General features: G+C 34.1%; 2 protein-coding genes across 2 annotated transcripts; one reads left to right on the top strand and one right to left on the bottom strand.

The window, feature by feature from the left end:
• The first annotated feature begins 29,055 nt into the window (after nucleotides 1–29,055).
• Nucleotides 29,056–39,876, top strand: CSN1S1 (casein alpha s1). Its single transcript, XM_019463644.2, has 14 exons — nucleotides 29,056–29,108; nucleotides 29,617–29,640; nucleotides 30,265–30,288; nucleotides 30,375–30,416; nucleotides 31,618–31,641; nucleotides 32,904–32,936; nucleotides 33,745–33,768; nucleotides 33,897–33,941; nucleotides 34,935–34,976; nucleotides 36,336–36,353; nucleotides 36,790–36,831; nucleotides 37,830–37,988; nucleotides 38,605–38,646; nucleotides 39,486–39,876. The coding sequence occupies exons 5-12, from the start codon at nucleotides 31,627–31,629 to the stop codon at nucleotides 37,986–37,988; spliced, it is 378 nt and encodes a 125-aa protein (XP_019319189.1). The 5' UTR covers nucleotides 29,056–29,108; nucleotides 29,617–29,640; nucleotides 30,265–30,288; nucleotides 30,375–30,416; nucleotides 31,618–31,626; the 3' UTR covers nucleotides 38,605–38,646; nucleotides 39,486–39,876.
• Nucleotides 39,877–50,576: 10,700 nt separating this feature from the next.
• On the bottom strand, nucleotides 50,577–54,599 carry CSN2 (casein beta). The gene is made up of 6 exons (XM_053900714.1): nucleotides 54,549–54,599; nucleotides 53,807–53,833; nucleotides 53,684–53,710; nucleotides 52,619–52,642; nucleotides 52,478–52,522; nucleotides 50,577–51,137 (listed from the first exon to the last, which is right to left on the bottom strand). Exons 1-6 carry the CDS (start codon nucleotides 54,597–54,599, stop codon nucleotides 50,577–50,579), a joined length of 735 nt encoding a protein of 244 aa, XP_053756689.1.
• Between the last annotated feature and the right edge of the window lie 17,490 nt (nucleotides 54,600–72,089).

Raw genomic sequence — 72,089 nt, 5'->3', positions numbered from 1 at the left:
TCTTGGAGTTCTTTCTGGGAGTTAAGATGCTGGAGTAGTAGGAGTGGTTATGCTTGCTTTTTCCCTTGAACACAGCTAGATAAATATAAAATCACTCTGAACACCCAGGAAATCTATCTGAGGACTGAGAGACAAACTGCACAACTAGTGGGAGAAAAGAGGCAACATAGTGGAAGGTAGGAGGTGCACAGATGTGATTTGGGGGAGAAAAAAATTGCCAGTGTTGCAGAGGGAGGGAGACTGGATGAGGGAGAGAGAAGAGAGAGAGACAGAGACAGAAAGAAAGAGAAAAAGAGAGCAAGCAGGGTGCAGGGCGTTGCACAAGAAAAACATCTCCCCAAAATCATCGATGGAGGAGCTGATTATCACAAGTTTTTACATGCAGCGGAGCTCAAAGCCTGGTGGTCATAGAGGTGCTCCTGGGGAGAAGGAGGGCAGAGGCCTGGGAGCATATAGCATGGTCTGAGGATCCCCTGGTTCACACTGGGAGAGACTATTCCCCTTTCTAGAGTGCAGTTGGGAAAAGATGCAATTAGAAAAGGGACAAAAGAGATGGTGGGTACCGTTGAGCTGCCCCATTCATTAGCATAGGAGCAGAGGCAGCTGCTGAGGGCAGCTACCTGGACTCTGATCTTTTGCCGCAGAATAGAGAACGCAGAAATGGGTTCTCAGACTAGAGAAGTCAGAAATGGACCCACAACTTTTTGGTCAACTAATCTTCGACAAAGCAGGAAAGAATATCCGATGGAAAAAAGACAGTCTCTTCAACAAATGGTATTGGGAAAACTGGACAGCTACATGCAGAAGAATGAAACTGGACCACTTTCTTACACCATCCACAAAAATTAATTCAAAATGGATTAAAGACCTCAATGTGAGACAGGAAACCATCAGAATCCTACAGGAGAACACAGGCAGCAATGTCTTTGACCTTAACCAGAGCGACTTTTTACTAGACATGTTGCCGGAGGCAAGGAAGACAAAAGCAAAAATGAACTATAGAGACCTCATCACGATAAAAAGCTCTGCACAGTGAAGGAAACAGTCAACAAAACTAAAAAGCAAACTTCGGAATGGGAGGAGATATTTGCAAATGACATATATGATAAAAGATTAGTGTCCAGAATCTATAAAGAACTTATCAAACTGAACACCCCAAAACAAATAATTCAGTGAAGAAATGGGCAGAAGACATGAATAGGCCTTTTTCCAAAGAGGTCATCCAGATGGCTAACAGACATGTGAAAAGATGCTCAACACCACTCATCATCAGGGAAATACCAATCAAAACCACACTGGGATACCTCCTCACACCTGACAGAATAGCTAAAATTAACAACACAGGGAACAAGAGATGTTCATGAGGATGCAGAGAAGGGGATTCCTCTTACAATGTTGGTGGGAATGCAAACTTGTGCAGCCACTCTGGAGAACAGTATGGAAGTTCCTCAAAAAAGTTAAAAAGAGAACTACCCTATGACCCAGAAATTGCACAACTGGGCATTTACCCAAAGGATACAAAAATACAGATTTGAAGGGGCACATGCACCCCAGTGTTTATAACAGCATTATCAACAACAGTGAAATTATGGAAAGAGCCCAAATGTTCATTGACTGGAGTGGATAAATAAGAAGTGGTATGTGTGTGTATATATATGTATAGGCATATATACATATATACACACACACACACACACACACACACACAATAATTGAGTATTACTCAGCCATCAAAAAGAATGAAATCTTGCCATTTACATTGATGTGAATGGAGCTAGAGTGTATTATGCTATATGAAATAAGTCAACCAGAGAAAGACAAATACCATATGATTTCACCATGTGTGGAATTTAAGGAACAAAACATATGAACATAAGGGAAGGGGGGAAAAAAAGAGAGGGAGGCAAAGTATAAGAGATCTTAACTATAGAGAACAAAGTGAGGGTCGATGGAGGAGATGTGGGTGGGGGGTTGGGCTAAATGGTTGATGGGTATTAAGGAGGGCACTTGCAATGAGTACTGGGTGTTGTAAGTGATGAACCACAAAATTCTACTCCTGAAACCAATATTACACTATATGTTAACTAACTAGAATTTAAATAAGAAAACAACAAAAATAAATAAATAAAAATAAAAATCTCAGGGATTTTGCTAATAAAATTTCTGATACACACACACAAGCACAAGTGATTGTTATCAATATAATCTCTATATCTATAAAGACCATACAAATGTTATATAAATATAACACAGACATACAAATTATATGCATATATATATACATATAAATAAACCTAAATTACTTTAATGACTAATAGTAACAGTCTTATAGAGACATAAGATTTACCTTCTCAACACAATATAAATATCTACCTACCGATCTGTCAATCAAGTGTGTGTTCTGACTCTACTCTGTTCATCAAGATTTCCTGGATATTCTAACTAGAAATATATTTTCTCTCTTCTATGAAGTGATAACATCTCTTGTAATGCTTATCTTTTTCTACTTTTATTTCAGCTGATGTTGTGCTCATCTACCTCCCTTCCTACACTCTGGTCTTTATAAAGATAAAGCTCATATTTTAAAGTATCTTTGCCTACTCTGTATTAGCTGTATTAGCTAGTATAATATTTTGCACACGCTGGATCATTAACAAGTATTTTTGAATAGATATTAAGTAAATAACACTTTAGTGGTTGGGCTTTGTGCAGACTCTAATTTCTATGGTGCTAGGCAGTTTAACAGCAAAAGGAAATGAATGAAGCAGGCTACATATACTTTAAAAGGGTGTAATGGTAAGTGTGTTAAATCAAAGTGCATATCCTGTATAAAGCACATATAACCCAATTTCTGTCAATATAGCCCAGTAAAAATGAAGACCAGTTTTGTCAAGTTATCTGATATATCAAGAAAGGCTACAATTAATGAACTATGTATGAAAGTTTTGTTTTTTTTTAATGTTGCAAACATTTAAATGTTTCAAGCAAAATAAATTATTCTGCCTTTGGGATACTAGTTGGACATCTCAGATACTGTAAAGTGTGCCAAATAAGCCAGTCTCAAAAATTCATCTTCCTTATTTCCTCTCCTGCTTTTCCTCCTATAAATCTTATTTCTGAGGTTCTTTTCTTCTAAATTCCCAAATCCTTTCACATATTAAATTCCCCTGTATTCACATCTTTGAGATTTTTGAGTCTGAGTCCAAAAGGCATATGTAAGCGTATTTAGGAATGTCATCACCATTTAGCTATTCACAAAATCAAATACCCGATCTTTAAACAAGTGGTTACAAAAGGGGAATTTGAGGATGAAGCCTCAAGAGATCAAGGAAGATTTGGGATCATCAGCAGAATTGGCGGGGGGGGGGGGGTAGGGATGAAGCATAGTACAAATTTCATCTGGATAGTAAGGGAAAAGGGCCGATGAGATCAGAAAAAAAATACATTTTAAGATAGAAGAACTGGGTCCAAAAGCAAAAACTTGGTGAAACTGATTTCTTGTTTTGTTTTGTTTTGTTTTTTAATTTTTTAATGTTTATTTATTTTTGAGAGAGAGAGACAGAGTGTGAATGGGGGAGGGGCAGAGAGAGGGAGATATAGAATCCAAAGCAGGTTCCAGGCTCTGAGCTGTTAGCACAGAGCCTGACTTGGGGCTTGAACTCACAAACCATGAGATCATAACCTGAGCTGAAGTGGGACACTTAACCAACTGAGCCACTCAGGTGCCCCAGGTGAAACTGGTTTCTGATTGAGACTGCCAGGGGCCTCAGTAGCTGCTTTGTGGTTCCATGCTAGCCATTTACTTGTCACATACTTACTGGTAAGGTATGATCAATGGTTGCTAATTAGAAATTTCAACCATATTTCACAATCCCATTTGTTTAATAAATATTAAATATAAAAATATCACTTTTAGAATTATGTTTTCAGAATGGAAGTGTTTTTTTCTCATTATGTAAGCAATTGATCAGTGCACACATTCATATCATGAGACATCATAGCATTATTAATTATCTATCATGATCAACATTTTTCTGTGCCTCTATTTCTTTTTCAAATATTAAGTAATTAAACATAATTTTTTTTTCTGAGCTTAATTTGCCTCAACATCCTGAGGAGGATAAGTATTAATAAGGTTTGCCAAATTATATTTTTAACTGTCAGAACTGATATGTCAGTATTAGCTGATGAGTATCAAAATTGAATTCTATTGCACTATATAATTCAATTAGATAATAATTTTCTAGCCCTTTCCTCTCCAATATTTTGATTCCAAATTTAAAGAGCCCATGTGAAGTGATTACTCTGCCTTTAGATTACAGTTTAATTCATCTATATTTTAGTTTCAAAGAGCGGCATGTTCTTATTCAGATTTACACATTAATCTTGGCTGAAAATAGATATTGACACTGTAGACCTCATGCCACTGAAATGTGCTTAGCAAAGAATTTCCTGGTTCTAAGTCTACCTTTGTTTAAATAATCGCCAGTTAGTTAAGAACATTTCTAGGAAATGCATTGTATTTATTTTCCAGGCACTTTATCTGTGACATCTACATTTCCTAATGCCTCATTTTAACCTTTTTTATTATTTCAGACTCATGAATGGTTATATGCCAAAAAAAATAAACTCTTTTCATCATCATATCTATATTTTAATGTTTTTAAATAAAACTTATATAATTTATAAAGAAAGATCCACAAACAACATATTTTGAGATCATAAAGTAATTAATGTACTCCTGAAATTGTACATATTAAACACTAACTTTAATTTCTTAAGTTTTCCTTTAAATTCCAGTTAGTTAACATACAGTGTAATATTAGTTTCAGGTGTACAATATAGTGATTCAACACATCCACACATCACACAGTGCTAAACACTATTTAAATCAATAGCATAAGTAAGAAAGAAAAACCTAAATTTGATTTCTTAGGATAAGAATAGTCTTGTAAGGTATGGTGTATCAGTATAATGCAGTATAACCTCTATATTATTTAAGAATCTCTAAATTAACATTTGGTCACCATGTTTTTTTTTTTCTTTTAACTATTGATATTCTATTTATTGGCTACATACTGTAGGTCAGGCATTTTTTTGGAACTTAGGTTACATTAGTGAACAGCGCTGGCAAAGATGCCTATCTTGTGATATTTCACTTATAAGAATGTAGCAGAACATAAACTTTTAATACACAAAACAAAAATTATATATTACATTAGAATATGGTACAGGCTGATGAAAAGAAAGGGAAAGAGAAAAGAAAAGAAAAGAAAAGAAAAGAAAAGAAAAGAAAAGAAAAGGAAAGCAAAGAAAGAAAAGGGAATGGGAAGGGGAAGGGGAAGGGAAGACCACAGCAGGCTGATGGGGACCAGTATGGCGAAGGCTTCGTTGTGAGATTAAGGTGGCTGCCACAGGGGAAGCATTTGTCAAATGGCAAATGTAATTCTCTTTGCTACCAATTTATTCATTACTTCAGGTAATAAAGTGTTTCTGTAAAATTAGGTCTAACACCAGCATGAACAACATTTTCTGAAAGAATAGATTTAGTCACATGAACACATACTTCAAAGGTTATCACTTTTATTTTATTTCTGAGTTCTAGAATTAAGTACACGTATTTGAAATAGTATTTGTTTGGTTTTAGATAAATGCTAGTGGGTTATTCCTGTTTGTAAACCACCCTAACAAAATCTGAAACCTAATTCTGAGTGGCAAATTTTTTGGCCAATAGCTCAATTCAAATTTTAATTACGATATCATCAGTTGGGTTCATGCCTGTGGTTCCCCTTTTCATAACAAAGTAGTTAAATAGTTTTTATAGAAAGCTTCCTAGAAGTTTTAAAGATTATCAGAGATTACTTCTCTTATCTTCTTATTATCTGTTGTATCTCTTCTTATTTTCCTACTCTGTCTCTTCATTGACTAATACACATACCAAGTTTCAGACTGTTCATTAAATGATTGAATCATTGAATAATTCTGGTTGATAAGAATGATATGCCCTAGAGGAGGAAAAAGATGTGAACAGCTATTGTTTGCATAGTAATATCATATTTGCTTTACATCTACAAGCTCAAACCCATAATTATAGATTTGAAGTTGCTGTCTCTGATACACAAAAATCATGGTGTATCTCAATCCAAGAAATGTAATACTTCGAAGTTTTTAATATATTTATTTCCATATATTTTTTTAGAAATATTGCATCTCTGTTAGATGTAACATACTTCGAGGGTTACAAGCATAAATAATAATGTTTAACCTTTCAGGGAAAGAAAGAGAGAAGAAGAAGGAGGAGGAGGAAGAGAAGGAGGGAGGGAGGGAGGAAAGACAAGGGGTATTATGAAGTGAGGCTACATAAAGTATATCATTACAGATGCTACAATTCCTTAAATACCTTAATAGAAGTCCATTGTACTATAAAAGTTGAAAGTGAGCATAAGCTACTTCCTACTGAAGTAATCAGGGACGGTTTTGTAAATGAGAACACCGCATTCTTCAAGAGGAAAGGAGGAGTGAGGAATAATGAATTAAAAGTTACTGAGCACCTCTGAATTGGTGATATATTTCCAGATCTTTCATTTTATTTTATTTCCCTTCATCTTTATAACAACGCTAGGAGTCTTTATCCTTGATCTCTACTTCTCAGTGGAGATTCATGAAATCTAAGTCCCCAAAGTCACATAGTAAGTTTTCTCCTTTCAGAGTCTATTATTTTCTCAAAGTATCTTAAGAAGACACCATAAAATCACAACCTGTGTCACCATAGGAAATTGAGACCCCTCCAGAATGTTGCTAATGGTTTTTCTAAACATTTTTAAATCCTCATTCTGAACTGCTGCTCCTGGCATCAACCCTGCTGCTTGCATCAAAACTTCTTTACGTTGGATTCTTCTTACTGTGTTATTTTTGTCCAAGCACAAACACATGCCCTCTCTGCTCCCCAAGATGTAAATTACACAAGGCTGTTGATTTAGTCAGAATTTCCTCACCACTTAATAATATCAGAGGGGACTACAGTACAGGAGAAAGAAAAACAAACAAAAAAACTTTGAAAGTAAATCATCATCATAAATGAACCCGACATGCATTAGTAAATACCAATGGAAAGTGTTTCACAAGACTTCATTCTTCCTGGCCCCCACTGTCTGTCATATGTTATAGTTTGCCTCTTTTGAAACCAGAATTGCTGATATCCTATCATATCTAGCTAGATTCAAGGTCCTAAGGGACCTATGTTTTTCACCAGTAACAGATATTCTTTTACATCATTTTACAAAACAATTAAACACCTCTTTAACCTAAACTCTATTATTCAAGATTTTGCTAAGATTTTACAAAACTAAACAAAACTAAACATGTTTTTAGGAATGACAAAGGAAAGAAGAAATGTCTGCACTTAATTTATATTAAAGACAACTTTTCAGGGCACCTGGGTGGCTCATTCGGTTGAGCGCCCTACTCTTGATTTCAGCTCAGCTCATAATCCCAGGATTGTGGAATTGAGCCATTTGTTGGGCTCCATTCTCTCTCTCTCTCTCTCTCTCTCTCTCTCTCTCTCTCTCTCTCTCTTCTTACTTATAACACCAAGATTTGGAGATGAAATTGTATTCTTTTAATTCAGCATAATGTACACAATAACACAAAAAGTCAGGTTTAACTTTTATACTTTACCCCTCCCAGGTATATGCCAACAATGTGGTCTCTGTCTTAAATACTCAAAACTTCAATGAAGCCTCTGCCTTGCTGCCTATTTTTTTTGTTAAATTAAAAACATTATTTATTAAATTCAAGATAGTTAAAATACAGTGTAGTATTGGTTTCAGGAGTAGGCTGCTTTAAGAAAAAAGAAAACACCGATAGTATAAAAAAATACATATTAGATTCAGGTATTGTTAAATTACCTTTCTAATGTATGTATGACAATATATCTTTCTAATGTATATATGAGAATATATGTATGTATGTGTATATATATATATATATTTTTTCCTCAGTGTTCTTTATGAAAAGGGAAGTATTAGGATCGTACCATCCAGCCTAGACATGTATGCTTTTGGTCCTTGGTTTTCATAAGATTTCCCAATTTCAAGATATCAAAAATTATTAACTAAAGTCCAAATTAAAAAAAATTAACTCAAAATTTGTGGAGTCTGAATTTTCTAATGGTGCAAAATTTAGTATCTTGGCAACCCAGGTACATTTGGTAGATTACAAATTTTTTTCTAAGAAAAATATGATCACTATACAATGTTTTTTGTATTGTGTAAGTTTGCAGATATTACTTTCACAAGGAAGATCAGCATTATCTCTATAATATTTGCCAGAAAACTTTGTTTTACAAGTTAAAAAATATTCCATAAAATGGATTCATAACTTCTAATCTATAATTTTTGCCTATGTAACATAATTTTATTGCTATATTATATAAATATAATGCAGAATAATTATACTACTATGATTATATCATATAAAATTCTATTACTGTTAGAATATTACAGCTGGAATGGTCTTCTGAATACTAAATTTAAGGGACAAAATATGAGTCTTAGGACATTAAATTTCTATAAGCAGTCAATTTTATCAGATATAGTCTTTTGACCTTCTGTTATCAGAAGGACTATGATCTGAGTATTTTAACTAGTCGTATATTCAGATGTTTGTTCATTCACTCAACAGTAACATATTAGTTGAATCTACTTGTATAGTCATTGACATTTGTTGACCAATTACTGATTTGTTTTTATTACCATCAGAATTACAATTTCTCTCAGCTATGAGATAATACAGTCTATAGACTAAACAGATCCTGGAAAATTAAAGTTCTAGGCCATATCTTACAAATTCTCAAATTCTCTGTGGTCTATACTACATTTGGATTATAACATGGCCAAAGAATACTCTATGTCTTGGAAACCCTCAACTTGCTAACTAAAACTTTTTTAGCCCACTGGGGGATTCATCATTTTATTTCAGAATAGTCAGTAAAAATGTATTTGACCACCGGGGAATGGACAGTGTAAACCACTGAGGAGCTGGGAAATCAGTATAAAAACAGAAGTCTGTGCAGAACTTGTAACAACAGGTGAAATGATGTAATAATCAAAGTAAATAATTTATTTTAAAAACTATGATGCATCAACAAGGTCTCTTTCTAACTATTTGTACTGGTATTTCCCCAAATTTGCAAGAACCTGTAATTGGTAGGTCAAAATAAAAAAAAGAGTTCCTTTCTCAAATATGTTTTGGAAATACTACATTGTATAGCTTTTCTCTTTGAGATTTGTAAAGCAGATCAGTGAATTAAACGATCTGAAATCTTTTTCAGTTAAAAAAAAAAAAGAAAGACTTTGATAGTCATCTTTAACCAACACTTACCAAATATATTTGATCACAGATTTATTTTTAACTTTACCTGGTAACATTTTACAAAGTGTTATTTAGTTTAAAAAGTGTATATTCAGAGTTATCAATTGAATTCTGCAGAGAAAAATAAAAGTAACTTCCTCAAGATGGTTAGAAAACCACTGATTGTTCCACAATTTTAACTTTTTTAAGCAGGATTTTTAAAATGAAATAACCCTGACTACCAGGAAAAGAAGGCCCTTCTTGTGGCAAAACGTATAAGTTTCTTAAAGATTATATTTAGTTTCTCATTTAATCTTCATGGAATTTGAAGAAAACCCCATGTTACAAAAATTACTCTCACAGTTACAAGGATAAGAACAACTTTCCATAATAAATGCAATATATAAATACTGTTTTAAGTGATTTCTTTTCATAGATTTGAAAAGGAGCCACATTTATTCAAATCAAAGCACTTCCTGAGCAATGTTTCTTTTGAAATCAAAAGCCATAGGACACCTGAATGTCTCAGTCGGTTACTCTTCTGAGGTTCAGATCATGATCCCAGGATGATGGGATCAAGCCCTGAATCCAGGCTTGATTTATAGATTACAAATATAAAACTACTAATTATTTTATTTCTTAGTACAGTTGAGATAATCTCCTTCCATGTTTGAGTAGGGCTTATATTGTGTAAACCATCAAACTTCCAGTTTTAAATAGCTCTCTGAATTCCTTTTGGAGATATTTCTTTCCTCTATTGTGTGTAGTCTTAGTGTGAAAGCATGTGCACATACTTGATTTTCTCACTATGGAAGCTCAAAGAACAAGATCCTAATTCTTCGTGCTTTGTTATAGCCAACATGACCCAAGCTGGATAATCAGAACTTCTTACCTGGAATTGTGAATCTTGACTGAATAACCCCAAAGTGCTAAGTTTATACATTTTGATCCAACTGCTGTACAGGGGTCAGACTATTCCACTAGATGGCCTTGCTGTACTATCTTCCACCTTAGAGCTACTTGATCACTTAACATTAAATTATCCTTTAATTCTGAATCCTCCTCTTCAATAACCTTATTTTCAATGTAGCCAGAGTCAGTTTCAGGGATTTGTAACCAAGAATCAAATCTTCTGGTGTTTGAAAATTTTCTGGCTCCCTAGTTCTGTAACAAACACAGGGAAATTTAGATGCAGAGACCATGACTATGGTCCTGGAATTAGACAAAATGATGAAACTTCAAGTTAGACACATTTCTAGTCTTTCTCTGATCACATAGGTGGCATTATTTTGTCAATACCACTAAACACTGACTAACTTCATTATGCCAGGATGTCCCATAACAGTATACCCCCTACAGACCCACACAATCCAACCACTTTCTTCTGCTACTAACCTGTCAAAACATTCTAGGTGCCCTAAGGCTCTCATTGGCATAATTCTAAGCTTTTCTAAATTGCTTATTGTAAAAAACAAAACAAAGTTAACTGCATACAGACAATTAATCTACATCTTGATAGGAGTGATTAGTTGAAACATACTATCTTTACTAAGATTCAGAATTTAAAACAGGTAAAGTTGTGAGGCACCTGGGTGGCTCAGTTGGTTAAGTGTCTGACTTTTGGTTTCAGCTCAGGTCATGATCTCACAGTTTGTGACTTTAAGCCCCATGTCAGGCTCCATGCACTGACAGCTCCAAGTCTGCTTGGGATTCTCTCTCTCCCTCTCTCTCTGCCCCTCCACTGCTGTCTTTCTCTCTCTCTCTTTCTGTCTCTCTCTCTCTCTGAATAAATAAATACATAAATTTTTTAAAAATCTGAAAAAGACTCTTTCTCTGTCTCTCCCCTGTTCACATGCTCTCTCTAAAAAAATAATAAAATTAAATTAAATTTAAAAAAAAACAGGTAAAGTTGTGATGGGGGAGTCCATTATTATGCCACAAAATCATAGTAACATAGGACTTGCTTATTTATTATACATCTTTTGTTTGTACCATAAATTTGAGATTTTTATGTATTTTCAGTACTAATCTTAACATTTCTATATTTATAGATTCCTTCATTCAGAATTTTGGATGGAAGAGAGTAAAGTCACAAAATTAAAACAACTGAAAGTAATGCAAAAAAAAAAAAAAAGAACAAAAAAAGGACTATAGGCTAACCAAATGTGATGATAGAATAAGAGGGAAAAAAAAAACAGAACTAAAGAAGGTAAAAAAAATAAAGGAGAGCCTTTTCACAAATATAAGTTCATTGCCCATTTAATCCTTTTAAAAAAATCTCCTTTGTTTATTTCTATCCCTATTTTCTTTTATCGCTTCTTTCTTCGTTTTGGGAATTTTCCTATCTCATTTTTATTCATATTAATGTACAAAACAATTAATGTAAATCCAAAGGCCATGTGGTCCCTCAAAAGTTGACTTCTAACTGACCAAAATGTGATAAAATTATCAATAAAACTGAAGGCCTTGATTCACAACTTTTTAAGAGTTTTGATGACTTTTTTGAGTGATTTCCTATTTAAACATTTTATTAAATATCATCAAATTGTCAAACTTGCCATGTTGATTTCTAGATGCCAAGAGATTGACAATTTCTTGAATTGTATTGAAAAACCCCCTTAAAGGGTAGCTGGGTGGCTTAGTTGGTTAAGTGTCTGACTCTTGATCTCAGCTCAGGTCTTGATTTCAGGGTCATGAGTTCAAGCCCTGTGCTGGGCATGAAACCTACTTTAAAAAAAAAAAAAAAAAAAGGAACTAAGAAAGAAAAAAAAAAGAAACAGTAAAACCTCTTTACTCCATTATTTTATTCGGTGGTGTAATATCAATAATACTTCAAAACACCATAGAAAATTGTTTACATGACAATTAATCATTTTCCAAGGTAAATTTCCTTTAGTCAGTGAAAACGAGCTTTGGCATTCTAGTCAGGTGGTGCCTTCAGTCTTGTGTTTTGCTACTTCTCTCATTATTTTTCCTTTATTTTTTTTTTCCAGAGTCGTTCATCAGGGAAAAGCTTGATCTCATTTCTGATGGTTTTTCTGATATTCATCTCCTTCCTTGTTTTCTTCTTTCCCAAAATCAAGAGCCTGAAACAAGATTTACAAAGTTAGCTTGCTTAAAAAGTTTCCCTGAGTAGACTGTTAAGTACTTCAAAATTTTTCAGAAATTTTGAAGGGTCTTATGATTTTATCTTGTAAAATAAAGAGACAGCCAGCTACAGAGATACTGGCAGAAGACTAGACTCCTGTACACACAACAATCACAGTAGAGTCTAAACATCTACACTGGGTCTTCCCCAGTTTTTACAGTGCTTTGTGAAGAGGGGCGAGTGATATCTGCATACACAGTAGGTGTGTTACAGGGGAGGAATTCCAAATTTTAGGAACTCAATTTTTTTTTTTTATAATGAGCCTGATATTTACCCTGGAAAGAGCCATTATATTTATTATAACTGGACAGTATACAAGCCTGCCCTTTATTCTGAAAGAAGACTTCTTAAGATGTTTTTTATAAAAACATTCTTGAAAAGATAGTTCAGAATAAAGACAGCCAGTGTCTCTATTTGCAAGACATTCAGAAAAGCAAGAGATCCAGGGGGTACTGTCTCTCAGTATTTGGTAAATACCCACAGGGAGTGATCAAATGCTTCTGGGAAGATACTCATTCTGATTTTTCCTCATTTTTTAATTAGTCTTTATTTTTAACTTTATATCTTCTTTCCAAAATGAAATCTAAATTTTAATATTTAAACGGAATTATTTTGTTATACATATAGCCCTTACTCTCAACTTTTCTTCTATTATATAAGAAGGCTAAAAAAAATAAAAATAAAAAGATAATGTAAAGAAATAAAGAGTGTTGCTTTTTTTTTTAAGAGCAAAGAAATGAAAGCATGGAAAAATCATTGTCCTTATATTTGTATAAGTTGTTAAAAAACAAAATTCAACTGAATAGATTTGAAAATCTAATTGACTTAATGAGGTGATTTGTCAATGGGCAGTATTCCTTCTAGCAAGCAGAGAGGACCTCTGCTGAACTAAACAAAAGAGAGGTTTTTAAAGGTAAAGAGAGGGCAAAAGAAAGAAAGAAAGAAAGAAAGAAAGAAAGAAAGAAAGAAAGAAAATAAATTGATTGGCAGTGACAGGAAGGAGTCTATCAGTAAATTTCTTAGTACTGACCAGGAAATTCCATGTTGACTGGTTCGTGGTTATGTTCCTGGTTGACGGTTGAAACTGCAGTTACGTTACATATAAGTCTCGGTTTGTGGACGTGGTGCCTTAACTTAAGTAACCCCATCACCCCATCATGGGCCGATGGTTTTTCATTTTTCCACAAAGTAAAGATTACATCCTATATTGCCCTCTCCCTAAAATGTGAACATGACATTAAAATAAGCCTTTGGAAACAACTATTATGCTTTAAAAAAATAATATTTAATAAGTTTAAATAATATATACAGTTCTAATTTTAAGATAAAGATTCATATGTCACATGTTGTATATGAATGATAATTTAGGTAAAAATTGCCCAAAATTGTTTGATGTTTTTTATCAAATTTATATGTTGTGCTAGAGAATTTTGGTAGTTACTGCTTTTCTGAGTTAAAAAAAAGACACTATTCTAATTTTATATCATAAAACAGATATTTCATTGTTTTGAAGAACTCTGGCAAACTATGCAACCAATCTGATGAAGGCATTTTTAAGACTCATATTGGATATATCACAGAAGAGCCATGGTTTTTGTTTTTTAACCGAAGTATGATTAACATACAGTGTTTTATTAGTTTCAGGTATACAATATAATGATTCAACCATTCTAGACATTTCTCACTGTTCATCAGAAAAGCCATTGTTTTGTAGATGATGGATGTTTCTCTTATTTTCAGTGACATATCTTAATACTCTCCAAGATGACACAATAATTTCAGGGCAAATGAAATGTCCTTGACCTGTGTCTTTAGTGTTAACTTAAAAATAGAGCTGACTATTTTGACTTCCGGTTTTATCCTCAAAATTAGTAACACAGAATTAAATGTAAAGAAGGAAAACATGGAAAAGAAACTGATATTACAGGCATAAATTTAAAAATAAGAAAGCTAGGATTAGAACTGGGTGTGAGGCCAAACCCACTGCCTCTGAAGGTTTAGGTGCTTAGGATTTTTCCCCTTGGATTCAAGAAAAGGTATGAGTTTTCAACCACAAAAACGTGAGTTTTTTTAAATCCATTACAATAATCTACATTTATTATATAACTCAGTAAATATAACAATATGAAACAAAAACCACATATTTTTTTAATTTTAAAGACCACAAAATTAGAAAAAAGAAGCACCATTCAACAAAATTTTGATTTGTTTGATTAAGCACTGAAAACATCTCAACATTAAACCTATTGTAACATTAAAAGGCAAATTGTATTTGTGAAAACATGTCCACAAAATTAATGATAAAAGATATGGTTATGATTAAATAAAAACCTACAAAAATATAAAAGTATTCCCCAAGGGAAAGACAAAGGATATGAAATAATTCAAACGAGTAGACATGGACAATATGCATTTGGAAATAGCCAACCTTCCTTATAATAAAAGAAATTCAAATTAATATTAATATACAACTTTTGCCCATCAATTTAATAAATTAGCAAAGTCATTAACCCCAAAATTAAATGAAAAATATTTGATATAAACTCCTGGCCTTGGGGGACTTGGGTGGCTCAGTTGGTTGAGCATCTGACTCTTGATATTGTCTCAGGTCATGATCCCAAGGTTATGGGATCAAGCCCAGTATAGGGCTCCACGCTGAGCATGGAGCCTGTTTAAGATTCTCTCTCTCTGCCCCTCTCCCCACCTTGCTCTCTCTCTCTCTCTCTCTCAAATGGATGAATGAATGAATAAATAAATTAAATAAGTAAATAAATAAATAAATAAAATAAAAAACTCCTGGCCAAACAGGCACTTTCCAACATGAATTCTGCTTTTATAAACTGAAAAGTGTTTCTGAAGAGTATTTGGAAATGTGAATCAAAGATCAGAAATGTTTATACTCTTTGATTCAGGAATTTTCAAGTCTTCTTCTAGAAATATATGCTAAAAACATTGCTAGAGAATGTGCAGTAAAATTCACGTACATGTATACATGTCACAACCATATGTATAATAGCAGAAAACAAACTTTGAAAATATAACTGCCCCTTTAAGGGTAGCTAAATAAATTGTAACATATTAATAAGATGGAATATTGTGAAGTCATTATAGAAGATTACATAGAACATTGTTTTTCCATCTGTGGTCCACAGAGCCTTAAAAGAGTCCTAAGGAAAGAAAAGGAAAATATTCCATCATGTGGGGAACAATTCCAACCAACTATATATATATATATATATATATATATATATATATATATATACACATCAATAGCTAAAAACATGCTTCACATTTTTTGCCAATGATTAAGTATCTTTGGCATGTGGGTTAATGAATTGTTTATCTTTTTCTTTTCTCTCTTATTGATTTCTTAAAAATTTTGTAAATATAGGGTCACCTGGGTGGCTCAGTCAGTTAAGCATCTGACTCTTGGTTTTGGTTCAGGTCATAACCTCACAACTTCCTGGGTTCGTGCCCTGCATCAGGCTCTGCACTGGCAGCATGGAACCTGCTTGGGATTCTCTCTCACACTTCCTCTCTGCCCCTCTCCCACTTGTGAAATAAGTGCTGTCTGCCTCTCTCAAAGTAAATAAACTTTAAAAAACAAAATAAAATTTTGTAAATATAGCCACTAAACTCAAATAGCCACTAAACTCAAATCTGCAACTGTCCTACAATAAATGAAGGCTGTGACTCAAACTCTGTATCTCAGCTTACAAGGTGAATACCAGAAACCTGTAAAACTGACTTCAGGGTTTCATTAATCTACTTGCTTATGAGAATTTAAAAAACAAAACACAGAATAACCATAAAGCTCTTTGTTGGATTCTTATCTAGAGCACAGAAAATCTTTGGGGGCATATTTTAAAAAATAAATAGGAGGGGGCACTTTGGAATAAGATAGCCTGGTTCAAGCCAGATACACCATTTTTGTCTTAGCCCAAGTAAGTTGTATAACTATTGTTATCCCTAGTTCCTCCATCTCTAAAATTGAAATAAAAATAATTACTTCTTTGGGTTGTCATGAAAAAATCTTTATAAGGAGGAAATCTTTAAAAAGTGCTAACACACACTGTATGTTAACTAACTGGAATTTAAATAAAAGATTTAATTTTTTTTTTTTTTAAGTGCTAACACAGTGTCTGAACCCTGACTTATTAAAAGTGCTCAACAAATGTCAGGCTGTATTACTGTTGGAAGGATCTAACTGCATTAGAAGACTGACACTACAATTAACAGTACACAGTAATGAATGTTCTTCCTTGTCTCCTCAGCAACGTGCTTGGAAAGGAAAGAACCTAAAGGCCAGAAACAGGGCATGTGAATTGTTGGAACAGGGAGGCACCCAACTCCTGTGTCCTCAGAGAGCTTGTAGGCAGAGGAAGAGGAAGGCCCCGGAGGCACTTGGGCTAGAACAATCCATAGCCATCCTGATCTGAAACAAGAGGAGGTGATGACATCCAGGAAAGAGCTGGGGTGGGTAGGGTGGGCAAAGGTGAAGAACATTACAGAGCTTCATCGCCAGGCCCAGGGAGAGAGTGCCAGCCTTTCAGGCTTCTGCCTTCCTCATCAGAAGAAGAATTTCCAGTTCTCAATATCAAATCCAAATTTCTCTTTGTACTACATAGCCTTCCATGTTGTGCTTGCGGCACAGACAGTTCAACACACCTCCCCACCTTCATCTGTAATTCACTTCCCCTCTTTCTTCACTTCCCCACTTCCTCGGCTCATACACTTCTACTCATCTTCCAAGACTCCTTTCTTACTCTTTTCATGTTGAAGGTAGCACCTCCTTTTTTATGCCTTCAAAGTTCTTGTATTCCTCAACAACTGTAGCATTTTTCAATATATAAACTTTATTAATGTATAGATTTGAGGCACCTGGGTGCTTCAGTCAGTTAGGCATCTGACTCTTGATCTCGAGTCAGGTCATGATCTCACCGTTCCTGAGTTTGAGCCCCATATGGGGCTCTGCGCTGGCAGTTTGAAGCCTGCTTGGGATCTGTCTCTATCTGCCCCTCCTCTGCTTGCACTGTCTCTGTCTCTCTCAAAATAAATAAATACAAATAAACTTAAAAAATATAATAACATTTTAAAAAACGTATAGCTTCGTAGTCCCAACAGAATTATTTTAGAGTTTGAATTCCTGCATCCACTTGTTATTAGCACTTCCCTCATCTGTAAACTTCCTTCTCACTTCTCAACTTTCCAAATCTTACCCAAATGTTAATAGTAATTTCAAATTCTTGACTAGATCAACCCATTAGATGCCATCTGTCCTTTGGATTTCTATTGTACTTATTGTATCAGCCATCTAGAGGTTAATTCCTAAAATAATTTCTACTTCTTAAATTTTTATGACTTTCCATGTGCTCTGTGGATCTTTTCCACTATAGTACATCCTTCATTGTTGTAATTTAATCACTGGCCATGTCAACAATCCCCAGCTTGCTATCTCTTCTTCTTCACTTCCCTCAGAGTTCTCTCTCTCGGAAACGCTCCAGCTCCACAGCCTCCTCACAGTCCCTTTCACTGTGTCTACAAAAATTCAGTAATATTACTAGAAACCCCTTCATCTCCTTGACTTCCAAGAAAGACAGAAATTTGAACCTGAATCTTCTCACATAAAAATACCCTCTAACTCCTGCAAGTTGGGGGAGGTGTCCCTTCCCTGTTGCCACCTGTATCTGGAGGTCCACAAGAGGAGGAGGAATGGTCATTCCACCACCACTTCCATTTCCTGAGGACTTTCTGCAGGGACTGTATTCTAGGGGCCTTGTTACCTGGAAGTCCTGTTAGTCTCCAGTTGGACCTCTTCTTCATCTCACTGCTGCCATCTACTGTCCATCAGAGTCCCTAATGCTATCCTTGTGCAGAGGGTTCTTTCCATCTTTAAACCTGTCATGATCCTGGGTGGCCTATATTAGTGCCCACACAAATAGTCCAATCAAACTCCTGACCTCTTTAAAACACTTTACCTAAAAATAGGTCTGACAGAGAAAGACGAATATCATATGATTTTACCTATATGTGGAATCTAAGAAACAAAACAAATAAACAAAAACCAGACTCTTAACAGAGAACAAACTGGTGGTTGCCAGAGGGGAGGGAAGTAGAGAGATGGACGAAATAGATGAAGGGGATTAAGAAGCACAAACTTTTAGTTATAAGATGAAGTGATGGAGATGAAAAGTACAGCATAGGAAATATAGTCAATAATATCATAATAAGGTTGTATGATGGCAGATGGCGACTATGCTTATGGGGGTGAGCACTGAGTAAGGTGTAGATGTGTCAAAACACGATGTTGTACACCTGAAACTGCTATCACATTATATGTCAACTATATTTCAATCATAAATGATAAAAAATGACTTTACCTCACTTCACTCATTAGCTTCTTATTGTCATTAACAACAGCTTCTTTATCTTTAAAATTTTTCAATTCTAAAATTGCCCTCTCTAGTCTAATATTCACTGTTAGGCACTTCAGTACTTCCATAGCAGTGACAAACAATCTTACTAGCTATTAAAGTCTAGCTAATCAAGAAGCATTAATACCGATAAAGGTGTACTTGCTAAAAGGACATTGCATATTTGACAGTCTGCAGACTTCCCCAGAAGTACTGTGAAGCTTGTTGTTAGCAACACTGTGACATTTTTTATTCAGATAGTTCCTCTTATTCTCAGACTATGCTCTGGTGGTTTAAGTCAGTTCATCTTACATGCATGTTAGGCATTCTGTTCTTGCTAGGATTTTACTTCCTCTATCTCCTATCTAAAGATACAATAACTTATATACATTAAATGCTCTTGTTGAGTGGTATATTAGCAAGAGCACAGGCTCTCACGTTGGAAGAAGCAAGCCATCATTACCTGTTAGTTGATGCATGACCTTGTATGGAAATTAATTTACTTAACTTATGGAGGCTTGGTTTCCTCATCCATAAAAGAGAAAATAATTCTTGCCTTCCCAACAGTGCATGATTCTTGTGAGGAGCAACCAGAATAATAAATGTAAGAAGGCTTTAAAACATTGTTAAGAACCATAGAAATTAATAAATGAATATATTCCATTTTACTGATGGATGGCTTACTAATCTGTTTGGGAAATTATGGTTCTGCTAGGTGACAATGTCTGTTAAATACATTATATATCCCCATAAAAACATTGTTAGACAAGGACATACAATGATTAGACCCAGGAAGGCATATCAATTATGAAAACTATGTTCCGTCAAGTCAGAGGAAGGTATATTTCTGATAGGCAAAACTCCCTTTACACATCAGATTTCCCAGTCTTTTAGAAAGAACTCACTAGGTAGCATTTAGTTAAATGTTAGCTTAATTTTCCCATATGTCTTGAGTAAGTAAAAGTGTCATTAGTGGCAAAATGAATGAATTTCGGTTGGAGGTATCCAGAAGGTGATAGAATTGGTATTACATAGACAAACTGTTGCTAATAGAACATCCTACCTACACAAAGAATCTAGGGTGAGGTGAGAAAATTCTTTAGCATCTGTTTTTGCTATATATGTTACATGTCTTTACATGATGTTAGGTACTTTTTAATTTTTTTATATGCAAAATTTCATCATTGGTAAGTTTAAAGGAGGAGACTATATATTACATTTTCAAATCTCCTAGTTCCTTGCCGGTCAAAGTGTATCCCATGGATCACCAGCAATAACACTACCAGAAAATTTGTTAAGAATACAGGATCTCAGGATCCATTTCAGATCTACTGAGCATGAATTTGAAATTTAACAAGATACCCTAGTGATTCATAAGTACATTAAAAGTTGAGAAGCACCTTCTAATTCACTGTGTTCTGTGAAAATATACAATAGTACAGCACTTCATTAATAAAAATTCTAAGCTCTCTTCTCTATTCCCTTTTCATGTCCCATCCCAAAAGTTCTTTAGTTGTGGTCACTATTAGAAGTTTTGTCTTTACCTTTCCATACATTTTCTATGACATATAAACATAAAGATGTCATACATAAATTCACAAAGTTTACAAATCTATGAAGTAAGAGGATAATTTGGGCACAAAATAGTTGAGGCTTTTATAAAATCATATTCTAATAATGATAATTTTAAATGAGCACTTTGTTTCAGGTACTGCAGGTATGTAATCTCATTTTTTTCTCACGTAGGAAGTGGATGTTATTAAACAGATGAGAACATTGAGGCACAATGATTGACCCAAGATAGTAGCAGATTAATGAGTGCCAGGATTTAAATTGACAGTGTGACCCCAGGGCCTTGTTTGCAACCACTGCATTAAAGCACTTTACTCCAGTTGTGTGTTTTATTTCAGAACATACTAAAGAATTAAAAAGGAGATTTTTTCTAGATACGAACACAAAAGTAAACATAGATTCTATATTTCCAGTAATGTCATACATTCATAATAGACAACAACTCCCTGAGAAGGACTCTTATTTTACTTCTGAATTCCAAGATTCTAGTCATACAATACCTGAGAGTAGTTACCAAGCATCCATTGTGAATCTTCTGTTAGGTTCCAAATGACGTGTGGGTTTCCAGAGGAAAAAAAAAAGTATCTTTCACATTTCTCGGTAGATTTCCTTCTGGAAGGTTAGCTGTTAGTCACATAATTAAAGGGCACTTTCCTAGAAGAGTCACCAGTCATAAAACCAAACATTCCTGAAAGAATTATGACAAACTAATTTTGAAACTTTATGTTCTGAATTATTGATAGTCTCATACAAAGTGAGTCCTTCAAAGAAGGTGTGAGTCTGGACCACAACCTGCTGCAACAATATACAAAGCCTTGCATAGTAAAGTTTACCATTTAACTTTAATTTTTCAAAATCTGTGTCATTTAATGGCTACTGACATTTCTCTTCATTTTTATGCTAATTAGTGTTTCTAATAAGTATGAATTCAAGAAGGAAATAATTTTTCCATTATCAAAAAACTAGAAAACAAGAAAGCTTTCTATTTAGTTGCCCCTCATCTACCGCCTTCCATTTTCTTTTGTTTAGGGATTCTGTTGGAATTTCAAAACCAGTTGTGTGATATCGTTAGAGTGGTCATGCCACGGTGTGCCTAAAATAGTCCTAGTTTGTGTCTCTTTTTCTATTATAATTACTGAGAGCATAACTTTTCATTATTATGAATGTTCCTTGTTGAATGATCAGTTATATGTTCACCGTCCATGTGATTCTATTGCAATAGAAAATTGATAACCAGGTAATAATCTCATTTCTTTACTCATGGGGCAAAGGCTTATCTGACTATAAATGACCTAAATATGTGTTTCAAATTTGAGCTTTGTTTTAATGGTTGGAACTGAACAAAATTAACTGGTAAAGCAAATGAAAAACATCAATATAAAGCAAATGAACTTAGGCTAAAATTTTGTAGGACTTGGCATTGCACAAATGTACAAAACATGAAACCATCTTTTCTCAAGTTATAGGAAACAGTTACATTTTACAATGATAAGAATGATTTATTAAAAATTACAACCAGGGCACCGAGGAGGGGTGGCTCAGTCAATTGAGTGTCCAACTCTTGATTTTGGCTCAGGTCATGATCTCAGGGTCATGAGATCAAGCTCAGTGTTGGGCTCTGCACTGAGCATGGAACTTGCTTGGGATTCTCTTCTGCCCCTCTCTCTGCCCCTCTGCAACTCATGTTCTCTCTCTCAAAATAAATACACATTTAAAAAATAAAAAATAAAAACTACAACCTAGTAACTTTCTTCAATACCTAATTCAGACAAAGTGGAAATTAATCCTTATCTATAGAGGATTATAGACAGAAAAATTGGGATTTTGAGTTTGTGAGAAATCTCATGATAGATACACAAGTTCACTAAGAGATGGCTTGTTTAATGATGCAGATTAGACACTTCTAAAAGCTTGATTGTCTCCTTTTGATGACAAGTCTTATTATTATCAAACATTTCTAAAAAGTATGTTCCCAGTCTCAACTGTTCATAGGTACTCTGGAGATCCTGTTCAAATCTCTATTTTTGGACTATCAAAAATATTAAAATTATTTTCTTTTTGTGTGTTGAGTACCCACCATAGTACTAGGCCTGGGATTTTGTCTTCCTCAACACTTAAAAAAAAATTTTTTTTTTAAATTATTTTGAGAAAGAGAGAGAGAGAGAACAAGCAGGGGCAGGGGAGGGGCAGAGAGAGAGGGAAAGGGAGGATCTCAGTCAGGCTCCATGATCTCAGAACACAGCCCAAGGTGGGGCTTTATCTCACAAACCATGAGATCATGAGCTGAGCCAAAATTAAGAGTTGGACGCTTAACCAACTGAGCCACCTAGGAGTCCCTTATCTTGCTCAACTTTTATATCCACAGTACCTTGTCCAGTTCCTTCATCTCTGTTAATAAATAAGTGAACAAAAAATAAATAAACAAATGAAGATACAGTAGTTTTTTATAAATTACAGTAGATTTTTATATAGTGTAATTCTAAGGGGCAAAATAAGTCAATCATTCTGGATATGCTATCTAGAAAAGACAAAAACAAGGCACTATAATGCAGTTAAAGATGTTTGCATGAATCAGTGTAGAGGCATAGCCCATTTTATTGCATTTCACCTTACTGTATGTTGAAGATATTGCATTTTTTTTTTACATATTGAAGGTGTGTGGCACCTCTGACTTGAGCAAGTCTATCAGCGCCATTTTTCAAACAGCATTTGCTCACTTCATGTCTCTGTGTCACATTTTGGTAATTCTTGCAATATGTCAAACTTTTTCATTATTATTATATTTAATTGGTGCAATTTAGAGATAAAGCTTAAACAGATGAAGAGTTGCTTCTTATGGATGAGCAAAGAAAGTGGTTTCTTGAGACGGGATCTACTCATGGGGAAGATACTAAGACGATTGTTGAAATGAAAACAAAGGATTTAGAATATTAATAAACTTAGCTGGTGAAACAGCAGCAGGGTTTGAGAATATTGATTCCAATTTTGAAAGAAGTTCTACTGTGGATAAAATGCTATCAAACAGCACTACACACTACAGAAAACTCACGTATGAAAGCAAGAGTCAATCGAAGTGGCAAATGTCATTGTTTTCTTATTTTGAGAAACTGCTACAGCCACTCAAACCTTTGGCAATCACCACCTTAATACGTCAGCAACCATCACTATCCAGGTAAGACCCTCCCCCAGTGAAGGGATGATGATTCACTGAAAGGTCAGGTGATGGTTAGTATTTTTTAGCAGTTAAGTATTTTTTTTTTTTAAATTAAGGTATGTACATTGGTTTTTAGACATAATCCTATTACACACTTAAAAGACCACAACTTCTATATATACTGTAAAATCAAAAATTCATTTGATTCACTTTTTTACAATACTCAGTTAATTGGGGTGGTTTGGAATCCAACCTATAATATCTCCAAGGTGTGCCTGTGAATAGAAAACACTAGTAAGCTGTTAAAATTGATATGATGTAGTCAGCAAGAAAGATACTATGTAGAGAGGTTCAATATGGAAAACCAATCTCTCTGATTCCCATTGTAGAAAGCCTGACCCACTCTGGAATTTCTTTTTAATACAGAATAATGTTCCTGTCACATGATTGTGAATAAGATGTAAATATCATTATAGTATTTAAAAAATTTTTAAATATATGGTACGTTTTTTCCTTATAAAAATGCAGTTATAATTAACAGTATTTTTAAAAAACCTTCTCTATGTATGGAAATTTTCTTCAACATATAATATTTCTTTCTAAAATGTGTGATGCAAGTTCATTCTAGGAGTAAAATTGGGGATTGGAGAGTGGGACTTTGTTTTTTTTTTTTAGTTTTATTTACTTTAAAAGATGGAAAATCAGAGGTATGATTTATTTTTTGCAACATTTAAAAATTTAATTCTTCAATAATTATTACTTTTAGTTAAACAATCTAGTAACTAAATTAATGTATGATATCACAACTAGAACTTCCAAAGCAAAGCAAATAAAAAATGATGTGATGAAGTTAACATGCCACCAAAATTTATAGGATAATTACATTTCCTTTTTGGAAAAAAAAATCAGAGCATATACAATGTAAGTTACCCCACAAAGTGAATAATTAAAATAACTAATGTATGACAAATTGAGTTTTAAAAGGTGAAGTAAATCATGAATTCTTACCATGACCTAGCATGTTAACAAAAGTTGAAAAATTTTGAAGACTCTAATTCATCCCGAGAATTTTCTTTATAGGCATTGGATTTTTCAAAAGATAAAAAGAGAATTTTACTTATATATTAGTCTTTCCAATTATTCACTTAACAGACAATTATGTTCCTATAATAACCATAAAGTTGGATATGTTTGTATTTTAATTTTGAGTAATGATATTCCATTTCCTCTATATTCTGTTATCAGAGCATGAATCACTCCTTTGTTGGAAGCTCTCCACAGAATTTCTTGGGAGAGAAATTGAACTGAAAATGAATTTCCTATTTGAGAGAATTCTTAGAATTTAAATAACCTATTGGTTGAACTGAAACCACAAAATTAGCATTTTACTAATCACTTGGTTTAAATAGCTGTGGAGCAAAGACATCTGCCATCACCTTGATCATCAATCCAGGTTGCTTCTTCTTCCCAGGCTTGAGTTCAAGGTATTGTGTCTACATATCACAAACTTACTATGATTTCACACTGTCTAATCTTTCTTTCTTTCATTTTCATTAAGATGCATTTGTAACTTTTCTATGTGTTTGCAAATATTGATACCTTCTTATGATTTAATGGTAGTTTAGAATGCATTTGCAAATTTTGACACCATTGATCTCAGAGATTTTGGTGAAAACTTACTATAGCTTTATAAAGATCAAATCATTTTTTTAAGACTTGGTAACTAAAATCTTGTATATTGAAAAAGTAGATACATAATTTCAATAGACACTTTTGATGACGCAGTTTGAATTATTTTGTCCAATAGCAAAGTTGCTATGCAAAATAATTTCTGATCTTTTTAATTACTATAACATTTCTGGTAGAATGTTTCACGACCATTTTTATTTCATGTCACGTGGCTAATAAAACTAATTATATAAAGAGTACATCAATGTTAGACACATAAATGACTACTTTTGTAAAGATGTTTAAATTTGGCTATTTGGAAGGATACAAATGGGTAAAGATAGTAAACTCATTTTGGGCTTATAAATATGCCTTCTTTACTAATGTGTTTAGATTCAACAGTTTGTTTTTAGATTCAACTGAAGCAGTATATATAAAAATGTCAGTATTAGTTTGTTGACTAAGGCATAACATGTATAACATGATTTTTAAAAATAATTTCCCCAGAAACCGTTTTTCTACTACATATAAATGTCAGTAGTTACAGATTCTTGCAGTTTGATGGAACTCTGGAAATCAAACATAACAAGACATCTGAATCTTATGAATCTGTCCAATCATCTTCATACAGTCATGTCATGGATAGATCAGTGTAGTCAAACATGAAGTGATAGCTAGATTTTTTTTAATAACTGATGGAGATTAATAATTTCTACAAATGCACTGATACCATTTTTCACAAAGATTCCAAAAGAACAGAATGCTCTAAAATAGACTTAAAGGAGAGATTTTCAAAAAAATTCAGATAAAATAAATTAGTTTATTACTCATTTAGCAAATCTGATGATCTAAGAGGAAAAGTTTGGGTTTTTTAAAAATTGTATGTAAATATTGATAATCCTTTATTCCTCAGACAAAACCATACACCATACCCAAAAATCAAATTTTTTCTTTTAGAATGTTAGTGGATGAAAATATTGGTCAGAAATTGATATTTCTTAAAATAAGCACAGAGCAAGATAACTAGAATCATAAACTAAATTTATGTTAAATAGCAAAATTAAAAATAATGTTAATTAAAATACCACTCCTCAAATGGACCTATTTTATCATAAATTTTCCTTTTTTGGAAAATCAAGGATTTCTTTTTCATGAAACAAATTTTATTATAAGACCTAACTCGTTTTTATTTTGTTCTCTTACCTAGGCCTTGACCACCATGAAGCTCCTCATCCTTACCTGTCTTGTGGCTATTGCTCTTGCCAGACCTGTGAGTACAGTAGAGAGTTTAGAAAGTTGCAGATTCTTGTCAGAAATGATCTTATATCTCATCAAACATGAAATATGGAGAATAATAATCTTAAAGCATGGGATGATCTCTAATTAGTAAAGTCTTGATATTAAAACTATGGTAATATTTCACAAGTCTTAAGTCCAAATCCAATGTTTGACTTGAAATATAAGCACTACTCAATAAAAAAAAAATTAATAAAAAGTAAAAACAAAAACAAAAAAATTAGTTATTGTACAACATAATAAATAGCATCAAATAATGTAATTAGGTTCTTTCCCTTGGTCCATTATAGAATTAGCTTATTTGTAGACATATAATAGGTGCTGTATTTCCTTATCAAATATAACATAAAGTCACATAGTCCAGTGTATTTTGCTTTTGGAAATGAAGTCAACCTTCATTTGAGATAGCAGTGGCAACAAATTTTTGCCCAAGGTATAGAAAAACAAGGCTGATTCTTCTGATTCAGAAATCAAGTTACTGTGGTCACTGTCGACCGTGAAACTAGATAATGTAAATTATTTTTCTTCTCAAAAGTAAAAAGAAATGCTATTCTGTTAGTTACGTGAGGCAAAATGTTATTTGGTTTTCTTTCTAATGAAGGAGGGAGGAATAAACAAGGATGACCTGGAGGGAAACTCACCAAGTAATGATTTGAGATATTTCGACATCACAACCATCAAATAAATATGGAAGCAAAAGTTTCTGAAGTGTTGGCACATTATTCTATTGATGAGACTCTTATTCTCTAAATCCTTATAAGGATAATGAGTAATCACCAGTAACTCAACTTCTTAACCAAGAGAATTTTGTTTATGCTACACTCTAAGCACCAACAGAAAGAAATCTCTGACTTTGAGTTACAAAAAAAGATCCAAGTCCCCAGGAATGTGTCATGGGAGTAGTTCTTATCTTGTCTTTACAAATGAAATGAATACAAGTTCCTCAGAAAACAGATTCTACATCTCTATTCCCAAGAAAACATCAGAAATGTTTATGCTATCATTTAATCAAACTTAGCCTTGTCTCCAGAGTCAAGGTTCAGATTGAGAAAATCTTTTGTGTAATTAAATTGATGATAAAAATAAAATCCAGACAAACAACATTTAATTAGGAAAGCATACATTTTACTCCACAAATTTGTAATGCTTTAAAATCACCTTTAGAACGATCATGTAATAGTAGTTTAGAAAACTAAATAACTTATTTATCATTCTGGATTAATTTAAACTAAGAATTTTTTTTAGTCTTTTTACATACTTTTCCCAATTTTCTGTCATATTCCAAAGAGAGAACATAATTAACCTATTTTGTTTTGATATTTGTTAATTAAATAGTTATAGTTACTTTTTCCCCCCATTTTGCTACCAGGGAAACGTGGTTTCAGATAAATTTAGCTATTAAAATAAAAGCCTTGCTTAAGTAGTAATGTTTAAATTCATAGTACATATTTATTGTGAAATTATTATTATTGTATTTTGATTACTTTTTCTTTTGTTTTGTTTACAATTCACTATTGTTTTTCACAGAAACATCCTCATAGACAGCCAGAACTCGTTCGAGTGAGTATTCTATTCTGTATTCCAAGAACTCCCTCTAATTATGTAATGTAAGTGATGATGTCTTGATAACACACAGACTCTAGACCTGTTCTCTTCTCTATAAAACAGTTTCACATTCACTGTGATATAATAAACTCAGTTGAAGTGCTGAGAAATTTTTATTTGTTTCCACAAACTTTCTTAGAGAGGAGGGCACATGAACTTACATAAATATTTATGGTTAATAAAAATCTTAATATTCAAGAGAAATAATTAAACGGAATATGTTAACATGATCTATTTTAATGTATTCCTGCTTCTTTCTCTTCTACTTGAACTCCAACATGTGATTTATAATTTGGTCTCATTTACACACTGGATCTTCAATTAGGTACTTGTACCTCACGTTTTTGCAAGAGTCATTACACCTCCACTCTGCCCACTAATTGAACTAATAATACCTTTTAATTTATTTTTTTATTCTTTGCAGAATGAACCAGAGAGCAGAGAGGTAAGGCTCTTTCTCTACCCCCAGCTCCCAACTTTTTCTGTTAGCTATGATGAATGATGAATGTCTTCCCTGCTCCACTTTTCATTTGCCTTCAAATGTATCCAAGTACTCAGCTACTTGGATTACTCTCTCAAATCTCTGTTTCGACTAAATCCTTATTCAATTCTTCCTTTGACATTTTGTTAAGCACAGACTTACTAAGTCTCTAAGCCTAGTAAAAAGAAACAACCAAATAGGGTGTCTCCTTTAGTTTTAAAAATTAGATTATAAAATTAAAACTAATTATCTTTTCTTCTACCTAAGAAATATGCTGGCTTACCAAATTAAAATTGAGAACTTTTGCTCAAATGGACAAACATGCTCCTTTTTTTGGTATGTTTTTCATTTTTTTTAATCATTCACACTTTAATTCTATAGGAGCTTCTCAAAGAAAGACAGGCTCTCAGGTTTGCTCTCGTAAGTGTTATCCATTTATTTTTCTTAAAAGACAAACACATTTTTCTGGGAAATGTATTTTAATTTTAGTTTATAAATGTTTTTTTCACTTAGCTTGACCAAATATTTCCTTCATTCAGTCACCCAGGCACCCACAAAGAATATTAAAGCCAGATGTTCAAATATTAAAAAGCTACATTAAATTTTAATTTGTGCCTATGCATTTGCCTCTTTGTAAAACACTTATGCTTTCCTTTGCATAACCTAGGTAGAATATACAATTTCCATACGTATTATGGATGGAACATTCTGTCTCTAAACAATACTCCTTTATGTATTGTATTTTCTATAATTTAGTGACTTAATTGTCAAATAAAACACAAATAGAAATTTGACTTCATGACCACTATTTAAAAAGTTGATAGGCAACCCAACTTTGCCTGAATGGTTTTTAACATGACTTTTCTTCTTTCTCTCTTCCTCCATCCCTCCTTCCCTCCCTCCCTTCCTTCCTTCTTTTCTTTTGTAGCTTACACCAAGAGAATTAAGACAGGTAAGGAGATCTCCACAAGATACACCATAAAGTTAACAAACGGACGCAAGTGTTGTGCTGTCCACTTCTTTATTGCCTCTTATGGAAATAGACACTAGGTTTATTGAACCAGACAGGTGAGATCAAGAGAATTCAGAACTATGACTGAAATAAGATAAAAGATAACAACAAAATATACTGGGACAACTTTTTTTTTTAATTTTTATTTATTTATTTTGAGAGGAGAGAGAGAGAGAGGGAAAGCGCACCCATGAGTGCAAATAGGGGCAAGGGGGAGAGAGAGAGGGAGAGAGAAAATCCCAAGCAGACCCCACACTGTCAGCACAGAGCCCGAGGCAGGGCTTGATCTCACCAAATGCAAGATCGTGACCTGAGCTGAAATCAAGAGGTGACTCATTTTTTACTATTTTAAGTGCATATTGCCATACAGCTTAAGCAAAGAAAGCTTAGCAAAAATAAACTGATGTTAAAAATGCCATATCAAGAAATATTAGTGCATTCATGAGAAACATATTTATTTTTTAATTTGCAGCAGCACAATGCAAGGTACACTTTCTTACAGATGTTCACTCACTTACATCCCTATTCACTAATGTTGTTTCTCTTTTCTTTTCTATCCCTAAGGAACACCTCAGTGAACTGAGCAGGGTAAGGAACACCAATGGTATTTAAATTATTTTAAAAGTTTGTCCTTTCAAAAATATATTTTACATGCTACCCTTTATTGATTTCAGCAAAGAGAACTTCTGAGAGAAACACAGAATGATGAACCCAAGGTACCAAAATTTTTCTTTAAATAGTGTGGCCAAAAAAAAAAAATGTATTCTTGCAGTGGGAAAATTATTTAAGTTTAGAAAAAAGAAGTTTTTCTATGGCATTTATAGTTTCTTAGAACTTTTCAGACATTCAAAAATGTGACTTCTGCTGAGAATTCTAAAGAATACTGATTTTATTGATGTTACTTTACACCTATGGGGAGATGAAACATTAGTATGAATGAATGGATGGATGAAGGAAGGAAGGAAGGGATGTGTGCTTGCATGGATGTGATTGTGGACTGGCCAATTGTTTGAACTTATCACCAAAGCTGAAGAAATGCTTCATTCAGGGTACTATATATAGCAATATATCTGCTCCAAGGATGTTTTACATAGTCACAGTTGATGATTTGCTTTATTTAAACATGATTTTTAAAATATGTGTTGTCTACTAGATTTTTAATAGATTTGGTATAAAGAGACCACACAGGTGCTCAAAATTTATGAGATAAATATATCTAACTATCCTTCATACCTGAATGATTATCTTTTCTTGGCAGAATACTAAGAATAAGTCAACTGACGTATGATCTTTTGTTTTAAAGCTGTTAAAGCTAATACAAGGAAAATGAAGAAGTAAAAACATTCCTTTTACATACCCACACAAAGTAAATAATTCTAAGTCAAAACAAAGAGATATTTCTAATTCAAGAAAAAAAGATATATCACATATTGGCCAGAATTAGCTGGATAATTACACCAGCACTCATATTTTCAGCTTAAATTTTATTGATAATGTCACTATATTGCTACGGAATATAGAGGGAGAAAATCCATTTTGCTTAAGTATGTATGTGTCATTGAGCCAATGGTTTGTGCACTTTTATTTACCACATGATCTTTAATCCAGTGCTGCTCTTTACCTTGAAAAAGCCAAATTAAAGAAAAAATAACTTATACTGGTTAAAGTAAAATGTAGAATTATTTACATTGGTTTATCACAACATATAAGAATCCAAAATAATTTTTATGAAACTCTGAAATGCAGATTAGGGAGGTAAATCCTTTGGTTAGCTCAGGCCAGGGTAGGCAGGCCTTTTTATTTTCCTTATAACTTGGCTATTGCCTCAATTTTCTATTATCTTTGCTGTCTATTTTTATTCAGCAATTGTTATTTTACATTTGAAACATAAAATTAATTCTTTTTTCTTTTCCTAAGGGACATGTTATGGAAGGCCCTGAGGTAAGACATCCTACACTTTTATATCACACGTGGTACACACTATATGCTTTGTTTCATGCAAAACTATCTTCTCAAAGTGAGCAAGGTTAAACTTCTCAAGTCCAAGAATGTACAATGTCGTGCCAGATAAAGTTAAAATTGGAAGAGGGAATATGTCATTTATATGATGATCAGTGAAAACATTGCTTATTTATTAAAATAAAGAGTAAAAAGCAAAATGTGCATGACTGTTAACAAATGGAACATGAGGCTCCAACAAAAGTCTTACCTCTGCCATCTTGGGGTATGAGCTTTCTCAATGTTGAGGGCAGTCCTTGGGCAGAAAGAATTAATTGCAGCAATCACCGGGGATCACCGGGGATTGGCTCTGCTACCCAATCTAAAAATGTGGGAAAAACATGTAAGTCCCTAATATATAGTTAATCAACTTTCTGAAGAGATGAATAGTCTTTTGAATATTAGAATCAGTCTTTTAAAATTTGCACTTCGATACAAAAGTTATATCCATATATAAATATAAACATACATGCCTTAAAAGGAAACTACATATTTCAAAGGGTAGATGTTTTAAAAGCTAATATAATTTTAGGTCCATGCTGAAATTGGTTGTTGCATTTTTTTTATTTAAATTTTTTTTTTTTTAAACATTTGTTCATTTATGAGAGACAGAGAGCACAAGCAGGGTAGGGGCAGAGAGAGAGAGGGAGACACAGAATTGAAGCAGGCTCCAGGCTCTGAGCTGTCAGCACAGAGCCCATCATGGGGCATGAACTCACAAGCTGTGAGATCATGACCTGAGCCGAAGTCAGACACCCAACCGACTGAGCCACCCATGTGCCCCAATTGGTCGTTGTATTTTAGTGTTTCCAGTTTATTCACTTCAAAATAGCCCCAAAGGTGCACGAGAATAAATGCTTAACTCTGGGTAGGTCAGCTCAATGGGGCTTTTTCTTCAAATTTCATATTTATTACACGCAAAAAATATCCATATACATTTTGCATTCTACTCAATCATATACCTGTGTTTGTTTTACTAAAAAATGTTTTTTTAAGTTATTGGGTAAGTTATTATCCTCTTCTCTCCATATATTTTAAATAAAATTGACACTTCAGAAAATACATTATATTGGCCCTGAAGCTTTTCATATCACTCATTTCAAATCTGAAACCAGGAGTCAGCAACCCAAGAGGAAAGTATAGACCTAGTTTCCTTACAACTCTAAAAATACCAGGGTCAATGACACTGGTTTCCTTTCTCTTAGCAAAGGGAAACTAGCACCAGTTCATCAAGCGAGGTAAGTGATTTTGATGTTAATTCAATATCCCAATTAGTTAGAAAACATTTATGAAAGCTTGTTGAACCATGAAGGTTACATATTTCATAAGGTCTCATTGTACAAGGTGCCATATATGTAACTCTATTTCAATTTTAAGATGTGAATATCACCCCAACAGATGTAAGAAAACAACTCTTTGTCAGAGACAAAATGACAAGATTGTTGTTGGCAAACAATGGTATCTGGCTATCTGTGGTGCCCAAACATTTTTTCCCTAGTTATTTTGCCCTTCCCAGATTTCATATTTATTGAAATCTACCCATATTAGTAGAACTCAATCTTGTCATTAAAAATTACAATGGTGGCTATGTTTCTAAATCAATTATGTTAACATGTCATATTCTGTGTAGAAATCAACCCATTCGGGGTTAATTAATTACACATTCTTTGCCCCTTGTTAACCTAAAGAAAGAAAAAATAGCAGGCATAGAAGGTGATGAAGTCTTTCCCTTAACTTTGGGAGACCTTCATCCAAATTACAAAATAAGACCAACCCAAGTTTCTGTGAATTCACTAAAGGTGAATATTTTATATCCACCTTCAACATTCTGAATAATCTCCCTGCTGAAAGCAGTGAGAAGAAAGGGAATCTTGAATACAGTATATACCTCAAATTATTCACCTTGTCTCAGTTATGCAAAAATTTGTTGTTAAAATCAGTTAACCACAGTTATTTAGTAATAGTGTTTGGTTAATTAGCATTCTTACCTTAAATGTAAATTAATGTCATAAAATTAAAAGTGTGCTTGTTTCTATTTTTTTGAAGGAAGTTGTTCCCAATAACACTCAGGTAAGAGTTATTCATCAAATTTAAAATATAGAAATATTACCCAATATATGCTACAATATGCATATACATATATGTGTATGTATACACACACACACACATATATGTTTGTTATTGTTTTTGTTTTTTAGCAGAAGCACATTTCAAAGGAAGATATACTCTCTCAACGCTATCTGGTAAAATTTCATTATGAGCTTATCAAAGGCAAATGTACCAAGAAATGAGTAAGAATGTTATATTGATAAATTGTTCTCTTTCTCATTATCTGCTAAAATGTAATCCATAGTAAGTAGTCTAATGGATTCTAGATAATGACTGCTTCCTCTCTGAAAATAAAATTAATGAGTTTTTTAATTCCAGGTTTTTAATACATGCTTTAAGTTGAATATTTGTACTGTATAGTCTGCTTTGGATATGAATAGCCTAGTATTAAAATGACAGTCCATAGATTTGGCCAGACTTAAGTTTGCCCCTAAGCTTTGCCTTTTACCAGCATGTGATGTTAGTTTATTTATCTGCTATAAGTCTATAATCTAATTTCTAAAATGACAATGATAATAAATATTAAATGATATAAAAGCAGCTAATATAATCCATAGTTCAAAGTAAATGATCACTAAATGTGGCTAATGTCAGAAGCATCATCATTTTTTCCCCCACTTCATCTAATATTTTGATTTCATTTGACCAAGTTTAAAAGCTTTGGTCAGAAAGCAGAAGTCATTTTTAATTTTCTTAGTATTCTGACACAAGATATTATATAAGTAAAATTGCCTGAATACTCATATCTGATTGTATTTTAATTTATTTTAACTTAAAAATAACTTAAGAGGCACTTGGGTGTCTCAGTCAGTTAAGTACCTGACTTTTGATATCAGCTTAGGTCACGATCCCAGGTCGTGGGATCTCAAAAATAATTAATTAATTAATTAATTAAATTAAAAATTAAAAAAATAAAAATAAGTTAAGAAAGCAGTTTTCTAATATTTTAAAAAGAAATAATTCAATTAGTCCAAATTGTTGTAGAAATAACACTAAAGTAAGATTAATAGTTCCTCATTCTTTACTTCTAGAAAAAGCATTTTAGGATTCTAGCTTCATTACTTAAGAATGATGGGGTTGGACTGAATGGTATCCAAGCAACTGAGAATATTTTTTCTTTTGAATAGGAACAGCTTCATAGACTGAGCAAATACAACCAACTGCAACTGGTAATAGTTTATTTATTATAATACAAAATTGTATTCTGCAGAATTAAAATACATTAAATTTTATGTTGGGTACACTTCTAAAGATGTATTCAATTTTTTTCTCAGGAAACTATTCTAGCCTTGGTAGTTAACAATAATTGGAAAATTATTCATATGACTGCCTATATATTTACTATCAAAGCCATTTCTTTCTATTTATGCCCATACTAATGCTGTCTATTTATTCATAATTACTAACCAAGGAGAAATTTACTTTGAGTAAATTCTACATCAAATCCTCTTATAGTCTCTGATGATGCATTATATTTAGGACTTTATCATGTATTTATTTTCCCAAATTCAGTGCTGTATGGAGAGTCCAGAAACATTCCTATTCCTGCTCATGAAAGCACAGATATGCCAAATAAACTTCCCATTTAAGGAAACAGTATAGACTCTGTAGGAGGAATCAGGAGTCCTAAACATTCAAATTGTTTTTGTCAAATCTCTCTAAGAATTGTCAAGTTGTACTCACTGTCCCTGGACCTGTTTCCTTATGTGTGAAATGGAAACATTCTTCCTGGTGTTATTTTGAATATCGGATTATCAATCTCCTACTCAGCGAGCCCTAAATCTGGCTTGTAGCAAGTCCAATTTCCTGCTCTGACCCTTCAGACTCTATAAAATTTGCTTTGTTCATGAGACTTCTAACAACATTATGAAGGTCTCTTATCAAGATGTACATTTCAACCATAATGCCATAAATTGCTTTTATGCTAAAACATATCAATAGATCAAAAATATACCCATCAGCACAAACTTCTTAACACTATTTAGTTTTGATCCTTTTGATTTTTATAAAGTCATTCGCTTGGGAGGAAAAAAAAAAAACCTTTACTTTTAGTTGCAACAAATCAACTTAATTAAGACTTTAGGGAAAAGGCCCTGTCGTAATTTAGTAAAATTATATTTTTCGTTTTCTTCTGTTATCGGTGTAGGAAGAGGATAGCCAATAATGAATTTGATTTGGGCCCAATTGTTACTCTTATTTGGTGTCTAAGTTGCTTATGTTTAAAATAAAGTCCAAATAAATTTAAATATATCACTAACCACCCCCCCCCCGGAATTCACCATTACTGATCTGAGAAATTACAGGAATAATATGTTTTATTATTTTAGGTATATGACTAAGCTGTTACCTCCACAAATATTATTACTATATTGGTCTTGCTCATAATGTTCATTGTATTTCATAATGTCCATTGTGTCCTCAGTGGCTAGCATAGTTATCCCTGAATGAGTGAAAGTACCTAATAAATGTTTGTTATTCATAAATTAATAAAGTCAATATACTAAAACAAAATATTTTCTCTTTCCTAGGAAGCTCTCCGTGACCAGGTAAGATTATTTATTAAATCTAGAATATATTAATATTTTTAAAAGTTTATTTATTTTGAGAGAGACAATACACTTGCTTATTTGCACTTGCAAGCTGGGAAGGGGCAAAGAGAGAGGGAAGAGAGAATCTCAAGCAGGCTTTGAGCTCTGTGCTGAGCCCTACACAGGGCTCAATCTCATGACTGTGAGATCATGACTTGAGCCAAAATCGAGGTGGATACTTAACTAACTGAGCCACCCATGCACCATTTGAATATTATGTTTCTAAAGTTACAAATTAAAAAGTGTTTTTATACTTTTTCATAATTCTGGCATATAATGCAGTTTATCCTAAATTTCATGGATGATGATATATTCTTGGTACATTGAAAAATGAACGTGTTGTACCAGAAGATGTCTAAGTAATTTAGAATGTACTATATTTCCTTTTATACAGCAACAACTGCGCAGAGTGACTGAAAACAACCACATCCAATTGGTAATATTTTGATTAATAAATTACAGAGTAATGATATACTGTGAAGTTTAAATATGTGTGCTTTTAAATAGCCTCACACTTTGAAGGGGTTGTTTTCTTCTTCAGAAGTTATTTCTCACTCCCAACTTCTGGGACAATTTGTATTAATTGACAGGGGAGATTAGCACTACTTGTCAGTAGTCTTTGGAAAAGGAGCTGCTTTCTGCTTTTTGTCTCAGCTGATGTGGGCATTGTATTTATAATCATAAGCACTATGAAGTGTTAATCTCCATGGTTACATTAATTTCTCTTTTAACATATTTCTTAATTTTATATTTTTATGCCCATAGTCCGATTCTAAAATTCAATTTATATTTAGGAATCTCAAACTCTCAAACTAGTTGACACACTTTTCTTTTGAATAAACCATCTGGAGAGATACTGAATGTCTCTGTAAAAATACTCTCTGATCCTGTTTTCTCATCTGTGAAATGAAGTTGTTAGTAATACAGAGCAAATACCAACCTTTCCCCTGCCCTAAATTCCATTGTTCCACAGTTTTCCTAGGGATTCTGATTTCATTTTTAAGGCAATAACCAGATACTATGAACTATGTGCTGCCATAACAATTCTGATTCTTGTGAACAATAAGGTCAGTTCCATATCAGTCACGAAGCCCCCCAGTCACTACTTGCCATTTAGCGATTCTTAATAACGATCGTTGAGGATGTTCCATATGTCTTAGAAGAAATTGCCTCTAAGAAATACAATGGACAAAATTAGTGTCAGTTCCCAACTCTCTTACATGAAAAGTATTTCAAACAGGTTGCTTCTTCCACCTTTGAAGTTTTATTCAGAATCTGTAATTCATATTCTCTTTTTCTTTCAAAGATCTCACCGAGTAATTATCTCTTGTGTTGCTAACAGCCATGTCTGAAATGATTGGAATGATTCATTTTCAGAGATTCAAAACAGCAATTGTTCATACATTATTGTTTCTCAATGGTCTTTCCTTCTAGCCTTTCCAACAATTCTACCAACTTGATGCTTATCCCTATGCTGTGTGGTATTACCCTCCACAAGTCATGCAGTATATTGCTTACACACCATTCTATGACGTCACTAAACTTACGGCCCCTGAGAACACTGAAAACGTTGGTGTTGTGCCAGAGTGGTAGGTAAGTTCATTTACCTAAATATTGATGTTCTACCAAAGGAAATAAAAGAAATTCACTTACAGAACCTACCATAGAAACAGTTTTAGAATATTCATGGCAAATCAGTGTTTAGTGACTCATGTGAGAGTTTTCTGAAATGGAAAACTGACAATACTTTCAGGTATCTATGGCTAACAGTCCAACAGTCAGGAACATTTGGAGCAGCGTTATCTATTCTATAAGTGAAATTCATTCTTGATAAGGGTAGAAAAAAACTTTTCTCCAAATTAAAACTATAAAGGGTTCTGATATAGAACTCAGTTTTTTTCTTTTTGCACTTTTACTAATCTTCAAATGCCTTCCTTTGGGTTATACCCATAATACACATAACAATAGAGCACAGATTTTGGTATCCAATAGTTCTAAATTCAAATTCTGACTTTTGGTTACTTGAAATAAGTATAACAATGCTTATTTTAATAACTCTGAATGTGATTAAATATAATCATCTTTGCAAAGTATAGTGCTGGGAAAATAGACACAGCAAATAAGTAGTGGTCATTTTGGGGGCAGGGCTAAGAAAATTTTATTGCTGACTACCTTGATCACATAATTTTAACAATTTTTATTCTTCCAGAAAAATTAAAAATTCTCAGAAACTCCACAATTATGGTACTTGGTAAGTTTGCAAATTACTTGTCTAACCATTAATCCTATTTTCATTTGAAGACAAGGTAAAAAGATATGATTGTAGGCTGTAAGTTTTTTTTTTTTTTCTGCTGAAGTCTAGTTCCTTCAGAACACATTAGCACTTAAAGAATTAAATTGGCTTAGTAATGTGCAAATTTTTGTTTCCTGCTCATACTGTATTTAAACGGCAACTTAAAAAGTTACCTAACTTTAACTAATATAATTTACAATATTGGAAATCCTATACAAGTATAGGAGTTTGTATGTTACTAACGTTCTATGAAGATGTGACATTGAGACTCACTCAGGTGAACCCAACAGTTGTATCCTGTTCCTTGTGCTCACTACAGAAGAAATCCTTAGCAAGTCACCTAGTGAAACCAAATGATTGCTTGTCAATAGGCAAACAGACTGAAAAGTCAACAGATTTGTTTTAATTACCTTCTCCCACTTGATTGGAGCTTTTAAATGTGTGTGTGTATGTGTGTTTGTGCACTTCCCTTCACAATGGTGGCAACTTTCTTTCCAAAAGATCAAACTAAAGAAAATGATAAAACTCTGACCCACATGAAAACTTTTTCTTCCAGTTGCCTTGCCATATCTTTTATATTACTTCAAAAGAAAATACTATCTAGTAATAAATTATTTTCAAAACGTAAAAATCAGGAACAATGGATATATATGTCAGCCACAGGAAAGCACAAATAACATTGTAAACTTTATCTTAAAATGGAAAAAATGGAAATTAAAATGTGCATACCATAAAAGTGTGTCTTTAACTCAAAATATGTAGTATGGCTAACCACATATTTCCTTTTCTCTTTACAGATGTGACTGAAAATTCCATTCTCTAAATTTCGCCTCTATCGTGTAAAACCATCCTAGCCAAAGGATTCGACTGTTATTTTAGAACAGGACAATCCCAAATTGAAGGCAGTCTTTTCTTCTTGAGTTCTCTACTGTGCATTAGATAGAATATCATCATTTTCCTTAAGCTAAATTTTCCTAACAGTTTATTGTCTAAATTTCAGTTACATCATGCCGGTGTGAAGGCCACTGAATCAGAGGGTATTGAAGTCTTTACTAAGTTTCTGTGATGGAAATTTTGTTTAAAAAGTCTTTGAATTGCTTCTTCTGTAAGTGCCATCATTTCATGTAATTGTGTGCAGTGACTGAGATTTTTCTTTTTCTTTTCAATAAATTATACTTTTAAGGCACAGTCCATACTTTCTGTCATTATTTCATTCAGCAACATTTACATAATCCTTTTCAGAGTATGTATATAATATTTTGTTCTCACTAAATTTTTCTATGATACTTGCAATCACATTTTAATGAAAAAGGTTAAAATGTCACTTCTGATTCTGGCAAATTATAAACGAGGTCCAAAATCTTTCACTTGAAGTCAGTTGTTTGTAGAATATTTCCCATGAGGTGTGGCTGCAGAGAGGAACAGCAGTGTGGCATTTGTGTGTCAACTGGGTACTTGAACAACCTGGTGATGCAATTAATTTATGCCACCAGGACCTGTTTGTGCTCAACCCACCTGATTATAGCTGAGTTTATATGTAGGTAGATTAGACCATTTAAGAGGTCACCTTAGTACACACGGTCACCTAGTAGCCATGGTGGCCTGTTCAATATCCTTCAGAGCCCAATGAGGAGTTATTTCTTGAAATGACAATTGTTACTTGCTCTGATATCCTAAAAGCCCCAGGTGAGATTTACTTTTCAGGGTATATTCCAGGTTTACAGCCAACCCAACACGTCATGACCCTTTTGGAACTATTGTATCTATAAGATCCTAACATACAAGAGATAAGGCCTCTTGTGGCATGCCCTAAGCCATCAACTGTTCGGCATCCTACCAATAATATATATTTTATGTGCATAACACCCAAAGATGAATTTTTTGCCTTGAAAATGAAAAGAAAACCAGTTAGCATCGATTCTTCTGACTTCTCTGTGTGTTAAGAAGTACATGTGAAACATTTTGTTTTTATCTGGAGGTTTGCCAACCTACTCCAACTACTGAACCTGCAAGAAATTAGTGGAGAGTACAGGCCCTTGTGTTTTCATAAAATGTGTCTCCCAGCTTCTTTCGTCATGTTATTTCCCAAGGCTTCAAGGATGCTTGATATTTCTCATGTCATGAATCCTATGGAAATAAAGTCATCAATTTAATGAATGCCCAGTGAACCATGGAATAAGACAATCATGTTTCCTGCAAGCTAAATTGTAGTACAAAACTAGAGTAGACTTGTCCTTAAAATTGTCCTATGAGGTAGAAGCCTCTGTTCTATAAGATTAAAGCAAACTGTTGCTGGTATTGTTTTTCTTCTTTGGTTTTAAAGGCAAAATGAAGGGGAAAAATGTGAATATCAAGGATTTATGTGACACCATATTTAAAATACCACCTATAAGGAAGGTGGAGAGGATGGGAAAATGGGTGAAAGGGAGTGGGAGATACAGGCTTCCAGTTATGGAATGAATAAATCAAAGGGTGCAACACAGAGAATATAATAACTGATATTGTAATAGTGTTGTATGGTGACAGGAGGTAGCTATACTTGCGGTGAGCATAGCATAACATATAAAGTTGCCCAATCACTATGTTGTACACCTGAATAAAATACACTATGTTGTGTACTTCAATAAAAAATAATAATAATTTAAAAATGAATTGTCACCATCTTATTAAATTTGCTATAATCCATTGTTACTTTCCAAGAAGCTATTGAAAAGGCCAAATGGGAAATCAAATAATGAAACAATCCACTATCCTAACATCTTTTAGTGTTTTTTTTAAGTTCATCTATTTATTTTGAGAGAGAGAGAGGGAGCAAGTGGGGCAGGGGCAGAGAGAGAGGGAGAGAGAGAATCCCAAACAGGCTCTGTACCATCAGCGCAGAGCCAGATGCAGGACTCCATCTCACAAACCATGAGATAGATCATGACCTGAGCCAAAATCAAGTCAGACGCTTAGCCATCTGAGCCACCCAGGTGCCCCATCCACATTTTGTACTCTTTAATAGTTGCTGCAATTTCCCCAGAGATGCAAAATCATTATTTTATTATAGAAGAAGTTAGAATGGTTTCTATTCAGTACTTTTTTTACCTTATTACTCCATACATCAGGGAGGTAATATAGAGATTAAACCAGTTTCTAAGTATATCTATTCTAAATATACACTCTGAGCAGAGGACTTACCATTAATGGTTTGGACTAGGTTTGAAGGGAGACAAACTGTGCTGGCAACATCAAATATTACTTGACTCAAATAAATTTCAAGATGAATCACGGATCATCAGGAGATTCTCCATTGTAAGCAATGAGTGGTAAGACACAGAATGGATCTCAGAGTCTGGAAGAAGACCAACTAGTTCCCTTTTTTTATGTAAGCGCCCAAAACTCATAGATCAAAGACAAGGACTAGGATTGGAAATATGATATTATAGTAAAGTCCCTACAGAACTTTGACTTTTCCTACTTCAAGTGTTATAGATCCATGTTAATTCTTATTCAGAAATTGGGGTGGATCATCACTTTCTGTTGGTAGCTTATCCAAAAATCTGTTTACCAGACATATTCTGTTCACCAAAATATTTTTATATTTACATATCAAAAATAACCCTGATGAAATTGCTATTAAATTTTTCCTAGGGATATATTGATTAGCTTCACACAGCCATCACTTCTGGTTTGACCATTTTTCATACAATAATTATCACCACCACCACTTCCTGACTAAATCTCTAAAAATGTTAATTATCTCCTTGCTTCAGGAACTTACCTACTATCACTTTGTTTTGTGACTGGGCTCCTTTCATCTACCTTAAGGTCAGAAATCCAATTTTAATTACTGTGAGCCTCCTAATAGAATGCTGGGTCCACTATAGTTAGGGAAAAAAGACTTATAAAAGTCCATTCTTTCTTTATTATTTTAAATTTATTTTAGAAAGAGAGAGCACACACAAGCGGAGGAGAGGGGCAGAGGGCAGAGAGATTGGGAGAGAGAATCTTAAGTGGGCTCCACTCTCAGTGCTGAGCCGAATGTGGGACTTGATCCCACAACTGTGAGATCACGACCTGAGCCAAAATCAAAAGTCAGACACTCAACTAACTGAGCCACCCAGGCACCCCATAAAAGTCCATTGTTTAAGAAAAAGGTTAAAAAACAGTCATCTATGCATTGTCTGTAGAAATGGGTAAGTGGTAGGTCCTTAGAATTAAGCATATCTATCTACAGATATTTTTTTAATGTTTCCCTTTGTAATATGCTTACCAAACCTTCTAGAACACTGCAGATAACACAAATAAGTGGGAAAAAAGGTTAGGGGGAAAATGATGCTAATTGTGAACTGAGTATATGTCTTCTTTTGCTACTCCTTCAAATCCATTGTGTGATATATGTCACACAGGCATATATCAAGTGTGACCAGATATTGAGACTCATAAGAGAAACTAGAGATATAAATTTTGTGTAAAATTTTCTGATTTTTAATATGGCATAGTTTTTTTCTTTTTCTTTTTGGAGAGAGAGAGAGAGAGAGCACAAGTTGGGGAGGGGGTCAGAGAGAGAGTGAAAGAGAAAATCTTAAGCAGACTCCATGCTCAGTGTGAAGCCTGATGTGGGTCTTGATCCCATGACCCTGGGATCATAACCTGAGCCAAAAGCTCAGAGTTGGATGTTCAACCAACTGAGACACCTAAGCTCCCTTAGTTTTTTTAAATGCAAAACACACGGTCCCCTTTTCTTTGTAGGCCACATCCAGCCCCTACAACACTAGTTTATGTACTCTAATGTACATTAAGGAAAGAACTTGCTAAGTTTTTTTTTATTCTTACTGACAGGCCATATCAAGGATGAAGCAACAGTGAGAAGCAGAAAATTAAGGCCACCATCAGCTATGGTAAACAAAGAAATCATGATTTTATCATGAAAAAGAAACACAGATCTTCAGGATCATTTAGGAGTTAGGGGTCTAAATCTTTCATATCTTCCAGTAGATTTCATTTTTCCTAATAATTGGTATTTCACTTTCCTAAATTTCACATGAGACCTACAAGCTTGTGAATTTGTGTTATTTTAATTACTATAGACTGAATGTTTGTGTTTACCCTAAATCCATATGTTGAAACCCTAATCTCCAATGTGATGGTAGTTGGAGGAGGGGTCTTTGGAGGCAACTGGGTCATGAGGGTGGAAACTTCATGAGTGAGACTAATGCCTTTATAAGAAAAGATGTGAGAGAGATGAGCTCTCTATCTCTCTCTCTGCCATATGAGGATATGGCAAGAAGGTGGCTGTCTGCAAGCCAGAAAGAAAGCCTTCACCAGATGCAGGATCTGCTAGCACCTTGAACTTGAACTCCCAGCCTCCAGAACTGTGAGCAATTTTTTTTTTTATTTTTTAAGCCATTCAGTATATGGTATTTTGTTATGAAGACCTGTTCAGGTCTTTTATAGTTCTATAAAAGACCCACTATCATAGAACCATGATATACAGGAATTTTGTTCTGTTTGGTCAGGAATATCATGGTGCCAGTGACATATGTAAACATTACCTCAAATTAATGAAAAAAAAAAAAAAAAGGAATTTATTAGCTCATGTAACTAAAAATTCCAAGAGTGAAGTATAGTTGTATTTAGGAACTTGAAGGTGGTCACTCACCATTTTGTTCATCCTTCACTTTCACTCTTCTTTGGACTGACTTACTTTGCAGGAGATAAAAAAGACGGTTTGCTCACATCTCAGAGCTTCATGGTTGTTCAGGTCCTACATCTGGAAATGACTACACTGTAGCTTCCCTGAGTATTCACACATCAGCAGAAGAATGTTAATTGGCTCTGCTTGGAACAAGGACCTCTCCCTTTGAGTGTTATGACACTCCTGGCTTGGAATATATCCTCACTTTTTTTTTTAATGTTTATTTACTTTTGAGTGAGCGCGAGCAGGGGAAATGCAGAGAGAAGGGGACGGAGGATCCAAAGCGGGCTCCGCAGTGACAGCAGCAAGCCTGATGTGGGGCCCGTGAGATCACGACCTAAGCCAAAGTTGGATGCTCAACTGACTGAGACACCAAGACACCCCTATGCTCACTTTTTTTTACTAAAATCTTCTTCCTGCACACTAAGATACACCAAATTGCAATTGTAGAAGTTGAGAATTAAGTCTCGAACATTCTTCGGGCTTTCATCGTTTAAAAACTTTTTTCTTCCCTGGGGGTGCTCGATTCCAATGTCTTCCCATTTGCAAACTTTGCTTTCCATAATTTCAGTAATGCAGAAATTTTTCAGTTCTCCATTTTTGAAATAATTCTGTCAAAGCTTTTCAAATAATTTCTGAACAGAAGTAACCAAAATCTGTATGCCTCATTATATTAGTTTCCTGCTATATAACAATGGAACACAAACTGGGTGCCTTAAAATAGCAGAAACTTATCCTCTCCTAGTCTGGAGTCTAGAGGTCTGAAATCAATGCGTGTTGGTATGGCCATGCTTCCTCTGAAGGCCCTGGAGATCCTTCCTTGGCTCTTTCCAGCTTCTTCTGGTGGCTGTTGGCAATCCTTGGCATTCCTTAACTTGTGGCTGCATCTTGTAACTATTTAACCCCAATTTCTGTGTTCATCTTCACACAGCTATATTTCCTCTGTGACCAAGTTTGCCTTTTCTTATAAGAAGAGTTTGCTTGGAAGCAATTATAAATTATGTAAATATATGCACCTTAAGTAAATGGAGGTGAATAAAGATGCAAAGCAATTCAAGCACCACTTCACTACAAGTTGAAGGCTATTCAGCAGGTATGCTTCACCAGCACAAAAGTTTTCTCCAGAAATACTGTGTATAACACTGATTAATCCCAGTTGGTCTGGATGACTGTATGCTTATCTCTAGAGTCACTGGCTGTTGGCCAACACTATGGTATTTAATAATGAAAGGCAAATGATACTATAGAGATATGTCTGTGAGTTGCTTTGGGCAGGATACATCAGCCTGTTAGGATTGTTTACTAATAATTGCATATGGTTTACACCAGGTTTCAGTGGAATCTAGGAGTTGGGGAGTGAAATGGGGCTGGTTTTCAACAGGTATGACTAGTCATGTAGCCAAAATGTGCCTGCAGGACAAGTTTTTTTTGTAAAAGACCCTCACGACAAGTGGTTTTGAGCTTTCTGGTACTGAGATGCTTTGCACAGCCTCCATTAGTGGTTTAAGATCTGGAGATAAAGCATATCCTGTATCAAGCAGTGGAAGGACAAATAAGTTGCTCCCCAGATCTTAGCACCTTTTTCACTGCACATCCTTTCCCTGTGTTGCTGTCTTCTGTTTTTCCCTGTAATAAATCTGTTTTTATTACACTGGAAACTGTTTGAGTCCTCTAAATCCTTTTAGCAATAAAAAACTTCACATGATTATTATGTAATTAACAGAGGCTGTAAAGAACCACACCACTGAATAATATACAGAGGAAAAAAAAAGCAGGAATTAATCTGCAAGTTCTCTCCCATCTCCTGCATTCCATTTTTCAAATTTCACCATAGTAGGGTCTAAAACACATTTTACAGTATCATTATGCAGCCACTCCATAGCTTCGGAGGAAACCAGGTCTATTGCCATAGAATGGAATGGTATTTAAGTCCAGAGGCAAAGAGGTGATTCTGCACCAGAGAAACCCCCACTTTTAGGGAAAAAGAAGGTAGGCAAGACACTAATAAAGAAATACATGATTTTACATTTAATGTACATTTAAATTTTTAAAGCAACAAACAGCCATATAGAAAAGCACACACATCAAAATGTATTATCACAAAAAACTCATCATCCAGATTAAGGAAAAGAATATCACTAAGCATCTGAGAGCACCACTTAATGTTCCCTATCAAGTTCTGCCTCCCCTCAGATAACTACTATCCTAACTTGTTGCACTAGAAATCAATATTTTGTAGATTCTAATATATAATATTTATGGGGTGTCTGTCTACTATCATCCAGTCTTCCTTATATAAAATTCATTCATGTTGTGCCATGTAGTAGCAGTTCATTCATGTTAATTGCAATGTTCCATTCTTTGTATATCACAATTTATACAAAATAGTGTTGATTCCCATTAGTGTTGATTTGAATTTTGGATATTAAGAACAATGGTGCTAGGAACATTGGGTACATATTTTTAGTGCATATGTATATATATGTATTTTTAGTGTAAATACACACACACATATGTATTTTTGTTGGGTATATACTTAAGAATAAAATCTCTAGTCATAAGATATAAAGATGTTTACCTTTGACAAAGACTGACACAGGTTTCCAAGATGCTCATACCAGTTTACATTTACATCAACATTGCTTAGCGTTCCTATAGTTTGTTTTTTGCCAACACTGGATATGGCCAAATTTCTTTTCTCATTTTAATCATTCTGGTGGCTGTATCGTGATATTGCATGGTAGCTTTTAATTTGCATTTTCCTGAGGACTGGTGATTTTGAGTACCTATTAATATGTTTATTGGCTATTAAGAAACCTTCTTTTGGTGAAGTGCTTATTCAAGTAAGTCTGTTTCCTTTGTACTAGTGTATCACTTTTTTTCTCTTACTGAAATATGCCCAGTGAAATTTGAGCAAGTCAGAGACTGGATCCAGCTGAAGAGTTATGCTTGTCCATGCCAGATTTGAGATATTAATTATATAATTAGGTGTGGAGACCAAAAAGGGAAGTTGAGTGCATGAATTTGGAGCTCAGCAAAGAATGCTTTTGAAGATGTACATTTAGAAGATTTCAACCTATGGATGGACTTAAAGCCATGGAACCAAACACTATCAGCCAGACTAAAGCTAACCCTTAGGGTACTCCAACCCTTAAAGTTTGGAAAAAGAAATGCCGGAAAGGAGACTGCAAATAAATAAATAAATAAATAAAGGCTAGTGAGTTAAGAAAGAAAGCAAGGGTTTGATGAGTTTAAGATTTCAAACGAAGAGAAGTATGATATTTTAAAAAAAAGCAATGATCAACTCTACTAAACAGCTCTACGAGGTTGGGTAAAATGAACACAAGAGTAGCAAGAAGAAAGCTGTTGGCAACCTAGGAAAAAAGTGATTTCTAGAGGGACAAAACCTTGACTGGGGCAGGTTAATGAGACCATAACATATTCAGATTGTCACAGAGTAGTCTAAAGAACTGGGAGGAGTTTGGAGGTATATTGTTACGAGATGGAATTTTCTTTAAAAATGAAAGATATAGCATAAGTTTGACTTACATTTGATCCTTAGGTAAGGAAAACAATTGCTAATGAGTCACTGTGTAAACTAAAGGGGATGGAATTGAGCATAAAAGTGTAGTTGTTGGTAAAGGAAAAATTCATTGCAATGAAACAATTACTCTGCGATCAGAGAAAGTGGATATCAGACCTTCATATAAGTCTTACTTTCTTGGGCATTACTGGCCCAAACCATGTAACCCAGCTCATTCTGACTGTGATACTGGCTCTTGCTTCTCTGGTGTAAATGAAGTCAGTAATGTGGAACCATACAGAACAATTATCCTGTGACTGTGCAGTACACTGATCAGATTAAAACTTCATTAAAAACCTTTGAGTTGTCTATTTTACAGATGTGGAAATTGAAGCTCTGAAGGACTAACTTTCACAGTCCCACTTAGCTACCATTAACAGCAAAGCTGTGAATCAGCTTTCTCATTTGAAGTGTTTTTTTGCTTAGAGTGACTATAAAATTTAACACTCGATGTTGGTTACTTTAGATAGTGAAAGTCACAGGTGTACTAGTTTAACTGGGACACTAAGTGTAAACCAAGACTTTCCAGAACCAAAATAGGGTATGATCACACTATCTTTTCCTCTACTTTTTGATATTCTTTACCATTCAATTCATTCTATTCAATTTCAATTTTCCCATGGCTATTTTTAACACCAATAATCCTTGTTTTGTTGTGTTTTATTTTGTTTTGAGAGAAAGAGAGAGAGGGCATGTGCGCTCATGAGCAGGAAAAGAGCAGAGAGAAAGAGAGAGAGAGAGAGAGAGAGAGAATCCCAAATCGACTCCGCTGTCAGGGCAGAGCCTGACAGGGGGCTCAATTTCACAAACCATGAGATCGTGACCTGAGCTGAAATCAAGTCTGACACTTAACCAACTGAGCCACCCACTTGCCTCTTAACACCAAAATCTTAAATTAATAACAATCTTAAGGGCAATTAAGGCTTGAAAAATTATAATAAAGACAGGAAAACTTAAATATGCCTAAAGGATTAATTTATTGAAATGACTGGTTAGGAAATAGAGTCTCAAATAACAAGCACAATTCCAGAAACTATTTTTACACATGTTTTTCACATACTTATGGTATTTCCAACTCAAAATTAAACTTCTATGGTATTAGTGAATTAAAATTTGGAAAATGTAGAGTTTATGAGCAAATTCAAATTAAGATGAATAACATATAATACATAAATAAATAAAAGAATAAATTTTCATTTTTTCCATGTAGATTCAAAATTATTCACTTTTGGTAACGATGTAAAGATTGAAAGGATGTCACATTTCCAGTTGCAGTCAATTCTGTAGAATATAAAGCAAATATAGAACTAGTTATGTTATATGACATAACTATTCATCCCTCCTCATTTGTAATTTTGGTGTGATTAATTTATAAGACAAATTTTGTTACAAATGCAAAATATTAAGGCCTACCGTGGAGGCATATAAAAATTTCGATATGATTAAATATCAGCCCACTGATACTTAGACTAGACTAGACTAGTCTACCATGATCACAGAAATATTCATATTTTAAGAATCCCAGAGCTATATTCTCACCCATTTTTTAACCTCACACCTGGAAAAATTCATTTTATTTTGATTCATGAATTAAAGGATGATATGTAAATTTTAAGTGAGATAAAAACAATTGAAGTTACAACGCCTAAGTTAGAAATGAGAATGAAAGAGATCTTTTAAAATAATCTCAAATATATTCACATAGAAGTAGAAGAAATTATTTTCAGTTTTTATAAAAATGCTGATAACCAAGCATCAGAATATAGGCACTTGAACACAAACCAGTCAAATCTGTCTATAGCACATAATGAAACTTTCAAATTCTTTGAAATAAAAAAGATACAAAATTTCAGGTCAGTAGATAATGATTAACCGTCGAGGCATCCATGATGCTTTTATCATTAATAAATAAGTAAGCATATTGATGAAGTTTGTCACTATCTTGGACTTAGACAGTAGAATGAAATATAAAAAGATATTAATGAAAATAATCAGTCTAATCTGCAAACTCCCAAAACTTACCAAAAGTAAGGAGGGGACATTAACTTTGAAATTCTCTTAGACCTTAAAAATTAAAAAAAAAAAATTAAAGAAAGCAAAATAATTAAATAAAAAGTTCACATTTATGCAAAGAAACAGACGCTTTTCCTAAGAATTCTGAGTGATAAAATAAGCATCTCAATTGTTTACCCTCATATGTACATATATCAAAACAAGATGTGAAAAAAAGGCACCTGCAGAATAGATGTGCACAAGGAAAACTTCAAAATTGTAGAAAATAATAAACCTTTTTTATTCCAAGCCTAATCAGATTATCAGATTTAATTCCAGCTTTAATAAACCTTAATCTTCTACCTAAATTCTCAACAGATCGATTAAATCAGAATCTCCAAAATAATTTGTTCCCGATGGTATCTTCTACATCAAAGATCAGAACAATTATATCAGAATCTCTGTGGGTAGGCCTAGACATTGGGATTTTGGAAAGAAACAGTCCTACAGATAGTACTATTGTGTTGCTAGGGTTGAGAATCATTGATCTAAACAATGTGCAGTTTAGATCTATTCATTATTCATTTATTCTTTCATTGTAGAGCTCTCATTTCCTCTATCACTCTATTCATGTCATAAGTGAGACAGCAGAATTATTAAGTTTGGACTTACAATAATAGGATTGTAAACTGGGGCAGTCACAGGTTGGGCTTCACGGGTGGCATCCTGGTACAGCAGTAGGGTTTGCACGGGCATGTCTCTCTGGAGATAGGGCACAATTTGCTGGGAAAAAGGCATGACTTTGGGCTGTGGGATGGACAGCAGTGGCTGAGGAGGAATCATGGTAGTCTGAGGAAGAGGCTGGGGGATCTGGTGCATCAAGGGCTGGAGTAGAGGCAGAGGCAGAGGCAGAGGCAAGTGCAGATTTTCAAGATCAGTGAGATTCACGATTTGGCTGTCCAAAAGGGGCACTACTGGAGATTTCAGAAAGGGCATCACTTTGTGCCTGGGAAAGATGGTCTCCTTAACTTTGGGGATTTCCATTATTTCAGGCTGAAGGAAAGGCAGCACCATAGCAGGCTGAGCAAGGGGAAGGATGTTCTGTGGAAGGACAGGGGAAGGAATGGTCTCAGCATAAGGATAGACTAGAGGCTGTGGCTGGAAAAAGGGGTGGATTTTATTCTGGCGTTCCTCCTGGAAAGAAGGAAAAGAATCTTTGAGTCCATGATTCAGCTATAACTGTCATTTGTGATGAATTAACCTCCTGTCTTTTGAACACTCATAACTGAGTGGAAAGAGAAAGAAAATCTTTTACGGGTCTTGGTTAAGAAAGTATTTTCAGTCAGGTGAAGACTACTGAGTAAAACGCTCATTGAGGTATTTCTCATTTACTCCCTTTCATAGGTGAATCCACAGATCAAACTGAAATCAAGTTTTGGAGATTTCAAGACCCGTTTCACCTTTTTTCTGAATTGCCTAGATAGCTATCCACTTTGGTCTTCATAAGTATGGACTTTTCAACATAATGTGTTCATAATAGAGCAAATTGTTTTCACATATGAAAGATCTATTTAAAAAGACTTAGAGGGATAACTCCAACGTTTATTTGCTGTTGTTGTTTTAATGAAAATGAAATCTTAATTTATGGCTTAATTCAAGGAGTTTCTTACACTAGTCACCTTCCAGCACTACTTCCCTTGGTAGAAGGTAGTTATTTTGAGTCTTTCAAGAGGCATCAATTTGTGAATTCATTCTGATTTAAAAATATTTGGTGTAAGTTCCAAACAATACAACTTCATTGATAAAATAGAGAAGATGAAATATTATTATTAGATAAATATGTTACCAAATATGTTACCATATGTAATTTAATTAAATGAAGAATTTTATGTTGTCTAAGAAAATCTTTAATTTTAAGCAAGCTCTACTACTTAATTACTGTGTGATATTGTCAGATAATTGTGTACTCAATTGTTCTGTACCTCACTCCTTTCATCTGTGTAATGGAAATTCTTTGAAGAACTTCACCATTCATAAATGTTAATATAAAACATACAAAATGTTATATAAAATCAGTGAATATTCAGTGTGTCAGTGAATATTGTGTCACTGTGTGTCAGTGACACTGTGTGTCAGCTCATCAATACTGTGGGGTTATGAATGTTCTTGGTTTACAAATAAGAAAATTAAGTACAGAGAAACTTGAGGCCAAGGGTATACAACTAATAAATGTGTCATATTGCCTTCTTGTTCTCTTTCATCCGAATATCCATCTTGAGACTAAGGGGAACCTAGTTCCCCACTTGGAAATATGAGTAAATTAATAATTACCCTTAGGTTTTGATTCTATACTCTGCATATTAACTCTGAGTTTGAAAAAATGCATTTATGTCTTCAAAATATATTGACTGTCGGAATTTAATTTCCTCATTGGCATTTATTTTATTATCAGTCTTTAGAGTGAACACATACATATTTTGTGTGTATTAGATTCCATAATAACTTTAGAAATATACTTATCACAAATAAATTACCTGTCTCTGCTGCTGCTCCTCACGTTTAAGATTCTCAAGTTTCTGCTAGAAACCAAATCACATGTAAAGAAATGTTACCACCTATAAAAATTAAATGTGGGAAATTTTGAAAATAAGTACACTTAAATATGAAGGTGTTACCTTGTTGATGTGTGTAATAGATTCCTTCAGAAAGATAAAAATAAAATTAGGTTTAGTTTCATGAATGCTTCTTGTTTGTCAATACAAATCAGAAAATGACAACATGTAATAGGTTAACGTGTACACCTTGTTTGATAATAGTAAAAACTCAGGGTAATTGCTGAAACTTGTATGTTTTGCTGTTCTGCATAAGCTTGTTGTATAAAAGACAGATGAATGCAGTTAAATAAGAAAAGAAAATTAGTGAACATAGTGCAAAAAGAGGTATTTAATAGATGCTAATTTCTCTCTATCACCACACTCCCTTCCTAGGACAACAAATGATCTCTGTCACTCTATCTGAGTCTAAAAGAATCATATTCATTGATAATATGAATTTTATCTTTTAATTGTTTTAATCATTCTTAGTTTACTTATTATGTTTACACTTCAAATTAATCATAAGAAATAAATATCCCCCCTTAAGGGTCCGTTAACCTTGTAGAGACACCACGTATACTATTTAACTAATAGGTAATGACATATCAGGGTAAATACCTACCTGACTCTCCACGCAGATTTAGGACTACACTACCTCTCACTGCCTTTTACTTAATATAGTGACTATTGCATTACAAAATATGTCCATTTGCATGTCTGCTCACACACTATGTTGCAAGCTCTTTTTTATGGACATCCCTGTTTTGGACCACAGCTCCTAGTCAATAAATATCAATAAATATCAGAACAGTGAATAAGGCGCTCAATAAATATCAGAACAGTGAATCAGGTCAGTGTAAAAAGAGCTCAAGACAGAAAAAAAACCTGTAAAGTTCATTGAAAAAAAAAGAGGGGGTCACAATGACATAATTTCAAGTAGTCAGCCAACTTAGAAAGTGCTAGTAGGATACTGAATTTTCCAGACATTTATTCTGTCCATAAACATTTACAATGGAAATTTACTTCAAAACTTATGTCAGAACATAGCTGCATTATTAACCTAACTGTCCTAATGTACCAAATAGAAAGATAACAGCATTTTACTGTTCCAAGACTGGGAAATTTCCTCTGAAAACATTGTCTTACCTCACTGCTTGAAAGACTTTCCACAGTCTGTAAAGGAAAAACAAAAAATAAAACAATCAATAACTATTGCAGAATGTTAATAATTTATGGTTGGAAATTTTTTTCTGAATAAAAATATCTTACCTCAGTGGATTCAGTGAGTTCTTCCTTCTGTAAAGGAAAAATAAAACACTACTTTGGTTTCCATATGTAACTCATCGCTAAACATTTTTCCTATCTAATTTTTATCTTCTTTATGCAGCTATTTCACAAATTTGAGAAATAAAAAATGCTATATTGAGAGACTTAGAAGGCCATTGTTTTTGTCTTTTATGTTTAGTAACTTTGTTAACACATTTTTATTTTACATGAATCAACAGTTTTTGATGGGCAACAGAAAAAAGTTATTTTCGTTTGTTTTAAACACTTTATTATGATTACAAATACATTCACGATTATGATTATTGCCTGATAGTCCATCCTATCATTGTCTTTGGATAGATACAGGTAGAAGTGGACCCAGTGCCCTAAGATGAGAGCTACACGTATTTTATCACTGGAATAAGATATATTTATCTGGGTTGTACATGCACGCCATCATATTTGTGCAATATTGTTATTGTCATTTTTATATCTGGTTCTTTTCATTTTGTCTCTTTGCTAATAAGTCCACTTGCTTTTCCCTAAGGAAGCGGTGGCACAGTGATAAAGAAAGCATTTGGCCCAGATTTGTGCCCCTACTGCACACTGCTGAAATACTGGGTGAATGTCAAAACAAATCTGTTGGAATTCTGCTTTATTTGTATTTTAAAAATGTTGTTGATGTTATTCTCTACACATAGGCAGATAGTCCATTGCAATCTTAATTATTTAGACACTTTCTTACCTCTCTTGCAAGAGCAAGAGCCACCAGGCAGGCGAGGATGAGGACCTTCATGGCTATCAAGTCCTGTCAATGGGGAAATGAAGGAATGGTAATAGATTGGTCAATCTATTTTCTTATTTAGCTAGGGTTACTTTCCTGTTAACGAAACTAAAGATAATATGTAATAAAAATCTCTGCATTTTAGGAAAAAAATACTAATAAAAACTTTATCAAGGTCAAAATCTCCCATGGCTCCTTACTCTTACATATTATTTTTATACTTCATGGCTAACTGTTCAGATTTTCTCAGGTATCACCTCCACCCTTTCTCACTCGTTTTCATCTCATTCACAGTACTATGGTTTTCTTGCGTTTTTTTTTGAAAGACAGAAAAAAGTTATAAATACTAGAAAAAAGTTATAAGTAATTACAGAAACATTTATTAATTGATTCATTTGTTCAAAGATATTTATTTAACACCTTTTATTGCCAGATACTGTCTAGGTGCTGGGATTGTATCAGTGATCAAAATATTAAGATCTCAACCCTGATAGATCCTCAGTTCCATTGGGAGGAAACTGATCAAAGAAAATATATACAAAGATCATATTTTAGTTTTTACTTTTTTTTAGTGAACCAAACCATTCCCATGAATATTTGTTTTAATCATATCTCATTTCCAATAAGACTGAGATTTCATTTGAGCATTTCCTTTATTTCCTCCACTTATCCAGATGCTCCACTGATTGGTTTGTTTCTTCTCGATTTATACCCACTACTCAGTCTTCATCCCTACATATCCAATAATTCCTCCTCTCCTTTGTGACACACAACTTTAGAGACAATACACTATGCTTTTTTTCTCCCTGATTTCTTGATGATTTACCAAAGTATCAGGTCCTCTTGCCCAATCCCCACTCCAGGCTACCTCTTCTTATAATACAACATGTATGTTAACACTTTTAACCAAAATGTACTAAATGCCTGATTTTGTTGCATTTCTATAATTTCTTGTACAAAACAATGTTTGTGCTACTAAGATAGCTTGACATACAATCTTCAATCTCAGTTATTTAAACTAAACTTCTGAACTAAAAACATTTCACGAAAAAATTCCCTAATTTATCTGCAAAATATCCTTTCCAACATTTGAAGGCTGAAAATTATTCTCTTTATTCAGGAAAAATATTTTTTTCTAGAGATTGCTCATGGGTACTATATAAATCTTCATAATTTTACCTTGCCTAAGAGCACCATAAGTTTCCAAATAATTTTTTTTTAATTTTCAAAAAAGAATATGGTACTCCATTAGAGATCATTATGTATAGGAAGGATCTCATTTCATTTTCTGTATTTTATAATTAACATTTTATATACCAATTTTTTAGCCAGAACTTCATTTTGACCAATCTTATTCAAATCTTCTCTTTGTTTTTGTTTCCAAGTCATCTCTGTCCCATTTAGAATTTTCTTACAAAATAAAACATTTTCTTTCTTTACTTAATTCTGTATTTCATATGCTTATTTTAATAATATTTTGAACTATTATAGACTAAATGATCAACGAGAAAGTTGGCTACTCTACATAAGTTTGAGGAACACCCACTTCTAAAAAAGATTTATAAACATCTCAAGAAGTGCACATCCCCAAACAACTCCTGAAGTTTCTCGACTCAATGTGCCACCTCTAAAATTGCTGTTGGATAAAGGTTACCCATTAATTATTCAGATCCCCCTAAAATAATTTAAATATATTTTCTTTTATTGTTGTGGTTAGAAGATTTATTAATTCAAGAAATAGATTTTTTAATGTAGCCTGTGAACTGCCTTTGTACCAAAAAAATAGTAATCGTCATTACTACATTTTTTTAGACTCATAGAGCTTATGCAGTCATAATTTTTACCAAATCTTTATAGACATTTCTACTTTTTTTTAACCTAAGTGTTGGAAATAGTGCCAGTACTACTTTAAATATGCTTATTTGAAAGACTATATTTTAAGCAATTATTTTCTTCATATATCTCAGCCTACTTTGAAATAAAAGTGAAAAGAGGATATATCAAATTTATATCTGAAATTCTTACCTTTTTCCAAGGTGGAGGACAGGAAGTGAAGGGGAAGCTCAGTGGATGATGGTCTGTCTGCTTCTGTGGTGGCTTATATACTGTATTTAGTGGTATGCTAATTTTGTGGTTTGAGATAAAATCAATAGTGAGCTTCAATTCCAAGTAGTCCACATGATTGGAAAATGATTTCTGCCTATTATCTATACCCAGAAATTCTGGGGATCATCTTAACAAGGGAGCAATTCACAATTCAATAAAGGAAATCTGTCCAGGAAATGTAATTGTCTAATAACTGAAACAAAAGCTGGAAGACAGTGAGTCTCTGGCCCAATTCACAAGTCATTGTGGATGCAATTAAATCTACTTAGCACTTGGTGGGTCCTCATGATCTCAATTGTAGGGGAATTCTATATGAACATCAGAGATATTCAGGGTCTTCACAAAGGCCATAATTTCATGCTAACCTGAACAGTTATTAGTGTTTTACGCTGCAGTGGAGAAACTGACAAGATACAAGTCCATGATGATAGCTTGGTCATGTAAGGCAAACTCCAGAACTACTTGATTTGGGAAAAACAAATCATTCACTTCAAACCAATATTCCATACACAAGAGGAATAAAATTTCCTCTGTAATGAAACATCTCAGAAAAAGAATCTATCTGAACAGCTTGGCAAATCTGTTAACAAAAATATTACAAAATGTCATGGAGACTTATTTACCTGATAAATATTGATTACCTTTTTCTATTTCAGGCATAATAATAGCCTTTATTTTTATACTTAGTATCACCCCTAGTCCAGGCACTGTGCATTTTGCAGACATTATCTTGTATAATCTCTACAAAAGCTTCATGGGGTAGTTCTCCTCTTCACATTTTGATTAAAGAAATGGAGACAACAAAAGATTGAGTAACTTTCTCAAAATAATATTGCTTGTTAATGGTAAAGGTATAATTTAAAACTACTAGATCTGTCTGACTACATTTATTTCTATTTGATCATATGTAGTGCCCATGTTTTAACTCCCTTTATAAATTCTGTTATAAAATTTAGCTATCGGGGTTCCTGGGTGGCTCAGTCTGTTAAAAGTCAGACTTTGGCTCCATTATGATCTTGCGGTTTGTGTGTTCGAGACCAGCATAGGGCTCTGTGCTGATGGTTCAGAGCCTGGAGCCTGCTTCAGATTCTGTGTCTCCCTCTCTCTTTGCCCCTCCCCTGCTTGTGCTCTCTCTCTCTCTCTCTCTCAAAAATAAATAAATATAAAAATTTGAATAAATAAATAAAATTTAGCTATGAATGTAGCATATGTGGTTAAATGTGTAGAATTTATTTATGCCTGAATTGGAGAAATGGGGCACCGGAGCTGAGTGTGGACAGGAGGATCTGGTTACTAAAGAGCTGCTATTTTAGTTAGACCTTAAAAGAATAAGTAGAATTTTAAGAGAGATTAAATGGGAATAAAGTATTTTGGCTGAAGGAAAGACAGGAGTTTGAAGAGAAAAATACCAATTTTGATAGGTTCTGTACTTCAGGTTACACAGAAGGTATAGAATATAAGTTACCATTGAAGGGGTTTGATGGAGTCAGACCACAATGTCTTTGAATTTCAATCATGCAGTGTGACACAATTCACTAGAAATGAGGGAAGATACTAGATATTGGAAACAAGGAAGAATTGTAAAATTTCTTGAATTTTATAACTTTATGACAATATCTCCAGTAACCAGTAAAGGAGGTTATTACAGTAACATGTTATTACAGTAGTCTAAGACAGACAGTACGACGATGCCAACTAGAAAGATGGTACTGGGTATCTTAGGCAATGAGAAGACAAAAGTGTTGTTAAAATATGAGAAATGTGAGAAATCAGGGAAATGAACAGAATATGCCTTGTGATTGAAAATTTAGCTCCGTTGTAAACCAAGATAAGAAACCAAGCTGAAATTAGAGGGTTAAATTAGAAGGTTAAATGAAGCTTGAAGGTGTCCAGAAGGTATTGTTAGTTAGATATGATGCTCAGAGAAGTCATAGGTATAGTCATAAGTACATGTGTTGCCAAGGAAGGCAATAAATGGAGATGAAACAGAAAGAGAGGAAGAGGTCAGATAAAGAAGGACAAAACATCCTGGGCTCCTAAGGATTATGAATTTTATTCTGTAGACAATGGGGTGGAGAGTAACATTCAGAGAGTAACTACTCCCAGAATTCAAACACTAACAGCACACATTTATTCAAATAGGACTGCTCAGGTTTTGGGTTCATATTTTTGGCAGTAGGCCAATGTTTGTCAGCTAATGTTTGTGGAAGAACAGAAGATAGAAGGCAGAAAGGAAAGTGAAGCACAGAGAGGAGCAGGGTTTGCACTGCAATAGTCTGAGGCACACCACGAAAGTATTTAATATGCACCTACTTACAAGAGCAGTCTTCAGGTTTCTTTGCCTCTTTAGTGGTTGATGTTCATAATGTAATTGTCTAATTGTATTTAACGCTACTTATTTTTACAGTGTTGTTTTCTTATCATTGCCAACAATAGATATAATCAGGACTTAAGCACAGACAGATGCTTTTTAAAGTGAACAAGTAGAATATAAGCATAACTCTAACACACATTCATATCATGCTACATGTACGAGGGAGGGAAATACTCCTGATTGTCATATATGTTTTATATTGCTTGGAAAACTTAAGTCAACATCTACTGTGTATTGGAATTATTTAGCTAATATTCATTCTAAGATTATGTTCATATTGAACCAGGATGAAGGTGTGGAAAGAAATAATGAAAGGTCCCCACTGTCATAGGTCCAAGTGAAAAAGGCCTTGGCTGCCCAGGGTGCCCTTATGTGTTAGTCCTTGGTTGCCAAGGCCATAGGCAAAAATGTGTAATTTCTAAGAAAAGGAATAAAAAAGCAAGCATGCCATACCCACTGAACATTTCCTTTTTATTTTCTCAGCAATATGCTGTACATATTATGCAATAAATACAGCATTTTCTTATAACTCTTCCTCACCAATTTTGAATTACTTTAGTCAGTATAGTTATGGACTCAGATGGACCAGAAAAGTAGGCAAGTGATCAAGGAAATCACTAACAATACACTAGAGAAAGAGGCTTGCCCAAGGGAAAATTGAAAAGCCATAGATGTAAGATAACACCTGATGCCACTAGCCGGTAAGCATCAGAACACAAGGACAAGTAAGGAGCCAAGTATCATGTGGGCGATCCAAACCTTGCCAATGCATAATTTAACAATTGCCAGTTACTTAAAGTAAAATGAGAATTTCATCCACTGAAATCTGATGTAGCAACCGTGAGTGAAGAGCAAGCTATAATAAAAACAAGATGTTCTAGGACTATTTGTTATAAACAGAATTTGTTCAGCTGAAGTTCTTTCCTATATTGGGCAATGAATCTGAAATATGCAAGCATGAGATCTGGGTGAGGCACAAAAGTCGATAGCTGAAGCCATGTAAATAACATCCTCAAGAAAGAAAGCAGATCAACAACAACAACAACAACGACAACAAGAGGATAAAGAGTACAGTAAAGGGACCAAAAATGTTCAGAAAGTAAGAACTGGGAGAGACTCTAGATATCATTCATATGATATTTTAAATATATTTTACAAACAAGGATACTTAGGATCTGAGAATTTGCATTATTTGATGAGGATACTACAACTATTTAGAGATAGAGCTGGTACTAAAAAACTTTTTCCTGAGTAATATTTGAGAAACTGTTTAATAACTTCCAAAACACGGTCGGGGATGGGGGAAGGAAATAAAATAAATAGTGCAGATTTGTATAATGATCCAGGCTTATGCACAATATAACATATAATTGATTAACCCTGACAATTTATTAGGTAAAAATAGATATCTTAGCATTATTTATTTAGATGCAGTATTTTAATTCTCCCCATGAGATTATTCGAATATAACAAAAAAATATTTAATTGAAATATAGTTATTAAAATGTATTTTAAAAAGTTACTCAAGAATCATAAAATAAGAACAATGTTCTCTAAGCTGGCAGACATCATGGAAGCATAAATCCCAAGGTGCTGATTCACAAAACATATCCTTTTTTTTTTTACGAAACATATTCTTAATTCTAATCACTCTTAACTTTACATTCTGGGCAGAATAACTCTTCTTTTTTTCTTAAGTTTATTTATTTATTTTTGAGAGAGAGAGGAGGGGCGGAGTGAAAGGGAGAGAGAGGATCCCAAGCAGGCTCCGCCTTATCAGCTGGAGCCTGACGTTGGGACTGGATCTCAGGAACTATGATATCATGCATGACCTGAGCCGAAATTCAAGTCAGACGCTTAACCTACTGAGCTACTGGGGCTCCCCTGTTTGTCTGTTACTCTTGAGTAGTTATTCTTGCTCTTAGCAAAGCCAAACACTACACTTGCTCACTAGACCAACCCCTCCTACTAACTCAAGGAAATAGCATTGCATCCCCATTCTCCACTCTTTGATACATCCTTGCCAACCTTCTGCCATTTCTTTCATCTTAAAAAGAACATACTCCTTCTCTTGACCCCATTCCTTGGTAACGTTACCTGTTTCTTTCCCGCTTCTTTTCAGGGGTTCAGGGTATAATTTTTTTTTTAAATTTGTCCGTACTTGGTATCTCCAGTTGCTCTTCTCCTTCATCTTTTTTGTTTCCTTATAATCAGACTTTCACATCTACCAGTCCACAAAGACTCTTAGCGAGGTCAGAATTGACATTTGTTTTTCTAAACCCCATGGCCATTTCTAGGGCTTCCTCTTACACGTGCTATCAACAGCATTTGACATTTGCGACACTTCCTTCATTTAGATCCTGGGTCACTACACTCTTCTCATTCTTCTAACTTTTGGCAACCCTTTTTCAGATTTACTGATGGTTCCTTCTCATTTACAGGACACATGATGGACAAAGGCTCTAGGAATCAGTTCTTGGACTTCTCTATTGTCTGTACTCACTTCTCTGTTGAACTTATCCAGGCTCCCATTATTAAGCTTATTAAGCTCCCAAATTTAGCTGCAAGCCCAACCTCTCCCTTAAATTCCATACTTGTATATGCAATGGATTAATCACCCATCTCCCTGAATGTCTTAATAGGAAATGTTAAACAACATATCTAAAACTGAGTTATTGACCTTCCAAAAAACTTTCTGCTCTTAAAAGCTTCCCATTCCAAATGCTTCTCTGCCATTCCTCGGTCCAAAAATTGCTAGTCATCTTTGACTCATCTCTCTTTTTTTTTCACACCTACATTTGATCCATTAGCAGATCCCTTGGGCTCTATTTTCAAATGGTATCCAGAATCTGACACTCTCATGACCTTCATTGTTACCACTATGGTTCAACCCAGCATTATAACTTGCTTTATAGGAGTAACCTTCCAACTGGTCTCACTGCTTCTTCCCTTCTGCTATTTTCAAATGAGAAGTCAGGGTGATGCTCTTAAATGCAATTCATAGTATTTCACTTTATTACCATACATTCTTCCATTGATTTCCTGTCACTCCCAGATTAAAATCCAAAATCATTAAAATTTCCTAAGATATCTTACTTCATCAGCCTCCCCTGATGCTTCTTTGATCTTACATTCTATATTCCTCATGTACTTCCTGTTCTTGTCCTGTTGGCCTCTTTGCTATTCCTTGAGCTCTCTAAGCGAGCTGCTGTGGGAGATGGAGGAAAGAAGCATCAAAGGAAAGGACTTCAAAAGGGAAGGGCTGGAGAATGTGCAAGGCCTTAGGACATGTTTACACAGTTGAACATGGCTGCGGCTCACAGGGAACTCCTAGAGCCATTAACATTCTCAAGGGCCAGATCCTCCTTCACACGTGACCCTTCCTGGTGTTATAAAAACCAATTAACTCAAAATTCAACCTTGAAAAGCTAAACCACTAGATTGATTAACACACTTGCTTAGCTGACTTTATGCACGTAGTCTTTAGCAGTCATCCTAAGAAAAAGAAGCTTCATTCTGGAGTCAGGGCCTCATTTCCACTGGAGTATGAAGACCTTCACTTAACTGCACTTTGTTTGCAGACTCATCTTTTGAGACTCTCGCCATACTCCCTGCAACAAGCTGCCACCTAAGAGCTTTCCACCTGCTGTTTTCTCAGTCTGGAATTCTTAACCCAGATGAACACATGGACCACACTCTCTTCTCTTTCTGTACCTTAAGTCCTTACTTACCTTTTCCATGAGGCTTTTCCTGGCCATGTTCCACAACACTCCTCCTGATACTGCCTACTCCATTTTCTTTACTTATTTTTCTTCTTAGCATACAATACAACGTAAATACTATACATTTTACTCTTTTAATCATGTGGTTTTTTTGCTGCCTGTCTCCAATTATGTGTTTGTGTAAACCTGTACACTTATAAATTTGTATCCCCTTTAAGAAAATGTATTGTCATGAGGGCTCTATCTCAAGAGCCTAGAATAATGTATCTTCGTTTGAATATTTAAACAGTTTATGTAATGAATTTAAATATGTATAATTAAATAGTTTAAATAACTGTTACATGAGTGAATGAATGAATAAATCTATGTTAGTGACTAAAATACAGCATCACTGCAAATACTCTGTTAATGAACACACCAAATAAGCAATGACTATACCTTTTTAAGGCTTGGAGGATATTTCCACAGAAATATTGAAATTTCAACTTTGTTTTGGAAATGCAGAAGTTCATTAATCAGAGGATGTGAGCAGAAGGCATCCTCTGTCAGTGGTACATTGCAAGTCTTGAAGACATAAAATTATAGGATATTTTCAGGAAAATCATGGATGAGGCATGAAGTGAGGTCAGAAGTATCTCCCAGGAAAGATATGGAATAGCTTGAATGCTCTTTCAATATCTTCAATATTATTCTGTATGTAACATAAAGCTACAAATACACACACACACACACACACACACACACACACACACATATACAGTAAAATGACTTGGTACATCTGTTTGTGCAAAATAATTCTGAGAATAATATGATAATGATCTGGCAAATGTTAGGGGAAAAGTGGAAATGTCAATCAGGAAACAAATGATAATTATCCAAGAGTAACATGAATGAGCAAAAGTCAGTTGAATGCAGAAGTTATAAAGCAGAAATCACCAATGTATTTTTTAATTAATTAATTAATTTTTATTTATTTATTTGTTTGTTTGTTTATTTATTTTAATATGAAATTTATTGTCAAATTGGTTTCCATACAACACCCAGTGCTCATCCCAACAGGTGCCCTCCTCAATGCCCATCACCTGCTTTCCCCTCCCTCCCACCCCCCCCTAATCAATCCTCAGTTTATTCTCAGTTTTTAAGAGTCTCTTATGGTTTGGCTCCCTCCCTCTCTAACTTTTTTTTTCCTTCCCCCCCCCCCCATGGTCTTCTGTTAAGTTTCTCAGCTGGGGGCAGACATTGGTCATATTTGGAAGTAAAGGATGGGAGAAACTAGTGATATAGCTGGAATAATAGAGAATTATGAGATAGTATTTGTAGAATGTAGGATGAGAGAAATTGATAGTATGTCTGGGGAAAGAAAGACCAATGAAAATTAAGTAGCGATTTAGAAAGAAAGGGGCTAAGACAGAAGAGTTAGAGGAGGTATTAAGAGCAAAACTACCCAAGAGAAATGACTGATCCAGACCTTCTCTCAAGTTCCAGAAATGAAGAAGCATGGCTATCAAGCCCCAATATAATTGATGGGGATGAAAATTGAATAAGACCGATTTCTTGCCCTCTAGAGACAATGCTTTTTAAATAGATTCATACAAAACAATATGGACTGATAGGAAGTCATAAAAACTGAAAGGCAAAACAATATGATTTATAGGAGATATAAAAATCAGAGACTATATAAATTACATAAAATTTATATATAATGATGTAAGTGATATAAAAAACAGAAATTTTAGGAAAACATAAACCACTTTAAATTATTCAATGGCTATAAATAACCTATAGAGTAGTAATTGATCTTCAGAATGTAATAATGTGTGGTAAAATTTTAAAATCCTTCTACATAAAATGATTAGGGATTTTTAAACATCTTTATACTTAAAAGTTAATTTTTAGACTAAAGATACCACTTAGCTTGCCAAAATGACCCATTCTCCAGTAATACAGATACACAAGCAGTACTTTGGAAAACCCAGCCCTTCAATATGTTTTGTTGATGCACACTATTTTGAAGCATGTTTTAAGTAGTTGACAACATGTAAATATCAGAAGTTTCATATTTTTAAAAATCAATACTTTTGATTCATCTCCTAAAAGTAATTTCAAGGGTCTAGCAATACAAAGCACTAATTCTTACATGTCAAAAATTGGCTGGAGGTGAATATCAATTGTTACATTACTTTCACCAAGGCTTGAACTCCAGAAGGTCAAAATCCTTAGTTTATCTTACCTTTTGTAGATCTAATTCTGTTTTAAGTTTTTTATTTAAATTTCAGTTTTTTAACATACAGTGTAATATTAGTTTCAATTATAGAATTTTGTGATTTTTTACTTGCATACAACACCCAGTGCTCATCACAAGTGTTCTCCTTAATGCCCATTACCCTTTAGCCCATCCCCCTGCCCAACCCCCCTCCAGCAAACCTGTTTGTTCTCTATAATTAAGAGTCTGTTTTATGGTTTGCCTATTTCTTCTCCCAACCCCTCATTCATTTGTTTTTTTAAATTCAACATATGAGTGAAATCATATGGTATTTTTTTCTCTGACTGACTTATTTCACTTAGCGTAATACACTCTAGCTCCATCCATGTTGCTGCAAATGGCAAGATTTTATTCTTTATGTGGCTGAGTAACATTCCATTCTGTATATACATATATATATACTACCTCTTCTTATCCATTCACCAGTTGATGGACACTTGACTCCATAATTTATCTCTTGTTGATGATGCTGCTATAAACATTGGGGTGCATGTGTCCCTTCAAATCTGTATTTTTATAATCTTTGGGTAAATATCTAGTAGTGCAATTGCTGAATTGTAGGATAGTTCTATTTTTAACTTTTTGAAGAACTTCCATATTGTTTTCCAGAGTGGCTGCACCAGTTTGCATTTCCACCAACAGTGTAAGAGGGTTCCCCTTTCTCCACCTCCTCCCTAACATCTGTTGTTTCCTGTGTTGTTAATTTTAGCCATTCTGACAGGGGCGAGGTGATATCTCGTAGTTTTTGATTTGTATTACTCTGATAATGAATGACGTTGAGCATCTTTTCATGAGTCTGTTGGCCATCTGGATGTCTTTGGAAAAATGTCTGTGTCTTGTTTGGAAAATGTCATGTCTTCTTGACTGGATTATTTGTTTTTTGATTGTTGAGTTTGATGAGTTCTTTATAGATTTTGGATATCTAATTCTGTTTTACTCACTTACCTGGCGTCTACAGTTCCTTGAATTTGTATTTTCTGATTTAGCATCTTTCACTCAAATAATAGTATTTTCTATTATAAACATTATTAGTAAACTTTACAATAAAACATACACACATATTGTATATATTGTCAACATCTTACAGATGTAAAACTTGAAGATAAAGATTATTTTTTCAATCTACAGTGCTAATAAATAGTGGATAGGAGTCCTATTCTATTATGTGGCTTGTCATTCAGGCAGACAAGTGTTTACAATCAGTAGATGGCTACCAAGCTTTAGTTCTCCATTCATTCAAATAATGAAGTACACTTATTTTAATAGGGATATAATTTATGACATATCCAAATGTTTTTGAGATACATGTTCAGATAAAATTAGAAAATACGTTTGGGAAATTCATTTTGCCTGTATCCAGCTAAACTTATACACATAAGAAATTGAGGCCAAGAGAGAATTAAGAACTTCTTTGAAACACAGAACTAGATCATGGCAGAGGTGAGCCTACATAAAAACAGAATGTTAATAATCAATATACATATAACATCTTCATTTCCTATTATCATGTTCTGGATCATCCTGCATGAAACACTCCTTAGAATATGTGGGTACAAAAATTGGGCAGAAAAATAATAGGTGATCATAGTATTTCTTAGAATCCAGATGGGTTACTGGTATTTTAAACCACATAACTACCATATTAATAGAAACAAGGTTTCAACAGTTTTGAGATTATCCACTGTTCAGGCTTTTTGTCTTCCCTTTAGAAAACAAGATATATTTTCATATATCCTTTCTCTCACATTTTTTATCTGTGAAAAATGTATATACAACCAAATAATATTATTTAGCAGAAAAATACAAACAATATTTTAAAGGTACTAAAATAAGATATATTTCTAAATGTTTTATTTATTTATTTTGACAGAGAGAGAGAAAGAGAGCAGGGGGGAGGGTCAGAGAGAGAGAGAATCCTAAGGGGGCTCTACATCATCAGGTCAGAGCCTGATGTGGGGCTGGATCTCACAAACCATGAAATCCTGACCTGAGCCAAAAACCAAGTGTTGGATGCTTAACTGACTGAGCCACCCAGGCACCCCTAAAATAAGATATTTTTAAGAATGTTTTTTTCTAATTAGCACAATACTCTTATTAACCATTCTTTATCAGTTTTTCTTTAACAGGATTGACAAATAGAAACTGGAAGCAGTTTATTGTGTCGGTTTTATTTTATTATTATATTCTAAGGTCTTGCTTTTTGATGGCAGGACATTCAAAATAATTACTTTAGAAGTTTAGGAAACTCTTTATCTCTAAAATAGTGAAAAATAATCCACCTTGCATTATTCTTGTGTAGATAATACACATACATGCCTAGCACAGTGTCTAGAACAAAAGCTGTTAGGGATTAGAAGTTTTTTAAGTTTATTTATTTATTTTTGAGAGAGAGTGACAGAGAGTGCACAAATGACGGAGGGGAAGAGAGAGAGAGAGAGAGGGTGAGAGAGACTCCCAAGCAGTCTCTGTGCTGTCAGCCTAGAGCCCACTGGATCACATGAACTGTGAGATCATGATCTGAGCTGAAATCAAGTGTATCTTACTGACTTGAGCTACCCAGGTTCTCCTTGTTTTATTTTTTAAACTGACATTTTGAGAATATTTCTTTGTTACTTAATTTTTTTTCTTTTCTATCTATCATCTATTTATTTAAAATTTTTATTTAAATGCCAGTTAGTCAACATAGAGTGTAATATTACTTTCATGTGTACAACTTAGTTAGTCAATACTTATATACTGCACCCGGCGCTCATCACAACAATGTCACTAAGAATATATCTGTTGAAATACTAAAACAAATAAATACAAGTGAAATAAATTATATCTATGGCTAATTACCTAGTTAAAAGACATTAGCTCAAAGAATGTTCATCTTAGAAACCAAGAGTTTAGGGGTGCCTAGGTGGCTCAGTTGGTTAAGCATCCAACTCAGGTCATGATCTGCATTCAAGCCTTGCATCGGGCTCTGTGCTCACAGCTTGGAACCTGGAGCCTGCTTTGGATTCTGTGTGTCCCACTCTCTGCCCCTTCCCCAACTCATGCTCTGTCTCTGTCTGTCTGTCTGTCTCTCTCTCAATATTGAATAAATTTAGAAAAAAAGTAAAAAGAACCCAAAAGTTTAAATTGTTTTATTTTTAAAATTAAATAGAATTTAGGTTATGCATAAATAGATAATTAGACACAAGATAGCAATACATGCCAAAGATCTAATCTTGCCCTGAAAATATCTGAGTGTGTATCAGAATTTTGCAATTTACTAGCCATGTGGCCTAATAAAAGTACAATTTATCTGAGCTTCATCTTTCTCAGATGTGAGACATTCATACAAATTACTGAGTACTTAAGTAGGTAAGAGATATGAAAGTGCTTTATATATAAAAAACTCTATCAATATAATAAATCATTCTATTCATAATCATTCTAAAGATTATAGGAGCAACTCAGTCCCTTAACCAACAGGGAACATGCTTTCCCCTCCCACCTCGGCTGTTCACTCATTTTCCTCACAAGGTCTCATGTTGCTCAGTGCCTTTGCTACCTCATGCATTCTGTATCCATTCATACATTTTGAAGGCCTTTGGCACTTCCTGAAATGTACAGCCAATTCAAAATTAACATTCAGGATTTGCATTCTACATATAAACAATGTGGATAAAAAGAAAACAGTATTAGGGGTACTTGGCTGGCTCAGTCAGTAGAGCACCCAACTCTTGGTCTCATGGTCATGAGTTCAAGCCCCACAATGGATATAGAGATTACTTTAAAAAAGAAAAAGAAAAAAGAAAAATATGTTAGTAATTCATCTTTCACAGAAATCAGTAGGTTTACTCTTCTTTTCCCTCTGTCATACTTTAACCATTCTCTTTTTTCTTTTGATTCCAGTATTGGCCCCCATCATTTCTGTTCATGACATCTTTTTATTCAGCTAAGAACACAATGAAGCCAGTAGCAGTTATAAGATAAGGAGACGTAAGAACCGTTTTTGCCATCATTTTCTAAGAATTTAGTGATAATGTTGGATTTGTATATCAAGTATTCACATGAAGAAAATTATTTCAGCTTTCAATTTTCACTTCTGTACGAGAGGAGATACTTGCTAAAGGTTATTAATTGGAACATAAATGATAAAACATGTTTTTCCCCTTGAAGAAGTTACTATTATGTCTAAAGTAGTTCAGTGCCTTATGGCACATTTGCTCACATACCATTCTCTATTTAAACTATATGACAAGTTAACTGACTTTATTAAAATCCCAAGTGTCCAAGCGGTTGCAAAAAGAAGGAAATAGGATTTACTCCAAATATAGAAGTTTGAATATTTATATAGTAGACAACTTTGTAAATGAACACACATCAACTAATGCTCCCCCCGGTAAAGTATTTTGAAGGTCTTTTCCCACTGAATAAAAATAAAACAAACAAAACAGAACAAAATAAAACCCACAGAGATCCAGTTTGGCTTTATGAATGAGCAAAAAAATAATTTGTTATCTTTTTCATTTCTATCTAGAAGAACACAGAGGTCCCCTCCTCTACTGAGACAAGGAACTTTATCAGCAAGCCATACAGTATCCTGGCATCGAGTAACAGAGACTACATCCTGTGAGACTCCACACTCCACAGAGCACAGCAAAGAGAGGGAGGGAACACCAACAACACACGCTTCTAAACGTACCAACTTGTGTTCTGTCAGAATCCTCAAAGTTTTCCCCTTTAACTTTTTGGAAGTCATTTAATAGTAGTGATGTGTTCATTTGAGCCATCATATTAAATATACCTTGGAAACAGAGACAAAGTGGATTATAAAAAAAGACTCCTGTCTTTCCCGTTCCATTAAAGAGCTAATCCCAATATCACTGAAGGATTTGTCTCACTTTCATACTAAATGCATTATCTCTAAAATAAAGGAAAGCAATTTGAGGAAAAATGTAAAAATTGCTCCCAAACTTGCTGTTGATTTGCAAAAAGAGCTATAATTACTCCCACTAGGACTGAGCCTAAGAAGAGAATGAGTCAGCTATCCAGAATATAACAAGTTAGTTGCCCTAGAAGAAATTTCACTTTACACTATTAAAAACATTGAGTTTATAATATAACCAAGTTTACACTAAATAGGCAAAATATTTTACCTTAGACAGCCTTCATTTGTTGTTCTCAATTCTGTACACTTTTGGTCACAATTTTGTGTTTTCCTATCTACTATTTTATTTTATACCAAAGCATACTATTCTGGCATTTCTGTATACTGCAGTTTGCTCTTAAATCAAGAGTTAAATCAATACTGATTTTTATTTCTTTACAGAAGGACATTCACTTCATGTTCCATTAGTTACAACACCTTGACTTGAATAAAATATAACATGAATTAAAAATATTATTCTCACTTTTGCCTGGATTTAAATTAAGGTAAAAGGTAAGAAGTCCATCAACTGATGAATGGATAAAGAAGATGTGGTTTATATATAAATGGAATACTACTTGGCAATGAGAAAGAATGAAATCTGGCCATTTGTAGCAATGTAGATGGAAATGGAGAGTATTATGCTAAGTGAAATAAGTCAGGCAGAGAAAGACAGATACCATACATCTTCACTCATATGTGGATCCTGAGAAACTTAACAGAAGACCAAAGTTACAGAGAGGGAAGGAGGCAAACCATAAGAGACTCCTAAATACTGAGAACAAACTGGGGTTTGATGGGGGGTGGGGGAGAGGGGAAAGAGGGCACCTGTTGGGATGAACACTGGGTGTTGTATGGAAACCAATTTGACAATAAATTATATTTAATATAAAAAAAGAAAACAAATAAACAAAAATAAAAAAATTTTAAAGGGTGAAAAGTATAAAAGACAAAGCAAATTCGAAAACCAGGAATTTTTGGCAGGTGACTGGTCACTCAGTTAAGCGTCCGACTTTTGAAGCGTCTGACTTTTGATTTAGGCTCAGGTCATGATCCCAGCGTCATGGGATCAAGCCCTGTTCCAGGTTCCGCACTGAATGTGGAGATTTTCTCTCTCTCCCTCTGCCTCTCTCTCCCACTTGTGCTCTCTTTTACTCTCTCTAAAAATAAATGAAATGAAAAAAATTAAAAAGAAAAGAAGAAAACTGGGAGTTTTTGTCACATTTAATTAATCTATTCATTTTACTTTAGATATTGTCTTTGATTTATAGTCAGAAAGGCTGAGCAACAATATTTCTTCAGTCAAAGATGCTATGCATGTTAGACAGAATTTCTGTAGGCTGGGGTAAGAATCTTGATTCCTCCACGAAACAAATCTTTATTAATAATTTTGTTAATAGGGCCAGAAAATGTATTTCTACAAGGCACACAAATACTTGCCCTTCATTCTTCTTTCCCCTTTTTTCTTCCCACTGCTCCATAGATTTTGTGTTTACTTCTCATACATTTTCCATAATCTGTAAGGCAGTTGTTGGTAGCTATAGCCTGTAGGTCAGAACTAATAATTTTTTAAAAATATATTTAAATGGTTGAAAAATGTCAAAAAAAGGATAAGGTTTTGTGATGCGAAAAGCATATGAAATTCAAAGTTCAGTGCCTATAAACAAAATTTTATTGGCACATAGCCATGCCTATTCTTTTCCATATTGTCTGTAATGACTTGGTTTTTATGCTATGACAGCAGAGCTTAGTACATGGCAGACACCGTATGTCCTACAAAGTATGAACTATTTGTTATCTAGCCCTTTATAGAAAAAGTTTGCTGACTCTGCTTTAAGACAGTCATTTTTTTTTTAACTGAGATTTTTCTAATTCTACTTCCGGAGATGAATTTCACTCCAGATGAGTTCCACTCCAGATTTAATAAAAAGCTTTTAAATATTTTACTCTTTTTGTAAATATCTACATGTTTCCTAAGGGGGGAAAAAAAAACGAAACACTGTGTTCATCAGAACTGCATAGAAGTCTGTGAACTTATATAAGTTTAGCTTGTGGTCTGAAGCTACTCTTACACGTGGGAAGAACTAAGATCACATACTTATTTTTGGCAACGGTATATACGTCTGTATTTGCCTAA

The sequence above is a fragment of the Panthera pardus genome, unplaced genomic scaffold (assembly GCF_024362965.1).
Source record: "Panthera pardus isolate Hobbes unplaced genomic scaffold, ASM2436296v1 HiC_scaffold_13, whole genome shotgun sequence".
Taxonomy (NCBI): domain Eukaryota; kingdom Metazoa; phylum Chordata; class Mammalia; order Carnivora; family Felidae; genus Panthera; species Panthera pardus.
This window is presented reverse-complemented; position numbering and strand designations above follow the sequence as displayed.

What these genes read in the sequence shown, in the direction of transcription:
- CSN2 (XM_053900714.1), bottom strand. Translation starts at nt 54,599, where the DNA reads ATGAAGGTCCTCATCCTCGCCTGCCTGGTGGCTCTTGCTCTTGCAAGA. An exon ending in AACTCACTGAATCCACTGAG is followed by an intron (nt 53,711 to 53,806) that starts GTAAGATATTTT and finishes TTTCCTTTACAG; the next exon opens with ACTGTGGAAAGTCTTTCAAG. An exon ending in AAAGTCTTTCAAGCAGTGAG is followed by an intron (nt 52,643 to 53,683) that starts GTAAGACAATGT and finishes ATCTTTCTGAAG; the next exon opens with GAATCTATTACACACATCAA.
- CSN1S1 (XM_019463644.2), top strand. An exon ending in TTGTTCCCAATAACACTCAG is followed by an intron (nt 33,769 to 33,896) that starts GTAAGAGTTATT and finishes TTTGTTTTTTAG; the next exon opens with CAGAAGCACATTTCAAAGGA. An exon ending in AAAACAACCACATCCAATTG is followed by an intron (nt 36,832 to 37,829) that starts GTAATATTTTGA and finishes CTTTCCTTCTAG; the next exon opens with CCTTTCCAACAATTCTACCA.